The sequence below is a fragment of the Gossypium hirsutum genome, chromosome A02, assembly GCF_007990345.1.
Source record: "Gossypium hirsutum isolate 1008001.06 chromosome A02, Gossypium_hirsutum_v2.1, whole genome shotgun sequence".
In the NCBI taxonomy this organism is placed as follows: Eukaryota; Viridiplantae; Streptophyta; class Magnoliopsida; order Malvales; family Malvaceae; genus Gossypium; species Gossypium hirsutum.
This window is the reverse complement of record NC_053425.1, coordinates 48,980,361-49,052,449: the sequence shown is the minus strand read 5'-3', so window position 1 is coordinate 49,052,449 and position 72,089 is coordinate 48,980,361. Positions and strand designations below refer to the sequence as shown.

Here is a 72,089-nt window from a genome sequence, read left to right as displayed (position 1 = left end):
CTGCTGAGGAATTTCTGTTGTGGTAGAGGACCTCTCTAGTGTTCGGTTTTGACTGTGGCATTTTGCACTATTCCTCCTTTGAAGTCAATTGTATTAGAAAGTGAGAGTAGCATCCTCCGTTTTGTTGATTTCGAGTGCCGTTCGTGTTCATTTTGGTTCTTGACCTTATTTTCTTTTCAGCCTCTTGTTTTGTCGATTTTTTTTTCTTCTTTCTCTCAAAAACCTTGGTCGAACACCCTTCTTTCTTCTATCATTCGAATTGCTTTAGCCGAACTCCCTTTCTTTTTCATTCACTTGACTCTTTTGTTTTATCTGATCCCCACTCTTTTACCTCGTTGTTGCTTAGATCGATTGCTTCTTGATCTTATCCTCTCTTCATCTTAAGAGGGTAGCTGAATACCTATTTCTCTTCTCTCAATTCTGAACGGCTGATACTTGATCGATCTGGTGTGTAGGTGTGTGATTGTTTCTTCTATCTTTCTTTCATTTTTTTGTCGCACTAAAGGTTTCAACTAATATCTCCCTTTGCAGCTATTTTTTTTGTTAGGTACAAGGCCCCTATCTTTTGGGTACTTTCAGCTTTTGTGTGGTGTGAGCCGAATATACTTTCGTTCTAATCTAGATCCTATGTTTCAGTAAGCAATTGTTCTGCTAGTTCAACTATTTTCTTATGTGGTGGTTGATAAGGTTTTTACCGAATTGCAGGCAATCATTAAGGTCTAGGGATATGGGTTCTTGTAGTAAAGTGGTAGACAAACTTTAATTGAACGGTCTAGCAAGTGAAAGGTAATCTTTTGGTGATGGGAGTTTGATTAAGGCTTGTTCAACTTGATTGTTAGACATCTAGCCTTAGCTTTTGTGAAATAAGTTGGAGTGCTCGTGGTTTTTGTTGCATCCTTGTTTCACAAAAGCCGGAAAACTGGTACCATTGATGCCACACAGGCGTGCGCTCGCTCATATGGTCATCTAAATGCATAAGCCCGAGCAGGTGATTGTAGAGACCACCTTGAGCGATTCGTGGGCTTAGGTCGTTTTGGGCCACGTTGGGTCGAAATGGGCCCTATAGGCCCCACTGGCTCGTGGGCCCTACACGGGTAAACCACACAATGTGTAGAGTTTTGTGGACCAGGCTGTGTAAATCACACGACCAAGGCCATTATTTGGGCTTATTGGGTCACATGAGCGTGTGGGCCCATATGAGTCGTATTATGAGCTTGGGTCTAATTTCGCTGTTTAACTGTTAAGGTCGCACAGGTCGCCCTAGACGACTGTGGACCTACTGTTGGGTCGGTAAGTATATCTAAACCCTAATCTTAGAAATGACTATTATACCCCTATGAGGTAAATGACAGATATACCTCTATGTGATGTATGACTGTTTGAGCATGCCATTTTATTTGTATGTACATTTATATTATGTTGCATTGCATGGGGTGGGATATATAATATTGGAGAAAGTGTACTGAAAGGCTATAAGCCTATTACTGGCAGCTCTGCTGCAAACACTGTTAGTGTTGTAATCCGTACTATATTCTGGAGTGTAGGGATGGTGGGTCGATTTTATCCCCACATGGAGTGTAGGGCTGGATGGAGTGGAGTGTAGAGGATGGATGGGTAGGATCTCTGTATGTATTTTTGATACTGTACTAAATTGGGCTAAGGCCCACACTAATACTGCTACTGTAATGGGCTAAGGCCTACACTGATATTGCTACTGATATGGGCTTAGGCCCTGACTGTACGACACTGTATGTTTGACTGTTTGATAAATAGGGATTATACACTTAGTTTTCATAAACTCACATTTTCTGCTTACCTACGCAGGTAATCCTTAGGCGGGTCGGTGCTGCGAGGGACTCGGAGATGGCCACACCATCTTTTATGTTTTCGTTTTGATTTGTAGTAAAAGTAGTTTTATTTGGGTAAAATTTTATGTAATAAGGCCGCTTTAAGTACTATTTGGGGATTTATATAAATTGGTTTATAAACTGCTAGCAGCAAGACCTGGTTTTCAAAAGATAAATGATTTTCAACTACCACATTACGCAACTGGTTTTAAAACTTTCGCAAAGAATAATGTTTTAAAAAAAGTAAATAACAATTAGGTATGACACATGTTTTGCTAAACAAACCTGTAAATTAACAAGAAAAAATAAGATAGCTTTTTGTAAAGACCACAACAAGGTTGATTACAAGACGACTTTTTCCCAACGAAACTAAGTTTTTTTAAAAACACACTCCATTGAGACACCACAGGTTCGGCCATAATGTCCAGGCCGGGTTTGGGGTGTTACAACATTGTACTTGATTAAGACTCCATACCATGGAGAAACTAATTTTACCAACACCCACATATACAAATAAACAATATTTCCTAGATTGCATGCATGCATTGTCATACTAACTTATTCATACACCAAACTACCATCATCATTCAACCATCAATAACCATGAGCCATATCATAATGGCATTAGCATATACATGCATAAATGAATTGGTTTACAACCCAATATTCATTATGAGCCATATCACATGACCTTATACAAAATGAATCAAATATCATCATAAGCCAACATATTTGGCTAAATCAATATGACATATAACAAAAAGACCAAGCCCCTATACATGCCATACTTAAAATACTTAAATTCACTATACATAAAAAGATTAAGTTGATAGTGTGAATTGAGCTCTAGCGTTCTTCAATCCCCGAGCTAGCCTGGCAACACTATAAGGAGATGGAAAAGAAAGGGAGTAAGCATAAAGCTTATTAAGTTTGCATGTAAATATTAACAACATTAACCATCCATCATTATACACATAACTTAATATAATCTATCACAATGCCATCAAGTATCATAGATATATTTTAACTCATGTTATTTACATAGTGAACAATAAACTCATTATCATAATTCATTCATTCACTTCTTACCAAAGTTTTATCATTTCTTAATCTCAATAACCACGAGCTTGGCGTACATACCTGTACCCTTTCAACATGATCATACCTCGTTAGTTCTTTAACCAATCCTTAGACTAATACTATGGATACTCGAGATTTTCATACACACAATAAGATACCAATGCCATGTCCCAAACGTGGTCTTACATGGGATCTCACATCGATGCCATATATCAGATATGGTCTTATATGAAATCTCATTTCGATGACATGTCCCAGACATGGTTTTACATGAAATCTCATAACAATGTCATATCCCAAATATGGTCTTACATGATAATACATACAGATGCCGATGCCATATCCTAGATATGGTCTTATACGGGATCTCATCAACCCAAATGTCGAGATTTTTGTACCCTAAGTATTCCTAAGGTTCATCTGGTTTTCGTCACCTCAAATCCTTGTCGGACAACATCAATAATATTCACCAATACAAATATACAATTCAAGCAACCTAAAATGTTAAATACATAATAAAACGCTGTATCAATTACACACAAACTTACCTCAGTACAAAATATGGACAATTAATTCGATTTAGTCCAAGATCTTGTTCTTTCCCCGCTCTAGGCCCGGACTCCGTTTTTCTTGATCTATAATAGAAAATTTCACTTATTTAATTATCACATTATTCAGATTAGTCCATAAATCATGTTTTGGCAAAATTATAATTTTGCCCTTAAACTTTCACATATTTACATTTTTTTGCCCCTAAGTTCGTAAAATGAAATGTGTCCAATTTATTTGTTACCCAGGCCTAGCCGATTCATATTCCTCTTATAACAGCCCACATTTTTCATCAAATCACATTTTTAACACCTATTTTTACATGTTTTACAAACAAGTCCTTTTAGGTGTTTTCATGAAAAATCATTTAAAAAAAGATGTTCATCTAACACCAAACTTCCATATTCCTCCATTAATCATCAAAATACATGCATGAAACACATGAGTAAATTTTTGAACATAAACCCTAGTTCAAATAAAGGGTAGAAATGGCTAAATCATGCTTTAAGGATTTCAAAAATGCAAAGAGCATTAAAAACGAGGCTAGGATTGACTTACCTTCAAGCTTGAAAAGTTGAAGAAACCTTAGCTATGGTGACTCTTCAAATTCGACACAAGCATGGAAAAAAATGAATAGATTTTGGCTTTATTTTCCCTTTTAATTCATTTATTTACAAAATTACCAAAATGTCTTTATGACTTTTCTTTAAAATTTTACCCATGCATGCCCATTCATGCAAACACTTTATAAACCTCAAAATAATCATAAGATAATTATTTTCATTTCAAATTTGTGGTCTTGAAACTATTATTCTGAATAAACCCTAATTCGAGATGTTACAACTCTCCCTCTCTTAGGATTTTCATCCCCGAAAATCTTACTGGTAAAAAGATTTGGATACTGGCTTCTCATTGTTTCCTTGGGTTCTCGCGTGGCCTCTTTAACCCCATGTCATTGCCATAACACTTTTATAAGGGCAATACTTTTATTTCTTAATTGTTTGACCTCCCGAGCTAAAATTTTAACCGGTTCCTTACCATAAGTCATATCCGGTCGTATTTCCACCTTTGTTGGTGAAATCACATGCGAAGGGTCTGATCAATATCGGTGCAACATAGACACATGAAACACATCATGGATTCTTTCGAACTCAGGCGGTAAAGCCAACCGATATGCTACTGGCCTTATCTTTTTGGTAACCTTAGACGGTCCGATAAAGCGTGGCCTCAACTTGCCTTTCGGGCCAAATCTGAGAACTTTTTTACATAAAGATACTTTTAGAAATACCTTATCATCGACCTGAAACTCGATCTCTTTCCGTTTTAAATCTGCGTAGGATTTCTGTCTATTCGAAGCGGCTTTCAAGCAATTACATAGTACCTTTACTTTTTCTTCGGTTTCTTTGACTAAATCAACTCCGTGAATCTGATTCTCTCTGAGTTTGGTCCAATACAAAGGCGTTCAACACCTACGCCCATACAATGCCTCATAAGACACTATTTTCAAACTCGACTGAAAACTGTTGTTGTAGGAAAATTCTACCAACGGTAAATACCTTTCCTAACTACCTTGGAACTCAAGATCACAATACCGTAACATATCTTCAAAAATCTAAAGTACCTTTTCGGATTGACCGTCAGTTTGTAGATGGAAAGCAGTACTAAAATTTAGCTTTGTACCTAAAGCTTCTTGTAGCTTTTTCCAAAACTACAATGTGAATCTCGTATCCCTATCCGAAATTATTTACAAAGGTACTCCATAAAGTCTCACAATTTTAGAAACATACAACTCGGCTAGCTTATCAAGTGAGTAGTCGGTACACATTGAAATAAAGTGAGCTAATTTCGTTAATCGATCAATTACGATCGAAACAACATCTTTCTTTCTCGGTGATAATGGTAATCCTGTCACAAAATCTATAGCAATCCAGTCCCATTTCCACTCGGAAACCATCACAAGCTGAAGTAAACTTGAAGGTACTTAGTGCTCGGCTTTCACTTGCTGACAAATTAAGCATTTTGAATGAGATGTCTCTTTTCATACCCGGCCACCAATACAATCTCCTTAGGTCACTATACATCTTGGTACTACCCGGATGGATTGACATACAATTACTATGTGCCTCTTCATGTGCCTCATGAAGAATTTTCCCAATAAGCTCGTCATCTCTAGGTACACAGACCCTATTTTGGAACATCAAACAACCATCGAAACCAATCGAAAGTTTGATTTAACCTGACTCACATTAAACTCTCTTGGTTTTCAAATCGCTGTCACCTTTCTGAGCTGCACAATCTCTTGGAGAAACATCAGTCTAGCTCTCAACTTCGCTAACATCGAACACAATCAACTTAGTATTCATAGCTCTCAAAGCAAATAAGGATTTCCTACTCAATGCATCGGTGACCACGATCACCTTTCCCGAGTGATAGTCAATCACTAACTCATAATCTTTTATCAACTCTAATCACCTCGTGCTGTAAATCAAATCTGACTATGGTGAATACCTGACACTTTTCACCATACAAGTGGTGTCTCCAAATCTTTAACGCAAACACAATGGCAGCTAGCTCTAGATCATGTGCCGGATAATTCTTCTCGTGTGGTTTCAATTGCCTCGAAGCATAGGCTATCACTTTGCCTTCTTGCATAAGCACACAACCCAATCCATTTAAGGATGCATCACTATAAACCAAAAATTCTTTTCCCGGCTCGGGTTGCACTAATACTGGAGTCTCAGTCAGCAACGCTTTTAATTTCTCAAAACTCTATTGGCACTTTTCTGGCCATTCGAACTTGATATCCTTTTGCAACAATTTTGTCATCGAAGAGGCAATCATAGAAAATCTTCGGTAATAGCTGGCTAAGCCCAAAAAGCTTCTAACCTCGGATACGTTCCTAGGTAATTTCCAATCAACAATGGCCAAAATCTTACTCAGATCAACTCGGATCCCATCACCCGACACAATATGCCCCAAAAATTTAACTTCTCTAAGCCAAAACTTAGTTTTGCTAAACTTAGCATAATACTACTTATCTCTCAAAGTTTGCAAAATAGTCCTCACATGATCGGTATGTTCATATTCATCACGAGAATAAATCAGGATATTATCAATAAATACCACAACAAATTTATCCAAATAAGGTCAAAAAATTCGATTCATTAAATCCATGAAAACTGCAGGAGCATTCGTTAGACCAAAAGGCATTACCAAGAATTCATAGTGACCATACCTCATCCAAAATACAATTTTCGACACATTCGAGTCCTTAACTCTCAACTGATAATAACCTGACCTCAAATCTATCTTGAAAAATACTGTGGCTCCATTCAGTTGATCAAATAAATCATCTATCCTTGGTAAGGGGTACTTATTCTTTATAGTCACCTTGTTAAGTTGTCGGTAATCAATACATAACCTTATCGAACCATCTTTCCTTTTCACAATTAAAGTTGGTGTACCCCACAGGGAAAAACTAGGTCTCGCAGAACCTGTATCTATTAACTCTTGCAACTGAGTTTTTAACTCCTTCAATTCGGCCGGAGCCATTCCGTACGGAGCAATTGAAAGAGGTCCAGTACCACGAACTAACTCAATAACAAATTTAACTTCCCTGATTGGAGGCAATCCGGGCAATTCTTCCGGAAATACGTCAAGATACTCACATACCACCGATACTGACTCAATCTTTAACTCCGACTCTTTTGTATTCAACACAAAAGTGAGATAAGCTTTATAACCCTTCCTTACGCACTTCTGAGTGGTTATAGAAGAAATCACTACAAGCAAGCTATCTGACTCATTTGATTCAACTCAGAGAATATCACCATTTTCACATTTCAGTTTAATAAATTTTCTTCCACAATTTACTACTACATTATGAGCAGTTAACCAATCCATACCAAGAATTACGTCAAACTCATCAAACGGAAAAAGCATAAGGTTAGCTGGAAAATAGTGTCCTCTAATCATCAAGGGACATTCCTTGCATACATTGTCAACTAAAACATGCTTGCCTAACGGGTTTGACACTTTAATTATAAATTTCGCAGACTCAACAGGCATATTCATGCTAGAAACCAATTTCATGCACACATATGAATGAGTAGAACCAGGGTCAATCAAGGCAATACAATAGTATCATAAATAGAAAATGTACCCGTAATCACATTCGAGGATGAAGCCTCTTCGCGAGCGCGAATAGCATATGCATTTACAGGGGCTCTACCCTCGGGTCTCTCAGCAGAATCTTTAGGGGCACTCTTACTGCTTGCTCCATTACCCGGGTTTTTCTGCAGTCTACCTCGACTAGCAGTGTTACCCGATCATACACCTTATTCTTTCCCCAATCAAGGTTCGAACTTCGTTTTTCTTGATCTATAATAGAAAATTTAAATTATTTATGATTCACATTACTCAATTCAGTCCAAAAATCATACTATGGAAAAAAACCATTTTTACCCCTAAACTTTGACATATTTATAAATTAGTCCCTAAGCTTGTAAAATGAAATGTGTTCAATTTCTTAGTTACCCAAGCCTAGCCAAACCATAAACATGCTCATATCAGCTCACATTATTCACCAAATCAGATTTTTACTACCCATTTTATAACTTTTTACAAATAGGTCCTTTTTAGGTATTTTCATGAAAAATCACTTAGTAAAAGTTGTTTATCACACTTAAACACACAATATCTTCCATAAAACATCAAAATACATGCATGCCACACATGGATAAATTTTTAAACATTAACCCTACTTCAAAATAATGGTAGAAATAGGTAAATCGGGTTACGAGGACTTCAAAAATGTAAAGAACATTAAAAGCGGGGCTAGGATGTACTTACAATCAAGCTTGAAAGACGACAAAACCCTTGCTATGGAGAGCTTGAAAATTTCAGCCAATGTTGAAGAAGATGGACAAAATTTTGGCTTTATTTTCCCTTTTTATTCTTTTATTTACCAAATGACCAAAATGCCCTTTTTTTCCAAACTTTAAAATTTTATCTCACCATGTCCATTTTTGTCCACTAACTTAAAAATGGTCTAATTATAATATAAGGACCTCTAATTTAAAATCTCATAGCAATTGGACACCTTTAACATGTAGAGCTCAACTTTTATACTTTTTACGATCTAGTCCTTTTGACTAAATTGAGTGCCCAAACGTCAAAATTTTCAAACGAAATTTTCAAAAAATCATTTTGTGAAATTGTAAACCATAAAAATGAAATAAAAATAACTTTTTCCATGTCAGATTTGTGGTACCGAAACCAGTGTTTCGGCTAGCCCCAAAATTAGGTTGTTACAATTTTAGATGATTCAACGAGCAAGGAAAGGGATTGAAATGGAAAGTTTCCAAATGGTATTATACATATGTTCATGGAAAGGATGAATGATTCAAATGATGTATTTCATACGGAAATGACTTATCATGTGGTTAATCCAAATAAGTTATGTATAAATGCACTAACTTGTGTATTGATGATGATGTTTAGGCTTGTACCAAGCTTTTGGATTGGGTTACGTTATGTTTATACCTATTTTTATGTAATGAAATGGTAAGTTATGTTTCATTTTCTATGAACTTACTAAGCATTATGTGCTTACGTAGTTTTTTTCTTATGTTTTATAGATTATCAGAAGCTCGATGGGTTTGGAAGCTCATCAGAGATCTATCACATTATCCAGCATAAATATCGGTAGTTTTTGACTATTTTGGCCAAGGTTATAATGACATGTATAGGTGGACTTGTAAAGGTATTTAGTTGAATGTTTAATGGATGAATTGGTATGTATAACTTGTGCAAGTGATCTTGGTTGGTACCATTTGATACCTTATTGGATTGTGTCATTTTGGTTACTTGTGATGCATGAGTGGTATGGCTCAAATGGTATGTTTGTAGTCATGTGTTAATGGTCATCTTTGTGGCATGATTTAAAAGAAGTTAAAATGTGACCAAATATACATGTTTGTGTAAGTTTTGATGTTTGCATTTGAGGTGCATTGAATGACATATTGGTTAGTTGATTTTAGGACTTTTGAATTGGTCATTACATGTACATTTTGATAGGGTTTTGATGTTTTGATTATGTGAACATAAAGCCTAAAGGTTTATGCATGATGTGGTGTTGGAAACGACTTGTTTAGGGTAAATTTTAGGTCCACACAGCTTGAGACATGGGCGTGTGACTTAGTCGTGTGTGACACATGGCCTGGCGACACGGTCGTGTGTCCTCTGAAGATCTCTTTGCATGCAATTCAGTCAGTTACATAGCCTAACACATGGCTTGGCACACGGGCATGTAACACAGCCATGTGACCCTACTCAGAGAGTTACATGGGTGAAGACACGAGCCGGGACACAGTCAAATTTTTGTAACTTCTTCTTAGACTTTCCAAATGTTTCCAATTTAGTCATGAATCGTTTTAAAGGTAATTTTAGGGCTTTGAGGGCTCGATTTAGGGACGGTATGTATGTGAATGATTATTTTATAATGTGCTTTTAATATGTTTATGATAATGTATGAAATGTAAGTTTAAAAGTTTCCTTTGTTCGGTAATGCTTCGTAACCCTAATCCAGTGACAGATATGAGTTAAGTATGTTACAAAAAGCTTGGCACAATTTCAAAACATCCAAAGTTACCAAAATAACATACAAGCCTATACATGTCAAAACACATATCACACATACACACACACACACACACTTCATTTAGTTACTTCATTCTTAATTTATGCCATCTAGCCATACTTCTTCACAAGACACACATAAAAAACCAAATTCGTTTATCAACACAAACATGTACCAAGTAATTTTAAAACATACATATATGCAAGTAAGTTAAGCATAGGCTCAAAACATATCAAATTAACATACAACCCTATACATGCCATTTATAACTATTAGCCTAACTTATTCAAAAGCTACCAAAATAGTCAATGGGTAGTGTGATTGTGCTCTGACGAAGATTCCAACCGATCAAGCTTTCCGATGACCTACAGAAATAGAGAAATCAACTAGGTAAGTAACTAATGCTTAGTAAGTTCGTATAATAGAACTTAAACTTACCAAGTGTAATAATTCAACAGCTATAAATTATTCCATTTAGCCATAGTCCAAATTTCCTTTTCCTATACACAACACCTCACCAGATTAGTAGGTGAAACAATGCACATATAAATTTAACCAAATAAGGTATATAACCTCTCAAGCTTTTCTAATCATCAATTACTTTCATCATATACTATGTACTTTCATTTTCATTACCTTTCATACCTCAAATTTCATATATCATACATAATATAGCATAGTAAATCATGACAATTACCTAATAAGCATTTAGGTTTTATATATCATCTATTACACACATATATATATCCATTTCACATTCTACACATTTGAGCCCACATAGTTAGTAGATAATAAGTAAACATAATATATGTTAAGAAATAAATTTCATGCTTATTTCATCTGTCACATGATAAGTTCTCATCCTTTTCATTGCATATGTGCATATCCATCTTTCCATTTCTTAGGAACATTAGTACATTAAATTTTTATATGTCTTTCCATTAACCTTTACTTACCTGTTGAATCAAATGAAATAACATCGAATACTAGGAAAATACTCATATAACCATTTAATTCTCTAAACACACCACAACATCACGATTTAGCATATTTATAGACATATAATGTATATATAATCACACAAGGCATTAACATTCATTATCAAACTATACTAGTCAAACGTTCAACTTATTCATACTTACGATACATGCCTCACTTGAAATATGTTATCTGAATAGAAAATGATCGGAGGGTGCCTTGGTGTCTTTCAACCATGGTCTTATTTATTCTCATCTTGATGCCATAATATCTTTCAACCATGGTCTTATTCATTTCCCATTGTGTTGCCATAGTTTCTTTCAACTATGGTCTTATTTCTTTGATTTGTGATGCCATAACGTCTTTCAGCTATGGTCTTATTCGATAGAATCGTGATGCCATAACATCTTTTAGCTATGGTCTTACTCGATAGAATCGTGATGCCATAACTTCTTTTAGCTGTGGTCTTACTCGATAGAATCATGATGCCATAATGTCTTTCAGCTATGGTCTTACTCGTTTAGTTTATGGTGCCATAGTTTCTTTCAACTATGGTATTATTTATTTCTGGTATAGTGCCATAATATCTTTCAACTGTGGTCTTAATCATTTCCTTGAAGCCAACGAACTCGTTTCATAAATAAACAATTAGATATTAAACAACCAAAACAATAACTAATTGATTTAATCAAGTTACGAACTTACCTGGACTGAATTGTAATAGTTGCAGAAGTTTAGGAATTATTCCGCAATTTTCCCTTTTTCACGTAAGTCAATAGGATCTTGACTAAAATGTAAAGTTTTCCCTTTATTAGCTTATATTCATATGCTAATTAATTATGCATTTTATACCCTTTTATTTTTTGAAAGTACATAATTGCCCTTAACTTTTATAGCTTTTACTTAGTCCTTAACCCGAAAATCATCAAATTAACCATTTTATCAAGTTCAAAATTTACAGACGAATAATCTAGGCCCTTAAATAGTCCCAATTATACCTCCAATTCACCATCAAACCTTGAAATTTTGACATTTTGACAATTTAATCCTTAAATAAAAAACTAATAAAAATTACTTCACATAATAACCAAATACCACAATCAAAGCTTTAAACACATAATTATCATAAAAAACAACCAAGATTAGTCAATGACAACTTCTAAAATTTTTAACAGATTCAAAAACGAAGGTACAAATTACCTGGACCTAGTTGTAACGATTTCAAAAACATAAAATTCATTAAAAATAGGACTCAAAACTTACCCATGCAAGGCTTAAACCAGCTGAATGTTTAAGCTTCTCTCCTATGGTGTTTTTGTCCAACCATGGCAACAAATGGAGAGGAAGATGCTATCTTTTTCTAATTATTTTGTTTTAATTTTATGTTAATTTTATATACATGCCACAACTTTAAGAACCAAAATGAATATATATAAAAAATAAATTATATAAAAATACGATGATTACCTATTTTTATTTTTATTTTTAATTATACTTGTAGAATTAAAATTAAAGCAAGTAATGAAAATGTTCAATTACAACATCAACCCTAGAGAGAATTGGAGCACATAATTTTTAAAAAGATTAATATTGTTAATTCCGTTTTCCTTCCCCCTATAAAAAGAGAAGCCTCATTTTTCGCTGCTTTCATGCTAAAGAACAAGAAGACGAAGCAGAGACCTTGCTACAAGGAGGCACTTCATCACTTTAACGTTCTTTAATCTGCTTCTTCTTTAAGTTTTTTACGCAAAACCCATATACAATATTCACCTTTCTTCTTCCTTTTTGCATTCCATTTCTATTTCTCTACTGTTTATTTCGAAGGAAAAGAAAAGGTAGGTACTTGAGTTAAAGAAAGATAGTGAGAGATGGGCAATTGCTTCCCATCATTATTCCATGCTCGACCAAGAAGACCTATCCAGTTCAATGCTGCAGCTTTAGGTAATGTTTTAATGGGGGTCTTTTCCTTTCATGCAGTCGTCTCTTTCTTTCTTGAAAGCTTTCATTTAAGTACTTCAGATAATGTTTTAGTGGTTTCTTTTCATTTCATGCAGTCGTTTCCTTTTTTTTTTCTTGCTTTCTTGAACGGTTTCCGTTTACTTTAGATAATGTTTTAATGGGGTCTTCTTATTTCATGCAATTTCTTTCTTTTTTAAGAATCATGGATGGCTACCTTTATCCTTTATATCTTTCAGGTTCCTTGTGTATGCTTTAAATTAATGGCTTTATCTAATAATTGTTACCGATTTATATTCAATTCATTAATGGCATTCTTTTTGGTTTTTATACAGGGTTTGTTGTTTTCTCTTTGTGGATTTCTTGATTTTAGGTTGACATAGAGTCTTTAACCTAAACCCTCTACCCTTAAATTGTGTATTTGTTAATCACTTCAAGTGGTCTTAAAAACAAGTACACAGGTACTAATGCTATCATTGGTTTGTTACTGTTTTAAAATGTGAGCAAAGATATATGCTTGCACTGGTAAATTGCCACTTGGAAGGTAGTAATCGATGGTGGCATGTTATAGTATAGAAATATGGAATTGTTTCCCTTCTTTGATTGTAAATCCTTGAATGAATTCAATTATGATAATCTAGCAATGTATTTAGTTCATGTAGAAAGGTCCTTTTTTATGGTTAGAATTGTATGGTTGCATACATCACTGGGCTGTTTTTTTCAGTATTTAGTTCATATATGCATCATTGTCAACTACTTTTAGAGTTTAGCATAAGATTGTTATGTAGATGAACTGATATTGATAAGATTACTAAAATTTATAATTTATGTTCTTTGCTCAAGTTTCCCACCACTAATTCATAATTATTTACATCTTATGTGCTTGAAACTATCTTTCTTGGGCTGCTCCTATGCTAATCTGTTTTTTTTTATTGAAAATGATATTTGAAGGTAAGCAATTAAATAACCTTTTTTTTTTTTGGTTACTTTTGGACTATCACACAATGTACCATTCATCCAGCATTGTTCTAGCTCATTGCAGGGAACCTTTTTTTTTTTTTTTTCTCTTTCAGTTTCAGGACTTCCAAACCTTCGCCCGAATGAAACAACAACTGGAAGTGGTTGTATATTGTCACCCCCTCTTCTGAAATCATTCACATATTCTGAGCTAGAACAGGCTACCATGAACTTTAGTTCCCAGAATCTCATAGGGGAAGGTGGGTTCGGTTATGTTTACATGGGGTTCTTTGATGAGCAGACTCTTAGTGCTGCAAGCCCTGAAAGTGGAATGGCTGTTGCTGTGAAGAAGCTTAGTCCCACTGGCACTCAGGGTCACGAGCAGTGGCTGGTTGGTTTCTTCATTCTATCATGTTCACTTTCTTTGAAAAATGTTCCTGGCTCATGTATCGATTGTGTTGACTGTAGACTGAACTTGGTAACCTTGGGCGACTTCGTCATCGGAACCTGGTCAAGCTTTTTGGATATTGCTCGGAAGGGGAGGATAGGCTTTTGGTCTATGAATATCTATCTAAAGGCAGCTTGCAGGATCTTCTTTTCAAAGGTGAATTAGTACCTTTTTCAACGTATTCTTTATTGCTTATGATTGCTTTTCGTATTATGCCGATAGATGTGTGTTCGTTCATTAATTTTGATGCTGTCTTAATTTCAGATTGTTCTCCACCATTGTCATGGGAAACAAGGGTTGGAATTGCCATAGATACTGCTAGAGTCCTTTCTTTCTTACATGAACTAGGGCTTATATTACGAGATATAAAGTCAGCGAATATCCTACTAGATTCGGTATGTTGCCTAAAAACCAAGTTGCAGTATGCTGTAGTGCTGAATCGAAGTTATATTCTATAAATGATACTAATTAAAACCCATCTTATATCATTGTTGCAGGATTTCAATGCAAAACTTTCGGATTTGGGCTACGCAATAGAAGGCCCTACTGGTGATCAATCTTATGTTTTAACTCGAGTCTTTGGTACTGAAGGATATACTGACCCTCAATATCTTGCTACAGGTTACTATGGTTGCCCTCTTATGCAATCTTTGTTTACCATAGTCTTTGGTAAAGCTCATGGCCATCTTATTGTACGAATGAGCTCTTCCAATGTTGTGCAGGTATGCTAAATACAAAGTGTGATGTCTATAGCTTCGGGGTCGTGTTACTTGAACTGCTTTCCGGACGCCAGGCTGTTTGTGAAACAGCAGCTGGTATAATGGAATTTCTAGTGGATCGGGCTAAACCTTATTTAGGCGATAAACGCCTGTTATCCCGAATCATGGATACCAAGTTAAATGGAACCTACTCCAAGAGAGAAGCTTATGGTGTTGCAGTCATTGCATTGCAGTGTGTAAGTGAAGACAAGGTCCGGCCCTCAATGGCTGAGGTTTTATCAGCACTCAGACGTCTTCGTCTTCTCTCGGGTTCGCATGCATCCCCAAGTGGTGTTCCTTCGTCCTCCGTTGGGTTCAAAGTCGACAGGCCTTGGCTTCCCTCACCTTCACTAGACAGCGTTTCATCTCAAAGATCAATTTTCCCTCTTTGCTTGTCTGGCTTTTCGTCCCCAAGACATGTTCCTTCATCCCCAAGCGATGGTCCTCCGTTCTCCCTTTCGTCCCAAAGCGATGGACCTCCCCTTAGCTTAAGAGAGTTACGTAGGCAACTCTTCCCTCGCCAAGAAAGAGGTTCATCTGAAAGACCAATTTTCCCAGCCTTGGCTTCCACTTTATCCCCAAGCGATCTTCCTTTGTCCTTCCTTGGGTCCCAAAGCAATGCATCCGGGCCCGTCTCTCCCTCAAGTGATGTACCTCAAGTGAAGAGTTCCAAATACAATAACAAGTACCCTTTGAAGGGGGCTTTATGGAATTCATATTAGTTTAATGCAAGGTGCCAAAAACAAAAGAAGTGGGGTAAATTTGGTTAGGTAGAGGATTATTTGGATTTTGTATACAACATAATACCATTTGCAGAAGCTTTTATGCAACAAATTTCATGAATGGTTTCGTATAAGAAAATGGAAATCTTCAGTTGCTTGATATGTGGATAAGGAAGGTTTGATATTTTACATACTGAATCAATTAAGTCAAAATCATATTCCATTTATTTGGTGGTTTTTGTTACTAATTCTGCTGAAAGTTGGATGATTTAGAGAAGTCCCACATATTCAATTTAAATCAAATGAGGCATTCTTAGAATAATTTTTCAAAGAAATATAATGATTTAGGCTTTCAAAATTAATATTTGATTGGCATTTCTTTTTGATATACGGATACTTCACCCTTAAAATTTTGATTTTTTTTTAAAAAAATATTTTAATATACTTTTATATCAACCTTGACTTTACTTGTAGAGTTTAAAAACTCTACTCACAACACATGAAATATTTTACATTTTCTAAAACCTAAGTCTCATTTGGTTTTATATTTTCGAACATAATTATGAGAGTACAATTATTCAAATATATGGAAAAATATAATTATTTTATTTTCAAGAATTTAGTCCATTTACGTTTTAGATTTCAAAATTCAAGTCCAATTGTTAACACCATTAAATTTTTTTCGTTAAATTTGTTGGTGACATTTTGAAATAAAAAAAAAACTCACTTGGTAGCCATGTAACTAAAAAGTAACGTTGTAATGTACTACATGCTTCTTTTTGCTATAACTCCTTAGGACAAAATGTAAATAATCATTGAGTTTCATTGTATCTGCTAAGGATCGACTTGATTAAACAACAAACAAGTAAAAAAAATAGTAGAAGAAATTGAGAAATTGAACACACAAATTTAACGTGGAAAAACCTCTCCAAAGAGGATAAAAAATCACGGGCAAAGATAAATTTTACTATAATGGCAAAAGAATGAATAGTACAAAGATTGAGATAAAAACTAAACCTCGAAACCCGAAAAACAAGAAAAACCCTCAAAATGTAAACACAAAATTCTCCAAAAGTGTTATAAGTTCTAATCTCTAATGGAATTAACTAAGTCAAATCTGTGCTTAGAAACTGGAAGACTTCTAGCCTTTGACTTGCACACTACCAAATCAAAATTAACCTGGATATGATTTTTATGAACACAGTGTTCTAACTTTTCAGAACCTATATTCAAAACTTCAACGAAACGATTATGCATTTTTCCTTTCTATGACCAAGTTGCCTCTGCTCCAAACGAGTTGACTTCTGCTCCGTAACGGACGAGAGACGTCCGATTTCACCGGTCACTGTAGAACCTTCCAGAATATAAAGACTGCCAGTTCTTTTACCTTTTAACAAAACAAGAGCCCCATGAGACACCTTAATGTCGCTCGACTCGATGTTGATTCTACAACCTTTCAAGTCTAAAATTGTGACGGCCCTAATTTGACCCTAGTCGGGAAGTGGTTTCAGGACCACAAAATCGAGTCACGAAAATAATTAAATGTTATATTCTATGTTCATTATATGTGAAAGTGCATGTGTGAAAGTATTGTATCTTAATTTTGTCATTTGAATGTGGAATTAGCTAAAAAAGGACTTGTTTGAAAAACTTTGAAAATGTGATAGGTGAATGTTCAAGTGATTAATTTTGTAAATTACTAAAGTGGAGGATTTGCATGTCTATTTTACCACTTTATTTAAGTGTACGGTAGTGGGTTGGTTTAATGCATCATGTGCATAATAATAATAATAAATTATAAACTTAAATTGTGGTATAAAATAATATATGTTATTTTATAACATAAAATGTGGTGATAGAAACAAAGTGGAGCTTTATTTTTTTTCTATCACTTAGCCGAACTAAAGAAAATAAAAAGAAGAAGTGAAGCTCTTGCATATTCGGTCATTTGGGGGAGATAAATTCAAGGTAAGTTCATGGTAGTTTGGTTGAAAATTCATGTTTTTGAGTTCCTCTCTTGGTTCTACTTTAAACCCATGAATTAATTTGTTAAATGCTGGTTAATTGTGCATTCGGTCATGATAAGAAATTGCAAAAATTTTGTATTTGATGATAGAAATTGATGAATGAAAGTTTGATGGACTATAATGTTAAAATCCATATGATTGTAAGTTTATAAGTTTAAATTTTGAAATTTGAACTATGTGTGGCTCAATTGCTTGGAATGGGCATTCGGCTATAGTATGAAATGCAAAGAAATTTTGATGTTGGATGTTTTAAATGATTTAGATAGTTATAAATTAAGTTTGAAGCTTGGTAAAATTGAATAATTGTGGTTTAATTATTTAATGGCAATTGGCTATTATGGTGAAATGCAAAGTTAATATTTAGTTCTAGTATTTATATGTGTGTTAGCCGAATTTGAACTTTAATAATGATTTGAGCAAATTTTGAGTATTAAAATGTTAGATCGATTGAAATTGAATCATGAATGTGAAATGAGAAGCATAGGTGAAGATGTCGTATGTGTATATGTGTATTCGGTCTTGGTGAAAGGTTATATGAATTATGTGAAATACCATTTAGATATGAATGACAAAAGTAACTGTGGTTATGAAATGGTACAATGGCTGAATTCAGTTGAATTAAAGTTGACACTGAAGTATTTAAATGCCTATGTCATATATGTGAGTAAGGGTAAAACCATCGTAAATTATCGATAAGGGTGGGCTATGTGTGGAACCATCTTATAATTGCTAATTTGAACAATTGTGTGCGAATCATTGAGCATGATGTATTGTATTGAGATTATGCTTAAGTGAAATTATAGATATGTGATGAAATTGATTGGTGATATACATGTTTAAATAATATGAATGCAAAGAGTTGTGAAAGAGTAAATTTATAGTAAATCTGCTTGGGACAGCAGCAGTAATATGATTTTGGGAAAATCACCATAAATTGTGGGAGTTGAGTTAGAAGCTGAATAAATTATGTAATTAAATCTTAATGAGTCTAGTTTCAAATGAAATCAACGAGAACATATTTTGAATTCTGTACAATGAGAAATTTGATTCGTAGTGAAGAGTGGTCAGATTAGTCAAACAGTGAAACAGGGGAAACTTTAAGAAAAATCTGGTATTGATTGGCCAAACCAAAAATTTTTAAAATTTTATGGATAGGATATATATGAGTCTATTTTCAGGAAAAATTAACGGCAATTGATTTGGAGTTTCGTAGCTCCATTTATAAATAATTTAGTGACTGTTGCTCAGGAAGACAACTTGTAGTGAATTTGTGATTATGTGGTAAAAATTGATAAAAATTGTTAATGAGTTGCTTATTGTTTTCTTATAAACTTACTATGATCTATATGTGTGAAATTCGAATATATATATATTATATTTTTGAAGTAATGCTTGAATAGTCAAACAATGACTAGTTTAAAATTGTTGAATTTAAGCTCAAGAGCATAGAAGAGCAAATTCGGATAAGGGGAAAGCTAAAGTAGTTGAATAGCCGACCTGTAGTTGTTCGGAAATACTCAAGGTAAGTTTTAAGTATTTAAACATAAGTTATTTTTTGAATGAATCATGATATGTCACGAGAATTTATCCATACCTTTAGCATATATACATATATATACATGTATAAAGCCGAATGGTATGCATGAAAGTGAAATAAGGAAATTTGTTATGATCATATTGCCCTAAGTTATATTCATGAGATGGAAGATATGTAATGGTAAATTAAGAAGCGATAGTGTGATAGTTATTAAGTGGTTATACGTGAATGAAGTCTAAGTGGACTAATGTGATTAACTTGTGTGAAATGCATAAATACAAGAAGTGTATATGTTATGATTTTGTGAAATTTATATTCGAGTTATTATTCGGGCCTATGGCTCAGCAAGCTTTTAGCTGGTGAAATTGTTTCGGGCCATGAGCCTAGTAGGCATAATGTCGGTGAATGAGTTTCGGACTTAATGTCTAGCAGGCCTTGTGCCGGTGATAAATTCAGGTTTATACCTAGCAGGCTTCGTGCCGATAATAAGTTCAGGTTTATACCTAGCAGGCTAATTGCCGGTGAAATAATAAAAGTCTATGAATATGAGATTTATGCTATACGGCATCTAGATTCGTTCGATAGATTAAATTGTCCATGTACGTATAAATTGTTTATGCATATGAGGATAATGTGAATTAAATTATGAAGTGAAACGAGAAGTATATGAAATGTGGTTGTGTATATTTATATTCGGCCATTTTGAATTTAGTACATGAAAGTATATTTTATATATATGATTATGATCATTGAAATTATATGTGAATGCAGTGATCTGAATTAATTTTATAAAGTCGAATCAAAGAATTACTTTGAGTCATTTAGATGGTGTGATTATGTAATTCGAACTTTGAAGAAATGATAAGTCAATGAAATGGATTTAATGTGGCTATGTATATTCGGCTAATTAGTGTTGCATTTCGAATATGTTATATGAGAATAATGTGCATAAATAAGTTTTGTTGTTTAAAATACTTCAGACTTACTAAGCTTAATTGCTTACTGTGAATGTTTTATGTTTGTCCTATTTTATAGATCTTGTTTGAAAGCTACGAGCTCGGGGATTTCAAGTCCAAAGTCATCCACACTATCGTCACTGTTTTGGTACTTTTTGATAGTTTATATTTTGAAAGATGGCATGTATAGGCTTAGCTCTCTTTTGAAACAAGTTATATTTTGAAATTGTAAATATTCTAGCCATGCGAAAATGGCTTGCTTAATTCCTAAACATGAGTATATGGTTCAATGGACTTATGTGTCGATTATTTTGAAATTTATTAGTTATTTTAATTTGGTTAAAATTTGTTCATGGTTGAAAGATCAAAGAAACTATATTTTATGCATGATTGATTATGAATGGTTAGTCTGATCTGTCTTCTGATAGGTAATACCTTGTGAATCTATTCCGGCGACGGATGGGGGTCATAGGGTGTTACAAAAATACTCAAGGAGATGAGATTCTTTCGTAAATCAGGTACATACCTGACATCTGAGAGTGTCCTAATCATCCCATCGTACATCCTAATTTTAACAGTACCAATACCAATTACCTTACTAGATGAATCGTTTCCTATGCGCACAACTCCACATTCAACCGAACTATATGTGGAAAACCATTCTCTATTGGGACACATGTGGAAAAAGAACATTCCGAATCTAGGATCCACTTGGACGTAAGCTCAGAGATTTCACTCGTTGACGCTAATAAGAAATTAGCACCAACTACATCTTCCTCGTTACTCTCAGCAACACTTTTATTTCATGGTTTATAATAATCTGCTTTGACGTGACCTAACTTCTTACAATAGTGACACCTTTTGTCTCACTTCTTTGATGCTACCAAAACAGAAGTTTGCCTATCTGCCTTACTATCCAAACCAAACTCATTGTCAAGTTTGTCTTTACTCAACAAATGACCCTTCATATCCTCAAACGAGAGCTTATCTCTGATATAAATCAGGTCTCCTTTAAAGACTTGTATGAAGGGGGTAAAGAACATAATAATAACATAGCCTAATCTTTATTGTCAATTTGAACCTCAACGTTATTTAAATCATTTAAAAGGGTAATGATTTGACTTATGTGATCTCTAAGAAGCTCACCTTTGTTCATGCGAAACGTAAATAGACGTTGTTTCAACATTAAATGGTTAGCTAGAGACTCAGTCGCATAAAGAGTTTCTAACCTTTTCAATAAGGCGGATGAGGTATTCTCCATCAATACCTCTTGCAATACCCTATTCGTGAGGCACAACTAGATTGCAAATAAAGCCTTTTAATTAAGCTTTTCCCATTCTAACTTATTTATATTCTCGAGTTTAATGACATTTTTTTAGGCCGATCTGAATTAAAATTGCCATCATCCAAACTTGCCACAGATTGAAATTTGTGACACCATTGAACTTCTCAATGTCAAACCTTGTTGTTGTCATATCTGAACTGGCTGATCTATGAAAATTGAACTAGTTTTGATACCATTTGTTAGGGATTGACCCGATTAACGAAGGAACAAGTAAAAAAAAATAGTGGAAGAAATTGAGAAATTGAACACACAAATTTAACTGGAAAAACATCTCCAAAGAGAATAAAAAATCACGGACAAAGATAATTTTACTATAATGACAAAAGAACAAAAAGTATAAAGATGAAGATAAAAACTAAATCCCGAAACTCGAAAAATAAAGAACCCTCAAAACATAAATACAAAATTCTCCAAAAATGTTATGAGTTCTAATTTCTAATAAGTGTATTTTCTAAGGTTATAAAAGAGTCTATTTATAGGCTAAATTCATAGGTCAAATAATAATAAAATAATCTATACTAATCAAAATTTAATTAAAATAAATAAACAGAGTTTAACAGGAATATTATTTTTTAAATTTGACTGAAATAAGAGTTATACTCAACAATATCATCGATATTTTATTGTATCAACATGCAAAATAGAAACGAATAAAAATTTAAAAGAAAAGCAAACCATTTTACAAACTTTGGAACCTCGTTTAATTTCTCCTAATATTTAAGCAGTTGCACTCAGCCTAAAGGAAGCTTTCTTGACGTTGATGTAGCATCAATTTCTCCGATGTGTAAACGAAGCTTTAAAAGTTGTGATTGCTAGGGTCGTAAAGGCACAACATTCGCTGTGGTGGACAACCAATTTCAGGTTTGGTACTAAATGAGCATGAAATCTCAGAAAATATGTGTTTCCGGCCACTATTAAGTTGTTATGATATGTATAAAACTTATGTTTGGACTTTATTACAGTGTTAAAATAATTTTATAAAATAAAAAAGATAAATCTTAAAATTATACATTTAGTTCGATTAATATATAATGTTTTATGTGTTAGTGTCTTTTAATAAAATAAAATTTTAAAGAGGATGTTAAATATGAATGAAATATTTAAAAATTGATATTATAATTTTCAATTTTTTCTAATTTTTTTCTATTATTTTTTTTAACTTTAATTGTTGGTTTAGTTTTTCGATTTCATTTTTTCTCCTATGATTTTTTTATCAATTAAAAAAAATTAATTATTGATTAACATTTTCAAATTTCATTTTTTTAATGTTTTTTCCCACATGGCTTCAAACATGTTTTTTCTTCTTGAAAGTTTTAATATTTTTTAAATTATTTAATTAAAGTTAAAGAAGACATCGTACATGAATATGCATACATTAATATTTCTATGTAATAAAAATTTGATGATATGATACAATTTTATTAGTGCTTGAAAATTATATATTTTAAGATGATGTTAATATAAGTTATTTTCGTAAAGTAAATAATCAAAGATGTTACAATCATTGTCCAACTACGTAAAACAAAATGCATTTTCCCTTCATAATGTCATTGGTGGATGACAAAGTTAGGGGCTGACAAGTCCTGATCCATCTTAAAATAATTTTTTTTTATTTAAATATTTTATAATTTATATAATTTTAAATTAATATTAATAAAATTACAATTTGACATTCAAAAAATAATAAAAATTGATTTACTCATTTTAAAAATTATAAAAATATAAACTATTAAAATGATAAAATTATGTTTTTACTATCATAAAGATATAAAATTTAATTCTCACATTTAATTTTTTGTTTTCAAAATTTCTTTTTGACTTCACCCTTGAAAATAATTATTTGATATATAGCCATAAATTCTTTAAATTTTTTAATATAATGGATAGAGAAAATAGCACCGAACAAACTTTGTTCTCTATTTATCAATCCTACTTAACTTAGATTTTAAATTTCTTCGAAACTTAATAAAGTTATAGGACACCAATTTTATTTCCTTTTAAAAAGGAAAACACTGGATTTGTAACAGTGGTTTTTGATCCCAGGAATATATCCTTCCAACTAGAAAAATTATGATTATGCACGTCAACCTAGGGTTCATCTATGCTTTGAAAAATGTATAGTCAAAACTAAGATACAATTCCAGCATTGATTCGTCTCCAACGAAAAGCATTGACCACTGACATACAAGGAGATATAACATAAGGAATACATGAAATATATATATATCCTAATCATATATATATATATTAGTATTTTTTATGTTTATCTTACTATTTATATTTAAAGTTTATGACTGCATTTCTCAACCATATCATCTCTGAAATTTAAATTTATATTCTCTTCTTAAAACACTATATCTAACACTTATCGATAAAATATAGTAACATAACGGAATATGGGAGATAATGGACGACTGACTAAATTCTAAGGCTAAATTAGCTAAATATATTAAAAAAATATTAATCGGCAAAATAGTGATTTTTTTTTAAAAATTTAAGGAAATAGATCGGTTTTATAGAGTGTGTGTGTGAAAGCGCGTCCAGTTGGATGAGTTTTTCTGCTAATATATCAAGAAAAACATGCCCAATTAGATGTGTTTTCCGATAATTACAAAGAAAGCGCGTCCAATTGGGTGTGTTTTTTTTTAACATGTCAACAAAAAAACTTATTTAGCTGGACACACTTTCACTAACTTTTTCTTTATTTAAAAATAACATATTTCCTTAAATTAAAAAAAATACCTATTTAACCAATTAACTTTTTTTTATCAACATATTTAATTAATTTAACCAAATTCTAGTTCAATGTCTAATTAATTTTACCAAGTTGTACACAATCTTGACAGCCTACACAAGGTAAAATATTCCCTAATGGAGAAAGTAAGAGCTCTTTTTTAATCTCAATAGTAAGCTTCTTGTTTGAAATACCCTACCCTCATCTCCGAACACGGACGGTGTTTGACACTTATATTCAACATGTTCAAATATTCTAAATATATGGATATACCTTATTATGATATTCTAGGTAGATGGATGTAAACTATCAGAGAAAATTGTGCATTCGGATAAATTCTTTTCCGATTGAAAAATTTAAAAATTCAGCTTTCAAAATTTACACTTTCCATCTATATATATATAGCTAAAGTTTTTTTATATATCCTTTTTGAATTTTTTTTAGATTTTTTAAAATTTTATACATTTTTAATATAATTATTTTAAAATTTAGTTTAAAATTGATAACAGGTAAACCTTAAGGGTTTTACTTATTATTATTATTATTATTATATACAATAGATGAAAATTATTGATTTTTGTTATTAATTATTTTTAATTTTTCACTTTTAAAATTGAAAGGATTAAATTACTATGATTTGTTTTATGAGAATGACACATTTACTTAATATGGAAATTGAGAGATTGGAAAGAGATGTTTTAACTAAAGGAAATATATTTTACAGGAGTTAAAAAATGGGTATTGAAATATGCATTTGCAATGGAATTATTTTAGATTCTAATTCTCTATCCATGCAACATTATTGAGGTTTAAGCATCTCTATCCTCAATTATAAGCTCCATTTACTCTTCTATTATTGCAGCATAATTCTTTTTTTTTTTCCCTTTAAAACCAGCTTCCATACACATCCACCTCCAAGCTCAATTCTTGTAGTAATTCATAATTTTCCGGGAAAATCTAATCAGAAAATTCAACTAAAAAACTAGCTCAACAATACCAAGAACTTGAAGCAGAGTTACATTACTTGATTGGAGAATGAATGGGAAGAGGGGTAGTGTGGAAATCAACATTCAACAGCTTCTAAAGCTAAAAGTCCACAAGAAAGCAAGGGGTTTTCCTGCAAATCATGGATATTCAATTTATGGGAATTTTGCAAAGAAGATAGTAACAGAGTAACATTTTCATTCAAAGTTGGACTTGCTGTTCTACTGGTTTCTTTGTTGATACTAGTACAAGGACCTTATGAAATTTTTGGCACCGATATCATTTGGTCCATCCTCACTGTTGCCATGATGTTTGAATACACTGTTGGTATGTATGTATGTATGTATGTATCACATTCATAATGTGAAATGTCTAGCACCTGTTTTGAAATTTGCCAAGGTTCAACTTTTAATAGAGGATTCAACCGAGCACTTGGAAGCTTGCTTGCAGGATTATTAGCTATTGGAGTTGCTCAGTTAGCTCTACTTACCGGCCGACTTGTGGAGCCTATAATAGTTGGAATTAGCATCTTCTTCATTGGTAGTATATCTTCGATTTCATCATCCACAGAGAAGAAATGTATATATGCTAATGTCAAACAATTATGTGCAGGGGCTATTACATCATTCATGAAACTCTGGCCATCATTTGTTCCTTACGAATACTGTTTCGAGGTCGTACTTTACACCTATTGATTGATAATTGTCTCTGGATACAGAATGGGGAACCCGATTAGAACTGCCATGGATAGGCTCTACTCCATTGCCATCGGAGGCTTCATGGCAGTCTTCGTGAACGTGCTTGTTTTTCCTATATGGTCCGGGGAGCAATTACTCAAAGAGCTTGTCGACAACTTTAACTTGCTGGCTGCCTATCTTTAAGGTAAATAAATCTCTTTAATGGAAGTTTTTAAGCACGATGTTAATCCGATCCGATGATAAATAACTCAATTATAATGGAAATTCAGAATGTGTGAAGAGATATTTAGAAGATGAGGGATTAGATCATCAAGAATTCACCAAGGCAATGTTGTTGGATGAGTTCCCTGATGAACCTGCCTACCGAAAATGCCAAGCCATCAGCCTCGTTGAATTCATCGGCCAAATTCAAGTCCTTGGTAAATTTTCTTTTTGTGCATTTGCATGTTTCCTAATCACCATTTGAGTGATTGAAACAATCTTCAAGTTCCAAAATTTCATCAGGCTAATGCAGCAAAATGGGAGCCACCACATGGTCCAACACTTCTTTTATCCATGGTCAGAGTATGTTAAAGTTGGAGCAGTTCTGAGATACTGTGCTTATGAGGTTATGGCACTCCATGGTGTTCTTCACTCCGAGATTCAGGTATTCGATCTCGGCATTCATGGGAAGCTAGTTTTCGAAGTCGGGTTCAAGTTTCTTTTAACTATGTGTATTGCAGTACCATTACAAAGGAAAGCAGCCTAGGAATAATGCCTTATGCCTAAGATTATGCAACTAAAACACTTACATCGAGGGTCCAGATTTGTTGTAATAAAGGAACACTAAAAAGTTGAAAAGGACAAGGAATCCAAATTGTTTAGGAATTATGTGCTATGCATTTGTTCTGGTACCACAATTATGGGCATACAAAATAGATTCCTATGACCTGGTTGAAAAGGATTTGTGATATATAAACATTAGTAAATGAAAATTACTGTTGTATTAAGCTCCTCTTCCATGGTTTTTCAGGCACCTTACAACCTGCGAATCATGTTCCGGTAGGAGATCTTAGATGCAGCAAACCAGGCCGCAGAGCTAGTGAGGAGCTTGGGGAAAGACATTTGCAACATGAAACAAAGCCTCAAAGTCTCCTTCTTAAAGAGGGTTCACAGCTCAACTGAGCGACTCCAACGTGCCATTGACAAGCACTCGTAGCTCCTCCCATTGTGACCCTCCTCTGCCACCCATAACTCATACAAGCCACTTCAGAAGCCGTCACATGCTGTGTCATTGACCCCAGGTAACCTCCAGGACCCATTGGATGATCTCGACAGCGCAAGCATTGAAAAGAGCTTGAATCAATTAACGAAATTGAAATTGTACCACGAGATGATGGGGAAACAATCGCGAAGATTGCATTCGTGGCCATCTAGAGAAGTAGATGCATGTGGTTTTAGCACAGACATTGTGCTGCCTCGGATGAGAGCACTCGAGAGCACTGCTGCATTATCACTTATCACCTTTACTTCATTACCCATTGAATTTGTAGTTAGGGTCGACAACTTGGTGGAAGCAGATGATGAACTTTCAAAGATAGCAAAGTTCAAAGCATGAAGGTCTATAGTATATAACTTGATATTGTAACAAAAGTTAAAGAGATGATGAAACCAAAATAACACTCCAATGAAAGCCTTATTAAAATCATGATGTTTGACAAACAGACAGACCATACAGGCACTACCTGTATTCACAACAACCTGCTGGACATATCTAAATATTTACAATAAATAACAAAGACCTGATTAATTGCTAACTATATCCCCTTCCTACATTTTCCACCATATTTGTCATATCACCATCTAGACCAATGAATGACCACGACTTTCTAACACTTAGGGACTAACGCAAAGGACACAAACAAGAAAGAAAAGGAGGCCAACTTCCAACACCACTTTGACAATTGTTGTTAACTTGTAGTTACATCCACTTTTGGGGTGCCATATGAGATTTATTTGGCTCTGATGGATTACCAGCCAAAACCTCGCAGTTGCCTGAACCAAGACCAGAACCACCAGCAAGCATTGCCATCAAACTCCCACCATGCACCCTACCTTCAGGAACAAATGGAGAGAAGCCTCCTTCCACGGAAGAGTTGCAGGGTTTTGGAACTCTATGTTGATTCAAACCCGAACAAGTTGTTTCTGTGCCACTTCCCATGATGTCAACATTCATATCCTCGGGGGTAACAATCTCTTTCATCTTCTCAGACTTGCTAAGTTTAGGGTCATGGACAATAGGCCCAATTGTATCACCACCATGAACCCTCTTATCCTGAACCAGGCCACTGTGGAGTGCACAGAGACCCGTTTTGCCCCTTGAGAAAGAGTTACAGGGACCAGAATGTTGGTTGCCATATTCTGACCCAGGATGGCCCCAGGAGCATCTCTTCCCTCCACCATGTGCCTTGCAGAAATCTGTGCTACCTTGTGCACTTTTGCCACACCCTTCAACCTTGCACCTTTTGCCCCCACCATGGCGAACACAATAATCAGTGCGTCCCCTAGCACTCTTTGTGCATTGAGGCACAGCGCACCTCTTACCTCCTCCATGTGCTACACAAAAGTTGGTTCCCCCATGCACACTCTTAGTACAAACCCCACCACCTTCGAATGCACATCTTTTTCCCCCTCCATGACCCTTACAGAAAGGGGTACTCCCTTCAGCACCCTTGGTACACCCTAGAAATGTGCATCGCTTTCCACCACCATGCGCCTTGCAGAACATTGTGCTCCCTTGTGCCCCTTTTGTGCATCCTATAAATTGGCATCTACGGCCACCTCCATGTGAAATGCAGAGTCCTGAGAGGCCTTCAGCACTCCTCGTGCAATTTTCTTTTTGACATCTCTTCCCACCACCATGACGTATACATAGTCCAGATTTACCTCTGGCAGCTTGAGTGCAACCCTCATGATTACATCTCCGACCACCACCATGGGCAATACAGAAATCAGTCCGACCTTCTGCACTCTTAGTGCAACCAAGAAATTCACATCGCCGACCGCCACCATGGGCCTTGCAGTACACAGTCCGGCCCTCTGCCCCCTTATGGCAGCCAGGTTTCTGACACCTCCTGCCACCACCATGAGATATGCAACGACCAGAAGCACCTCTGGCTCCCTTTCCACATCCTTCAACCTGACATACCTTTGAACTAGAGCAGCGTTGCTGTGGCTGTTGTTGCCGTGTTATCCCAGAAGTGCAGGTGAGTGAGCTTTTTGTTGGGGTGATCATACTTGAAGAAAGGTCTGGAACAATGGAAGAAAGATCAATGTTTCTTGGAACCTCCTTGAAAAGGACGCTAGTTGCTTTTGTTGGTACACTCTGCAATCGTGGCAAGCCAATCTCAGATTTCAAGCAACATGAGGTAGATCCTTCATCAGAATTTGGGGGGCCATCAACAGCTATGAGCATCTCCATACCCGACTGATTAGGAGAAGAGCTGAGATGGACACCGGTGATTTCAGATTCAGAAGGCCCAGTGGAGAGACTTAACTCCAGGTCAACTTTCGGCTGCAATTCCTGGCCATTGAGATTTGAACTAGCAGATTTCTTGGGGTTGATTACCTTTTCATTCCCAAGATGGAGGGTAAAGTCCAATTCGATATCCATTGAGGACTCTGCATCTGCTTCTTTTGCTGAAGATGTGGTGGTGCAAGCTGTTGTTGAACTCCCCTTGCTGTCTGAGGAACTTGTGGAGACACCTAGCCCAAGAGACAACAATGACCCAACTTGCTCACCGATAGAGCCATCCATCAAATTCCACTTCCTCTTGATTCCTTTTGCAGTGGACCTGCAAGGGATTGAAGAACCAGGGGAATCAAGACGAAGATCAGTATCTGTGCTGTATGCAGCCCCATTTCCTCCAACTTGTATTGAACTACCCAAAATCTTGAAGGCATTGGCAGAATAATTAGCAGCAAAACCCAAGTGTGAGAACCTGGTGTCCATCTAGCAAATAGAAAAAACCAAATAACTATATGCAGACCAAATCCCAATTGCAATATGCAATCAACCTGACTTCCGGGTGAAGACAATTAGCCACAAAACTAAGGTTAGAAGTCGTTCAGTGAGCAAACCCCACCCCCACTAACAAATCCTGAAGTGTCGCAACGATCCATTAGCTTAAAAGTGTTTTAACCCTTTAGCCAATCAGTTGAAGCAGAAAAAGGTGAACCCGTGCGACCTGACAAGTTTAGAACAGCATCATGGTGCTCCACCATCCTGTTACTGAAAAGAAATAAGAAAGTTGAGGCTTGATAAATAAACTGCAACTAGACTTAAGATAAGCAAAGACTAAAACTTTGGAAAAACAAAATTAGCTTCTAATCAAGCTAACTTCAGCCCATTTATAAAAGGGGTTAGACCTCTAATGTCTAAAACATACTGTTAGTATTTAATAAAGTGAATAAATATGCTAACCAGGATGGAAATATAATCTTATTACTCCAGGAACAAAGTGAGAACAAACTTCATCAGCCAGCCAAAGCAAACAGTAGTCCTGTCAGAGGTAGGATCAACCCAAAGCATCAGGAGGGGAGCTAAACACAAGTTAGTTTGTGCAGGAAGGTGATAGATTTTCATTGAAATAATATATTTAAATGCAGGAGAACTGAAGAACAAATTTAAAGCTGGCTATAGACATGAATTGTTCTTCTTTTTAGGACATTTCAAGGAATGCAAAATATTAAAAAAACAATTAGATCCTTTCTTTTTTCTCTCCTTTATAAGCAGCCAAATACAGCATCAATAATGGGGGTTAGAAGCCAAGCTAATGAATCAAACATAACATTGAAATCATATAACATAACAGTAGTAAAAGTTTCATTATTGACATGGTAAGAAGGCCCCACATGATGAAAGATGATCACTGTCTTTAATACCATATTTGATCTACTTAAACTCCTTCAAGCTAAGTAGTTTTTCAATACCAACTCAACATGAAAAATATATTTATTTATATAATTTAGCAAAAAAAATTAAAAATGGACTTAAATTATGAAAAGATAACTACATGAGTTCCAATATTTATCCACAAATCCTACAAAAAGTATATATCAGTAACAAATCATAACTGAAGCAATCACTAAAAAAAAAAAAAAGAATATCAAGAACAACAATTTGAGTCAAGATCTATGAAACAGTTGAGGCTAGATTCCTGGTGATAAAATTAATCACCAAAAAGAAATGTTTTCATCTTAAGAGAAAAAAGAAGTAAGTCATTTTTATCGCAAATAATTTAAAACTAAACGGATTTCCCTGAGAAAAGTATATGAAAGGAATGATAATTAATAATAACACCGATTTCTTCCTCGATGATTCCCAATTTTTTTTCAAAAAATTAAACTAAACGTATTGGATTCAGCTCAATTGAGGTTTTCTAAGAATTCACGTCTCTTGGATCAAAACATAAAATAAAAAAGGAACTAACTTTTTCTAACTGAATTTTCATTACGGGTTTGAGTTTCTTGGCAACCAAACAGACCCAGATACTAACATGCATATGTGTGTATGTGTGTGTGGGTGTATAAGTCAGGAAAGGAAGACTCAGCTAGTCTGCAACTGGACGGGATTTTAAGAATATTAAGCATTTGTAAAGGGGAAAAAAAAAGGAGTTGTTGAAAGGAATAACAAGTTTCTTTTTTTTAAGAAAAAAAAAAGAGAGGAAAGAATTACCTTGAAATTGGATTGAAGGATTTGATCAGAGAAAAGGGCGTGTACGAATGGGGGGGATTTCTAGGGCTTTGGCGCGCGGCAACAGAGAGAGAGATGGAAATGAACGGCGAAAATACCAAGCGAGTGACACACAAGAGTGGCTAAAAAGGACGTGAAATGGTAGAATTTCATATGTTGTTGGCACGTGTCATGTATAGCTTCACGTGCTACTTTTAGGGTTTTAAAATGTTCAGATATTAATCTATATTTTATATTCTACTCACCTCTAAGGCAGTCCACAATATGTTTCGGTGTTTTAAAATTTTTTCATGTGAATAAATGAGGGTAGGTATTTGTAATTTTTAAAAATATTTAATTTGTTTTTAATATTTTTGAGTTATGATTTAATTATTTTTATTAATGTATTATTATTTTTATTGAGTATTGATACACAGTTCAATTAGTTATGGATTAGACGTGCTAAGAACAAAGTAGCACTGTAGGTAATTATAGTAATCCAGAAATACTGATAGTAGAACTCCCTTGTAGGAAATAAGAAAATAAAGAATGTTTCCCTTCCTTAGAAGAACCAATTTTTCTGTAAGTTTTGCTTCCAATAGATTTTAATAATTTGACCAAACCTCAAATAACACTGTTAATGAACAAGAAAAACATTATGAAAATGTTCCTCAAATATTTGATAATTGGACTCTCCCAAGAGTTCCAACAAACCAAGTTTATAAGAAAACAACTTCTAAAAATTTAAATATTTTTTATAGTTACGTTATAAAAATAAAAGAAAGGAGTTTACCTATTAAAAATAATATGAAACAATCAAATTATTAGATGCAATCATCATTAATAAACTCAAAGAACAAAAATATAAATATGTCTATTTTGGATTAGTCCAAGTTGGTGTCAAACCTCTTAATGTTGAAGCCACCAAAAATACCTCAATTTTAATTGTCTTTAAGAGACCAAAGACACATTATGTTTAATGACTCATTATTAGGAACTATAGAAATAAGCCTATGTATTGGCCCAATACATTTTAATTGTTACTCAAATTTTATGGTTTCTTTAACTGATAAAAATATTTTACAATCTTTGACCATTCAAATTCATACTCATAATTACAAAATGCTTCCTAGATTGAAGTACTAGCTTTGACCAATACATTTTAATGCTATGTATTCTATAGTCAATATCAAGGCTTTACTTCAAAGCTCAAAAGGAGAAACCCTTTCAATAGAAACATATACCTCTATATCTCATACCACAATCTCATTAACAATACAATGGCATGAAATCAACCTTCCTGATAGGTGGAAACTTAAAGGTGCTACTGACCCTGTGGCATCAACTCCAATTAGAAACACTTCACTAAGTGAAATTTCCTAACACCAAGATGACACAGTTGAATTGATGTTCAACAGGCCACAGAGAATGCCTCCAAGTCATTCCTTTGAAATAGGAAGTACTAGCACAGCTTTTAAGAGGTTAAATTTAGAAGAAGAATCAAATCCAAAAACACAAATGGCAGATTTTAGGATAGCTAGAGCCTCTGTCTCTTCTATCCCAACAACATTTAGAACCAATTTACAAGGAATAGATAATTCCTCAAATATAGCTCAACCTATTTATGCCAGACAGGAAGAAAGTCCCCAAAATTCACTTAATATGTCACCAACATACTCATCAATGACTAATAATGCAAGACAAGGAGAAAATTTAGAAATATTTGTTCAATAAGGAATGGTGTAGAAAATACTTCTATTCCAATAAAAATAAACAAAAAAGAGACGATTACTTTAAAAATTATAATGATAAAAAAGAAAGCATTCTTCGGGAATATTATGAATTCATGAATATCCATAAAATTCATAGAAAATTCTTTGAATGGTTTGAAGAATATTATTCAAAATCTATTAATACAATAAAACATAATACTCTATGATAGACCAATAAAGGAGAAGTTGAATCCCAACATCCTCATTTAATGGAGGTTCAATATCTTCATAAAAATACTGGAATAAAAGTAAATCCTTTAAGAATGAAAGCCTCTATGCAGGAGAACAAATGTAATAGCCCGATTTAGACCCTATTCAGAATGGTGGTTTCAGGACCACGAATCCAAGTCAGAAAAATATTTTAAAATTTATTTTTTATGTTTATTATGTGTGAATTTATATGTGTGAAATTTTCGTGATTTAATTTTATCGTTTGAGTATCCGATTAAATAAAAAAGGGCTTAATCGTGTAAAAGGAAAACTTCATAGTTTAAAGTGTAAGGGCCTGAATTGTTGTTGTCTTTTTAAATGGAGGCATTTAAGTTGCAATTAGACCATAATAATAGGTGTTGGACGGTTGTAGACAACCATTATAAAGAATTCATATTATATAATAAAGGTTAAATATGTAATTAAATAATATGTTAATATATGTTATAATAAAACATTAAAAAATTAAAAGCCATAGTTCATATTCTTATTTTCATGACCGAAAAACATAAAGAAAGAAAAGAAAAGAAAGCTTAGGTATTCGGCATTATTGAATCTTGATTCAAGGTGTGTTCTAGCTCTGTTTTTGATAATTTTTACGTTTTTGAGATCGTTGCAGTATAATGTACAAAGCCCATGCTTGAATTTTTTATTTTGACGAATATTTTGAGTTATGCCATTGATGAATATTTGAGCTATGTGATGTCAGTTGATGAAATATGAAAGATATGTTTTGGATTGATATGTTTTGTATTGGAATTTTTGATAATTTTGAGTAATTAGGACTAAATTACAAAAATAATAAATTGAAGGACTAAAATGTAAAATAAATGAAATGTATGGACTTGAATGAAAACTAGGAACATTCGACCTAAGCATGGTGTAGTCAAATTTTGCATGTTTTGTGTTTTATGCGATTTGGACTATATTGTAAAAAGTGTAAAATATCAGGGGTAAAATGGTAATTTTCCTATTTATGTGTTTTTGGACTAAATTGAGTGAAAATATGTTTGAATGAGTTTAATTTGAATATGTTTAGATCAAGAACCAAAGAAATCGAATTTGGATCGGGGAAAAACTAAAGTTGTCGATTAGCCGTCCTGTTTCGATTTTCATTTTCTGAGGTAAGTTTATAAGCAAATAGATATTATTTATTTGATTAAATATGAGTTATATATGCTGAAATGTATAATATAAAAATATGTATATGATAGCTGAATTGAATATGCTTAATAGCTAAGTGTACGAGTTTGATTCAATCGAGTTACGATGTCCGAAAGCCCCGTATGAACCTTAGGAATAGCTAGGATACATATGCCTTGACATAGGATCCAATATGTGTTTTCGTGTAAGACCAAATCTGGGACGTTGACATCGATGCATGTGGTTACGTGTAAGACCATGTCTGGAACATCGGCATCGTATTTGATTCATGTAAGACCCAATCTGGGACAGTGGCATCAATATGAGATAACATGTAAGACCATGTATTTGATTCTGAATGGTTCAACGGGCAACGATAGGTTGTGATTGAATGTGTAAAATGAGTAAGGGTGCTCAGGCATATAATAACCTATTCCTTATTTGAAATAAGGTAAGTTGTTTATTTGATTTGTGATGCAAATAAGGTATGTTTATTTGTGAAATGTATATTCGGCCAAAGGTTTGTATAGTGATATTATAATGGTGACTTATATGGAAACCTATATAAATGATTACATTCGATCTTATAAATATATGTATATGAATTTATGTAAGTTAGATTATACAATTGTACCATGGTTTGAAATTTAATGATACTTGAATAATAGATACATGTACATTTGGTTAAGGTAAAAATTGTTTATGGAAGTATATGTTATATATGAATTTTTGGAGCTCGAAAATAAATGCAATACGATAGTATAAACTAGTTTGATTAAAATGAGTTGATATTGAGTTATTTATTTGCTTATGACTTACTAAGCTTTAATAGCTTACTGTGTGTTATGTTTGTTTCTGTTTTATAGATTTTGAAGTTTAGTTACGAGCTCGGGGATCATCAGCAAAGTCCATCACACTATCGACCATTGTTGGTATTTGATAAGTTTACATTTGAACTTATGGCATGTATAAGCTAGGTTGTTTTTGGTCAAGTTTGAAGTATGTATATATTAAGCCATGCGAAAATGGCTAATATGTTATGTGAGTATATGAAACTTTAGTTAAGATTATATTTGTTAATTGCTTTGGAAACGGTTGATGATTTTGGATGAAATTGTGGTTGATTTGGCTATGGTTATGCATAGATGAAATATACATGTGAACTTGATTGTTAGGTTCGGTTAAGGTATTACATGTGATTTAGCATCAATGGATATTTGATTATGTCCAAACTTAGTAAGATATTATTTTGATATATTTGTTACATGGTATATAAGTTTTGTGTTTGGGTAAATATATTTGTATTTGGTTAGGTGATAAATTATAAGTGATGGATATTAACTAATCATGATTCGACATTTGTATATGTATATGTATATAATGTATTGGTATGATATTTATATATATATATATATGATAAGGTATATTTATAATGTAATTGATTTAAGGTGTAAATTATGATTGGTATATATGTATATTAATTCATTTCCATAGTGGGATATATGCATATGAAGTGATAGGCTAAAATGAAGAAAATGTAACCTTGAGCATAGCATGAATAATAAGCATGTTTATATTCGGTTAATGCTTTGGAATAAATGACCAAATGAATAGTGAATTTTGTATTGGTGTAACAAAAAAAGTAATATGAACTTTAAATGATGCTCGGTTTGGTCAAAATGATGTGATCATGTCTAATTGGTTTTGTGAGTTCTGTTTATGTATGATTTTTACTTAGTATGCGATTGAAGTGTAATATGGTTTGAATACTTTGTGCATTAAATAAGTTGCATTAAAGTAATATTCGGCTATATGGTTTGACTTAAAGTTGATTATGAGTTTAGACAATCATTAATGTAATAGCCTGTTTGATTTGTAATATGCACAAATGATTCGTCATGTTAATTAGATATATTGGCATATATTCAATATTTGTGTTTGAATGCCTTAATGTTTATACATGGAATTTGTCATATAGATATCTATGTTATGATTTTGATTAATCAAATGCTATGAGAGAGATGTAAATATATTTTGTATAATTGAGTTGTAATCTCTTAAGCATGAATAACAATGATTGATAATTCTTTTAGCTGTGTATGGTTCAGTTATGCCTTATAACCCTAATTCGGTGACAGATACGGGTTAGGGGTGTTACAACAAATCTCATAAAAAAACATTAAAATGATAGTAGAACAAAACAACTGTACAAATATTAGTCTTCATACAATAGGAAAGCAATTAGATTATATTGAGAATTTGGTAGAAAGTCAACCGATTAAGAAAGAACCAATAAAAGATGCAACAGAAAAAAGTTCTAAAGAACCAATATTTACACCTTATGAAATTTTAAAACTTTTCCAAAATCCCAAAATGATTTCTTAACATAAATCCAAAATAGACTTGATGCTTTGGAAAGTTACAAGTTTGAATTAGTTGCACCCAATACCCTAATGCAAGCACAATAGTCAGTAAATACATTACACCGACCTTCCCCATCTGACTAGTCAAATGAACAAAAAATTAACAAAATAGCTTGGAAAGAACCAAAAAGATTATGTTATCTAAAAATCACTGCACCTAATCTTATTATAGAAGAAAATCTCATTTTCCAAAATAAATACAATGCTAATACAATTTATGAATAGAATATGGATGAAATTTCTGAATGCAATATTCTCAGATTACTATAACAAATGACAATGGTTTCAAATGTTTATAAAACGCAAAACCAAAATGGATTAATTGATCATGCTATAGCTAATCTTTTAGATGTTGGATTTACTAGTCAATCAAAAGGATGGTGGGGCTATGCACTCACAAAGACCCAAGAAGAAGAAATCTTGAAAACAATAAAAAAAGATGATCAATGAAGAATTATTTTGGATGAATAAGGAAGAGAAATCCAAGACGCAATAGCAACTTTGATTTTCTTAATTCTAAACATTTTATAGGAGATCCTTCTCATCTTAAAGATAGAAATTCAGAATTATTATCAAATTTAAAATGCAAAAAGTTAACTGATTTTAAATGGTATAAAAATGTCTTTATCACTAAAGTCATGCAAAGATCTGATAGCCAACAACCATTTTGGAAAGAAAAGTTTCTAGCAGGACTTCCTACTTTATTAGGAGAAAAATTTAGAAATCAAATAAGAGAAAATTATAGAGGTATTACTCCATATGAAAACCTTACACATGGTGAACTAATTAGTTTCACCCAAAACTTAAAAGAGAATATATTTTGAAATTAAAATCCTCATCAAAAGATAAACCAAAAAAAGAAAAAAGAAATTATCTTTAGTCAATCACAAATGTACAATATACAAGATATAATATTTAATAAATATGAAAAAAAATAAAACCCAAACAAATTACAAATGTAACAGCCCATTTTTGAGTCAAATCAGAATAGTGGTTTTCGGACCACAAAATTGAAGTTAAAATATTTATTTTATTATTTTATTAAAGTTTACAGCATGATAGAATTATTGTGTGAAAGTTTCATAAAGAAATTTTACAGTTTGAGTGCTTAATTTGATAAAAGGACTAAATCGTGTAAAATGCAAAACTTGTGTTCTATTAGCTAAAGGTGTCTAATAGCTATAGAACCCTAAAATGGATGTCCTTATGTGGTTAATAGTCCATTAATGAGTTAGTGGGATGTGTTGGCTTGGCAATTTGGTAATTTTTAAATGTTTTGAAGGTTAATTAAGTAATTAGGTTATAAATGTTAAAAATAAATAAAACAAATATATCATCATCTTCAACTATCATCTTCCATTGATTTTCATAAGGAGAGAAGCCATTTTTATACTTGATATTCGGCCCAGCTTCCATTGCTCATATTGGTATGATTTTTGTCTAGTTTTTAACGATTTCTATGTTTTTGATATCGTTGTAGCTCAATCTAGCTAGCCTGTACCTTTAATTTTGAAACTGTTAAAGATTTTGAGAGTTGCCATTTTTGAATATATGTGTTTTTTGATGTTTAGTGTTGAAATATGAAAGCTTGATGATAGATTTTTATGTTTTGTAAAGTGATTTTTGATGAAAATGCATAATAGGGATTAAATTGTGAAATGTGCAAATTGTGTGGTTGAAATGTGAAATGAATGAAATTTTTCGGCTGTTGGGGACCTATAAATAATTCGGCCAAGCTTGGGTTTATTGAAATTATGTGAATTTTGTGTTTTGTGAAATAAGGACTAAATTGTTAAAAGCGTGAAAGTTTAGGGGCTAATGTGAAAATAGGCCTAAATGTATGTTTTGGACTAAATTGAATGAATGGTTGATTAAATAAGTTAATTTTGAATTCATATAGATCAAGAAAGAAAGAATTCGGATTTAGATCGGGGGAAAAGTAAGGTTATCAAGTAGTCGATCCGATCCGTCAATTCCGAATACGAGGTAAGTTTGTATGTATTAAGCATTGTAATAATTATGCTTTTAGTGCTTTAATATTGCATAAATTGTATATACGGGACTATAGTTATGTTCGATGACAAATCGACTACTGGTGGCACTTAGTGTGCGAATGACATAGCTTCGACTATATATGGCACTTAGTGTGCGATTTGAGATAGCTTCGGCTATGCACAGTACTTAGTGTGCGAGATATTGAGTATTCATTTGCATTCCATGTATGTTTGAACTTGTTATAGATTGGTACAGGTATGTACATGTATATTATGAGCTTAAAATCTAAGAAGATACAAAGTTTGTATATAAGCTTATGAATAAACAGGTGAAAGGTTTGTTAGTAATCATAACGTACATGATAATATGTTTAGATTGATGAATGTTGTATTTGTGATTAGTTAAGTTTATATTATATGAGCTTACTAAGCTTATTAGCTTACTTTGTGTATTTTTCCTGTGTTTTCTAGTGATATCAAGGCTAGCTCAGATTCGGGAGTCATCGGGAACATCATCGCCTATCAACCATCTAAGTTGGTACTTTTGAATTATACATTTTTAGTATATGGCATATATAGGCTAGATGTGGTATTTTGGTTGTGATTATAGCCATGAGATTTGGCTTGTAAATGATGTTAATATTGATGTGTATGTGGCTATTAGAAATGGCTTGTAAATGTATATGTTTTGGTTTGTATAAATATAGCCATGAGTGATAGCTTATTTTGGTTTGTTTTGGCATGATTGTAACCAAGACATTATGGAAGTTAAAATGGTTATGTGAATAATGATAAATGAAGCATATTGTTTGATATTGTTTTGGCATGTATTTGGCTAAGTAAATGGTAATGATTTGGGAATTGGAATAGATGAAATTATAATGGTATGAATTGTGCATTTGGTTGATGATTTTGGCTGCCTAATTGTATAATGAAATGGTACCATTTTGTCTTGTGTAGGTACTTTGAAGTTGAGGTGGCAAATTGGCCTTGCGAATGACCTATTTCTGTCCATACGGGCAGTGAAACTAGCGTGTTTCTCAGCCGTGTGTGTCACACGTTCATGTTACACGGTCGTGTTTCCCCTAGTGTTGAAATTGAATTGAAGTCAGTATGCTCCACACGGTCTTACACATGGGCGTGTGACTGGCCGTGTGGTACAAGTTAGTATACACCCTAATTGGCACACGACCTAGCACACGGACGTGTGACTCGGCCATGTTGTATAAGTCAGTATACCCTACAGGTTTGGCATGGCCTAGCACACGAGTGTGTGGTTGGCCTTGTGACCCAAGTTAGTATGTATGCCCTATTTCTACACGGCCAGAGATATGGGTGTGTCTAGAGCCGTGTGAGGCACACGTCCTATTCACACAAGCGTCTAACCCCTGTATGGTTGAAATTTTTCTAAGTTTCTATAATTTTCATATGTTATCAGTTTAGTCCCGAACCACTTCTAAAGCATGTTTAAGGCCTCGTAGACCCTTATAAGGGACAATGTGATTGTGTTGAATGATTTATGAGAATGAATGCTTTATGTTTGATAAATGTATGCTATATGTTGTGAATTGATCGGTAATACCTCGTAACCTTACTCCGATGACAGATACGGGTTAGAGGTATTATATTTTATTGGTATCAGAGCTACAGTTTAGTCGATTTTAGAACTAACATAGCGTGTGTGATAGTCTAGCTATACATGCCATATATACTCTGCAATAGTGTGATGATTCCTGACAACTTAAATTGTGTTTTCGTATAGTAATGGATCCCAATCAAGCTATAGCTGATGAGGTTGAGAGTAATATGTTTGCTCTCGCTCAAGAGACAACTCCATCTGATTGTAGACCCCGTAACGGGGAGCCAGAGAGGAGAGGCTAAAAAAGCCTTCTTCAAAATGATGAACGAATGGTTCACTCAATATATTCAAACAAACCCGGTTTCTAAACAACCTCCACCCCCTCCTAATCCCCAACTGATTCCAGTAGCTCCTCAAGGAGTTGAGCTTTTAGGATTGAATAAGCCTCATGTTGACAAAATCCGTAAATATGGGGCTGAAGAGTTTAGAGCTAATGTTGATGATGATCCTGAGAGAGTAGAGTTTTGGCTTGAAAATACAATTTGAGTGTTTGATGAACTTTTGTGCATGCCAGTTGAATGTTTAAAGTGTGTTGTTTCACTGTTTAGAGACACAACATATCAATGGTGGAATACCTTGGTGTCTGTAGTACCAAGAGAGTGAGTGACTTGGGAATTCTTTCAGATAGAGTTTTGAAAGAAATATATTAGTCAGCGGTTCCTTGATCAAAAGCATAAAGAGTTTCTAGAGTTGAAACAGGGCCGAATGACCATGATAGAGTATGAAAGAGGATTTTTACGGTTGAGCAAGTATGCTCGGGAATATATTTCCACTGAAGAAATCATGTGAAAGCAATTTGTAGATGGGTTGAATGAAGACATTAAACTTCTCGTTGGAATTTTAGAACTGAAGAAATTTGTTTTTTAGTAGACAAAACTTGCAAAGCCAAGGAACTTAGCAAAGAAAAAAGAAAGGCTGATTCAGAGGCTAAAGATTCGAGGAAGATATCGATGAGTAAACCTTATCATTCCTTATCGAAGAAACCCATAGATTATTTTAATCGTAGATCACTTCAATGAGATATTCCAATAGAGATCGCGAAAAGCAATAAACTAGTCCTAAAGCTCAAGCTACATCGGTATCAAGTGTTGGCAACGTGAAAGATGTTAAACCCGAATGTCAACAGTGTGGAAGAAGGAATTTTGGAGATTGTTGGATGAAAAATAAAAATAGAGCTTGTTACAGTTGTGGTTCGTTAGATCATTTTATCCGAGACTGTCCTGAGTTAAATGAAAAAGATAAATCTCAACATGCAAGATTGAGTAATACGACAGCGAGAGAGAGACCACCAAGAAATATGAGAAATGTATCCAGTGGTAGAGGTGTGATGAGAGATTCTGTTGTGAGATCTGAGGCACGAACACCTACCCGAGCTTATGCTATTCGTGCATGCGAGGAGGCATCATTGCCAGATGTTATTACTTGTAATTTTTCTCTTTTTGATATTGATATAGTTGCGTTGATAAATCTTGGATCAACCCATTCATATATCTGTATGAATTTAGTATTTAAAAAGAGTTTACATGTCGAGTCTACAGAGTTTGAAATTAAAGTATTGGAACCCCTCAGGTAAGTCTATTTTGGTCGATAAAATTTGTAAGAATTGTCCTTCGATGACTCGGTGTTAATGTTTTTTGGCCGACTTGATAATTCTACCATTCAATGAGTTTGTCGTGATTCTGGTGGCTGACTATGCATAATGCAGTTGTGAATTGTAGACGAAAGATTATCGAACTGAAATGTCAGAATAATGAGACTATTAGAATTGAATCTGATTATCTGAATAGTTTGCCAGTTGTGATCTCGTCTATGTTAGCTCAGAGATTTGTGAGAAAGGGGTGTGAAGCTTATCTTGCTTATGTACTTGATACGAAGTGACAGAAACAAAAATTGAATTGCTACCAGTTGTGTGTGAGTATCCAGATGTATTTCCCGAAGAGTTACCGGGTTTACCACCTATTAGAGAAGTTGAGTTTGGTATTGAATTAGTACCGGGAACAACGCCGATATTGATAACTCCGTACAGAATGGCTCCAATAGAATTAAAAGTGTTGAAAGCTCAATTGCAAGAATTGGAAAATAGAGGTTTTGTACGACCGAGTTATTCACCCTGGGATGCACCGGTATTGTTTGTAAAGAAGAAAGACGGCATGATAAGAATGTGTATTGATTATAGACAGCTGAATAAAGTGACTATAAAGAATAAATACCCTTTGCCATGAATAGATGATTTGTTTAATCAGTTAAAAGGGGCAACAATGTTTTCTAAAATTGATTTGAGATCGGGTTATTACCATTTGCGAGTTAAAGACTCAGATGTGCGAAAGACTGCATTTAGAACAAGGTACGGACACTACAAATTTCTTGTCATGCCTTTCGGACTAACAAATGCACCTGCTGTTTTTATGGACTTGATGAACTGGATTTTCAGGTCGTACTTAGACTGATTCGTAGCTGTGTTTATTGATGATATTTTGATTTACTCTCATGATGAATCTGAGCATGCCGAGCATTTGATAATTGTGTTACAAAGTTTGAGAGATAAATAGTTGTTTGCAATGTTTAGCTGATGTGAGTTTTGGCTAAGAGAGGTTGGATTTCTGGGACATATAGTTTCAGCCGCAGGTATCCGAGTTGACCTGAGTAAAATTTTTGCGATTATAGATTGGAAGCCTCCGAGAAATGTATCTAAAGTCCGTAGTTTTCTGGGACTAGCTGGCTATTATAGACGATTTGTGAAAGGCTTCTCGATGATTGCGACTCCGATGACACGATTGCTTCAAAAAGATGTTAAATTTGAGTGGTCAGAAAAGTGTCAGCAGAGCTTCGAATAGTTGAAAGCATTATTGACAGAGGCACCAGTGTTAGTTCAACCTGAGTCGGGTAAAGAATTCATAGTTTTTAATGATGCATTGTTAAATGGCTTGGGTTGTGTTTTGATGCAGGAAGGCAAAGTTGTAGCTTATGCCTCAAGATAGTTGAAGCCGTACGAAAAGAATTATCCGATGTACGATCTAGAGTTAGCCATGATAGTGTTCGTTTTGAAAATTTGGCGTCATTACTTGTTTAGTGAAAAATGCCATATTTATACTGACCACAAAAGCTTGAAATATCTGATGACTTAGAAAGATTTGAATTTACGACAGCGATATGGTTAGAATTGCTAAAAGACTATCAATTAATGATTGACTATCATCCGGGGAAAGCAAACGTAATTTTTGATGCTTTGAGTTGAAAGTCCTTATTTGCTTTGCGTGCTTTGAACACACAAATAACTTTGCTTGATGATGGTTCTATAGTAGCCGAGTCGAAAGCTAGACCATTATTTCTATAGCAGATTTGTGAGGCTCAAAAATTTGATAATGAATTGCAAGCAAAACGAGCTCAGTGTGAGTTGACTACTGATTCAGAGTTTCGAATAGGGCTGATGACTGGTTGATGTCTCGTGATAGAATATGTGTACCAAAAAATTCTGAGCTCATTCGGAAGGTTCTAAATGAAGTACACAGTAGTTGTTTATCAGTACATCCGGGAAGCACGAAAATGTATGACGATTTGAAACAACTTTATTAGTGGCACGGCATAAACTAGATATCTCAGAATTTGTTTTGAAATGTTTGATTTGTCAACAAGTCAAAGCTTAGCATTAAGTGTTGTCAGGTTTATTACAGCCTATTATGATTCCTGAGTGGAAGTGTGATAGAGTAACAATGGATTTCGTATCAGGTTTGCCCTTATCTCCGAAAAAGAAAGATGCAATCTGGGTTGTTGTTGATAGATTGATGAAGTCAGCTCATTTTATTCTAGTACGTACAGATTTATCGCTTGATAAATTAGCCGAGTTGTATATTTCCAAAATTGTGAGATTACATGGTTTCCCCTGTCTATTGTTTTGGATAGAGATCTAAGATTTACTTAGTGATTTTGGAAGAAATTGCAAGAAACTTTGGGTTTAAAGTTGCATTTTAGCACTGCGTTTCACCCGCAAACAGATGGTCAATCCGAGCGAGTTATTCAGATACTTGAGGATATGTTGCGTTGTTGCATTCTTGAGTTTGAAGGTAGCTAGGAGAAATATCTACTGCTGATTGAATTTGCTTACAATAATAGTTTTCAATTGAGTATAAAGATGGCATCGTACGAAGCTCTATACGGTCGTAAATGTCAAACACCATTGTATTGGAGTGAGCTCAATGAAAATAAGATTCACAGGGTTGATTTGATCAAAGAGACTGAAGAAAAAGTGAAAGTAATTGGCGATAGTTTGAAAGTAGTTTCGGATCGAAAAAAATCTTACGCAGACTTGAAACAAAAAGATATTGAGTTCCAGATCAGGGATAAAGTGTTTTTAAAAGTGTCGCCATGGAAAAAGACATTATGGTTTGGCCGGAAAGGGAAATTGAGTCCGTGATTCATCAGACCGTATGAGATTACTGAGCGAGTTGGGCCAGTGGCATATCGACTCTCTTTACTGTCTAAATTAGAAAAGATACATAATGTGTTTCACGTATCGATGGTATGAAGATATAGGTCAGGCCCTTCGCACGCTATTTCTATAACTGAAGTTGAGATACAATCATATTTATCATATAGTGAAGAACTGATTCGAATTTTAGCTTGTGAGATCAAAGAGCTGAGAAATAAGAGAATCGCATTAGTGAAAGTATTATGGCATCGAAAAAGGGTAGAAGAAGCTACGTAGGAATCCGAGGAAGCTATGAGAAAATAGTACCCTAACCTATTCACTGGTAAGATTTTCAGGGACGAAAATCCCTAAGGGGGAGAGTTGTAACAGCCCGTTTTTGAGTCAAATCAGAACAGTAGTTTATGACCATAAATATGAAGTTAAAATATTTATTTCATTATTTTATTAAATTTTACAGCATGGTAGAATTACTATGTGAAAGTTTCGTAAAGAAATTTTACAGTTTGAGTGCTTAATTTGATAAAAAGGACTAAATCGTGTAAAGTGTAAAACTTATGTTCTATTAGCTAAAGGTGTCTAACAGCTATAGAACCCTACAATGGAGGTCCTTATGTGGTTAATAGTCCATTAATGAGTTAGTGGGATGAGTTGGCTTGGCAATTTGGTAATTTTTAAATGTTTTGAAGGTTAATTAAGTAATTAGGTTATTAATGATAAAAATAAATAAAACAGATATATCATCATCTTCAACTATCATCTTCCATCAATTTTCATAAGGAGAGAAGCCATTTTTATACTTGATATTCAGGCAAGCTTCCATTGCTCATATTGGTATGATTTTTGTCCCATTTTTAATGATTTCTATGTTTTTGAGATCGTTGCAGCTCAATCTAGCTAGCCCTTACCTTTAATTTTGAAATTGTTAAAAATTTTGAGAGTTTCCATTGTTGAATCTATGTGTTCTTTAATGTTTAATGTTGAAATATGAAAGCTTGATGATAGATTTTCATATTTTGTAAAGTGATTTTTGATGAAAATGCATAATGGGGATTAAATTGTGAAATGTGCAAATTGTGTGGTTGAAATGTGAAATAAATGAAAGTTTTGGGCTGCTAGGGACCTAGAAATAATTCGATCAAGCTTGGGTTTATTTAAATTATATGAATTTGTGTTTTGTAAAATAAGGACTAAATTGTTAAAAGCGTGAAAGTTTAGGGGCTAATGTGCAAATAGGCCTAAATGTATGTTTTGGACTAAATTGAATGAATGGTTGATTAAATAAGTTAATTTTAAATTCATATAGATCAAGAAAGAAAGAATTCAGATTTAGATTGGGGGAAAAGAAAGGTTATTGAGTAGTCGACCCGATCCGTCAATTCCGAATACGAGGTAAGTTCATATGTATTAAGCACTGTTATAATTATGCTTTTAGTGCTTTAATATTGCATAAATTGTATATACGAGACTACAGTTATGTTTGACGACAAATCGACTATTGGTAGCACTAAGTGTGCGAATCGACATAGCTTCGGCTATATATGGCACTTAGTGTGCGATTTGAGATAGCTTCGACTATGTACGGCATTTAGTGTGTGAGATATCGAGTATGACACTTAGTGTATGAGATAGTGAAAATGGCACTTAGTGTGAGAGATATCGAGTATGGCACTTAGTGTGCGAGATATTGAGTATTCAACTGCATTCTGTGTATGTATGAACTTGTTATGGATTGGTACAGGTATGTATATGTATATTATGAGCTTAAAATCTAAGAAGATACAAAGTTTGTATATAAGCTTATGAATAAGTAGGTGAAAGGTTTGTTAGTAATCATAAAGTACATGATAATATGTTTAGATTGATGAATGTTGTATTTGTGATTAGTTAAGTTTATATTATATGAGCTTACTAAGCTTATTGACTTACTTTGTGTATTTTTCCCATGTTTTATAGTGATATCAAGGCAAGCTCAGATTCGGGACTCGTCGGGAACATCATTGCATTATCAAATCTAAGTTGGTACTTTTGAATTATACATTTTTAGTATATGGCATGTATAGGCTAGATGTGGTATTTTGGTTGTGATTATAGCCATGAGTTTTGGCTTGTAAATGATTTTAATATTGATGTGTGTTTGGCTATTAGAAATGGCTTGTAAATGTATATGTTTTAGTTTGTATAAATATAGCCATGAGTGATAGCTTATTTTGGTTTGTTTTGGCACGATTGTAACCAGGACATTATGGAAGTTAAAATGGTTATGTGAATTATGATAAATGAAGCATATTGTTTGATATTGTTTTGGCATGTATTTGGCTAAGTAAATGGTAGTGATTTGAGAATTGGAATAGATGAAATTATAATGGTATGAATTGTGCATTTGGTTGATGATTTTGGCTGCCTAATTGTAGAATGAAATGATACCATTTTGCCTTGTGTAGGTACTTTGAAGTTGGGGTGGCAATTTGGCATTGTGAATGGCCTATTTTTGTCCATATGGGCTGAGACACAGGCGTGTGTCTCAACCGTGTGTGACACACGGTCATGTTACACGTCCATGTGTCCCCTGGTGTTGAAATTGAATTAAAGCCAGTATGCTACACACAGTCTCACACACGGGCATTTGACTGGTTGTGTGGTAAAAGTCAGTATACACCCTAATTGGCACACGGCCTAGCACATGGGCGTGTGAATTGGCCGTGTTGCATAAGTCAGTATACCCCACACGTTTGGCATGGCCTAGCACATGGGCGTATGGTTGGCCGTGTGTCCCAAGTCAGTATGTATGCCCTGTTTCCACGCGGCCAAAGACACGGGTGTGTCTGGAGTCGTGTGAGGCACACGGCCTGTTCACACGGGCGTCTAACCTCTGTATGGTTGAAATTTTTCTAAGTTTCCAAAATTTTCATATGTTATCGGTTTAGTCCCAAACCACTTCTAAAGCATGTTTAAGGCCTCGTAAACCTTTATAAGAGACAATGTGATTATGTTGAATGATTTATGAGAATGAATGTTTTATGTTTGATAAATGTATGCTATATGTTGTGAATTGATCAGTAATACCTCGTAACCCTACTCCGGCGACGGATATAGGTTAGGGGTGTTACAACAAATTTTGAATTACAATTAGAAATATAACAAATAAAATTGGAACTTTCTCAGCTTTAAATGGAACAATAAGAAATGAAAAAACAAATGCAAACTTTAAAACATGAAATCCTAGAAAATAGTTCGTCAAAAACTAAACCCGAGCCTTAAGAAAATACACAAGAATATATGATGGTTCTCACTGAAGTATCTATCCAAAGATATTTAACAAAAATAAATATTATTATAAATAATGAATTTCAATTAGAAACACTAGCCATTTTTGACACAGGAGTAGCTCAAAACTGCATTAGAGAAGGGATAATTCCAACAAAATATTATGACAAAGCATCAGAATCTTTTAAAGATGCAAACGGAAAAAAAAGGTAAAAAAATACTTATAAAATTCCCAATGCAGAAATCTATAACAAAGGTATAAAATATCAAACATATTTTTTAATGGTAAAAGATATTACCCAAGATGTCATATTAGAAACCCTATTTATATCCTTACTCAAACCATATAAAGTACCAAACAATTCAATCTCTACCAAAGTTTTAAACACTAAAGTAGAGTTTCCTTTTGTAGAAAAACCCAAAATAAGAAATTTCAGCTTATTAAAATCTTTATCTATCCATAATGGGAAAATCAATAATTTAATTAATCATAAACAAAAACAAATCTCTTTTTTGAAAGAAGAAATATGCTTTAAAAAATTGTCTGAACAATTAGAAAAATGAGAAGTCCAAAAAAAGGATAAATCAAATCAAATAAGAAATAGAATAAATAATTTGTTCTGACATTCCTAATGCTTTTGAAATAGGAAAAAAAATGAAGTAACATTACCATATGAAAATAATTTTGATGAAAGAGAAATACCAACAAAAGTAAGACTAATACAAATGAACAAAAAAATGGAAGAATTTTGTAAAAAAGAAATACAATATCTTCTTAATAAAAAATTAATTAGGAAAAATATTTCTCCTTGGAGTTGTTCAACATTTTATGTAATGAAAAATGTAGAACTCAAAAGAGGAACGCCAAGATTAGGAATTAATTACAAACCTGTCAATCAAGCCTTAAAATGGATTAGGTACCCAATACCAAATAAAAAAGATTTATTACAAAAACTTTGAATGAAAATATTTTCTCAAAACTTGACAAGAAATCCAAATTTTGGCAGATCTAAATAAAAGAAGAAGAAAGATATAAAATGTCATTTACTGTACCATTTGGACAATATGAATGAAATGTCATGCCTTTTGGATTAAAAAAAATGCTCCATCCAAAATTTAAAGAATAATGAAAGATTTTTTTTTTACCAATATTCTCAATTTACAATAGTATATATTGATGATGTATTAGTGTTTTCCTAAAATTTAGAAAAACACTTCAAGCATTTATCCATCTTTGTAAAAGTCATAAAAAGTGATGGTTTAGTAGTTTCTAAATCCAACATAAGTTTGTTCCAAACCAAAGTAAGGTTTATAGGTCATTACATTATACAAGGAACCATTACCCCAATAGAAAGGTCCATGGAAATCGCCAACAAATTCCCAAATCAAATCCTTGATAAAATCCAATTGCAAAGATTCTTAGGAAGCCTCAACTATGTCATAGACTTTTATCCATGTATTCGCAAATTATGTAAGCCCTTATATGATAGGCTCAAAAAGAATCCTCAACCTTAGACAAATGACCACACCAATATTATCACCCAGATTAAAAAACAAATTACTAAACTTCCTTATTTATATTTAGCTTACGAATGCCCTCAAGATTGTAGAAACAAATGCTTCTGAAATAAGGTACGGTGGGATCCTAAAACAAGTTAAGGGAGGAAAAGAGAAAATAGTCCAATTTACCTCCAAACATTGGAGTCCAACTCAGTAAAATTATAGTACTATTAAAAAAGAAAATTTATCAATTGTTTTTATGCATTACGAAATTCCAAAGTGATTTATTAAATCAAAAATTTCTTTACGAATTGATTACAAATCATAGAAAGAAGTTTTATAAAAAGATGTTCAAAATATTGCCTCAAAACAAATTTTCACAAGATGGTAGGCAATTTTGAGCATATTTGATTTTGATATTGAATACATTAAAGGAGAAACTAATTCTTTGCCCAATTTTCTCACTAGAGAGTTTCTTCAAAAATGCCACCCAAACTCCGAGACAAAGGAAAAGGAAAAATAAGAGAACCATCCAAAACCCAAATTTCCTTAAAACCAATTAAATCTTGGTACAAAATTTTCCTTGAAGAAGAAAATGAGAGATCGTCATTTCAACTTAATTTGAATATTTTTAACTTAATTTAAAAGAAATAGTTTGAAAACTTAAATTCAGAAAGCTAAAATTTGGAGAAACAAATTTTTGATATTTGTATTGGGTATTTGAAGTCGTATCTTTTATTCTCAAACTAAGAGTATTTTATAGAGGGCTCTTTCCTATTTACAATCTCTTTCTTTTAGGGATCTTATCCCTTACATCATGTCCTAAAATTACATAAATAGCTACTTTTCAGATAACATTACATAATTGCTATTTTTCATAGAACATTACATAATAGTTACTTATCAGAGAATATATTCTCTGATTACAAAATAAAAACTACAAACTTTTTTTTAGAGAATATTCACTGTTCATGGCAGAGAATATTTAATGTTCATGCTAGAGAATATTTACTATTCACATCAAAGAATATTTACTATTCATTGATTTTTTCTTGCAGGGAATTTTCCCTGTTCATCTTCATTCATCTTTTATCTTTTGGAATGATGGAATTGTGTAAGTATACACAATCGCAACAAGTAATAAAGTGACAAGTAAATGTTGAGTTATCGTATCCATAGGGACTGTATAAGAAAATATTTATGAAATGCAATTAAAAACACTTTGGTGAAAGGAAAAATATTTTGTTTTGAAAAATGGTTTAATAAAACTAGATTTTAACTAAGTAAATTAACTAAGAAAATTAAAAGATAAAAAATTCCAATGCACGATTTCTGAAAAACAAGTTTAATCAATATTACATAATTGTGTTAGATCAATTACATTTCTTAACTTAATATTATTAAAAAAATGCTCATGTTGTTACGAATAAATTTACGACAACTTGGAAATTTGTTAACTTAGAGAACATACAAACTGTAACACCCTAAACCCGACCTGGACGTTATGACTGAATCTGGCGATGTCACATTGAAGTGTTTTTTGTAAAGCATGATATCGTTTGCAAAGCCCAATCTTTAATAAGCCTCATTGTGTGATCTAAAAGATGGTTTTAAAACTTGTGTCACTATCAACAGTATTTACTTTAAAATGTTATTAATTTCCAAAATATCATTTTATAGCGGAAGCTTTTTAAAATAGTTGCGTACTAGCGTTTACTTGTAAAATGTTGTTTTCTTGCGGAAGCTCTTAAAACATGTTGTGTAAATGTGGGGTTTTGAAAACATTTATCTTTATGAAAACCCGTGTCCTACCGCTAGAAGATATAATTAAAATAAATAAAACCCCAAATTAAAGATTTAAAAATTTAAAGAGGTCTTATTACATAAAAATTGTAACAGCGCGATTTAGGGCCTAGTCGGAATAGTGGTCTTGGGACCATAAATCCGGAGTTGAATAAATTATTTTATTATTATTTTGGAGTCATTGCACGTTTATATAAGAGTATGAAAATTTTGGTGAGTTAATTTTGACGTTTGCGAGTCCAATTGCGAGAAATGACTAAATCGCATAAAGTCCAAAGGTCCTAATTTGATAACTAAAAGTGTCAAATAACTAGAGGATAAATTTTGGGGGTCTTTAAAGGGCAATTAGACCCCTTTAAAAGAGCTTGGTCGGCCATGAGAAAAGGAAGGGTGAATGGTCAAAATGTTAGGTAAGTGATGTCATGTTATGTGATAAAATAATACCTAAGCCTAACTACCATATTTTTCTTTCAGTCTCTTTTCATTCCCATCGATTTTTTAGCCATTTTTAAGGGTTTGAGAGCTTAAAAATTTCAGCAAACTTTAAGCCTTCACAAGTAAGTGATTTTCCAACCCTTTATTGAATATTTTTGTACTTTTGAAACCCTTGAAGCATGAGCTTTCAAATGAGGGTACTATTTTGAAAAATGATTAAGAGTGTAGGGTTTTTAAATGAAAGGTTTTGTAATGTTTTCTGAGTTTTTATGGAAGAAAATAAGTCTTGGGTGTGTTATGAACAACTTATGTGAAAGGTGTTAACATGAAAACACCTAAAAGGACCATTTTGCACAAGTTGTAAAATAGATGTTAAATATGTGAAATAGTGAGAATTTGGAGTTTCTATATGAGTAAAAAGGGTTCAAATAGGCTTAAGATGAGAAGAAATTCGATAAAAATTGATTTTCAGGCCTAGGGGTAAAATGGTCATTTTGTCAAAATCTAGGGGCGAAATGGTCATTTTACCAAAGATATGAATTTTCGATTGTTTAATTTTATTTAATGACTAAATAAGTGCATTTTTCTATTATAGATCAAGAAATACTGAATCCAAACCTAGATCGGGGGAAAGCCAAGCAAATCGACTAAATCGGCTAGTCGCCAGATTTTGTAATCTAATGTAAGTTGTATGTAAATAGTACAACTACAATATTAATGTATGTGTTGAATTGTACTTGAAATTAATATAGCATGAGTTGCTTAATTGTTGAATTGAGAAAGCAAGATGATAATAGAGACATTGGAATTCCCGTTTGAACATAGGGAATAAATCAGATATTCATGCCATAGCATATAGGCTATTGTGAGCTAGTGTAAGACATGTCTAGGACATGCATCAGCCACATTATGAGAGCCAGTGTAAGACCATGTCTGGCACATGGAATCAGTATGGAGACGAGTGCTACTGTAAGACATTCTGGGACATGCATCGGCCTGGAGACGTAAGTCAGTGTAAGACATGTTTGGGACATGCATTGGCTACTAGATGTTTCAGTGTAAGACCATGTCTAAGACATGGCATCGCACATATATGCTAGATCCTGTGTAAGACCATGTCTGGGACATGGCATCGTCATCTTACCCTATGTTTGAGGCTTAATGAATATCTGATAGTGTTCCAAATGGTTCAACGGTAAAAGTTACGATTTCAAGTTAACGAAGAAAGTATAACTGTGTTGTGAGTGGTATAGGTATCCCATTTGGTATATATATAGAATATGAGCCCAATTTTATGATATACGATGTGTATTGAATATTGATGAGTAAGTTTTGCTTATACCCAATTGTATGTTATGAGCCTGTTGATAAATGGTGAAGTTATGTTGTATAATTATTTATGTGCAACTTACTAAGCTTTATGCTACTCCCTTTCATTTTCCATTTTTTATAGTGCCGCCTATCTAGCTCAAGGATCATTGGAAGTCAACATATCGATCACACTATCAATCGAAGCTTTCAGTATAGTTTGATTTATATTTTTGAATATGGCATGTATAGGCTTAGACTTTGCTATTTTTGTGTCATTGAAAATTAGCCAAATGTGTTGGCTTGGGTTGGGAACCCTTTAATTTGTATTAAGCCTTGAATGATGGTTAATATTCATTTTGAATTATATGCAAAGATGTTATTTTTCATACATGAGTAAAATGCACAAATGGAATGTTGTTTATTATGGCTGATTTGGTTGTATGGGATAGTCTTATCTTGATTGTGGTTGCTATTATGCAGGTTGTGTAAGTAAGGGTGGTAAATAGGCTTGGTAAATAGCCTTATATTGTCCACACGGGTAGACACACGGGCATGTGTCTAGACCGTGTGTGACGCACGGTATGCCCCATGGGCGTGTAGTTTGGCCGTGTGTCCCCTGCACGTAAACATTTCAAGTCAGTATGCATGATAGTAAACACACGGGTAGAGACACGGCCGTGTCTCTCAGCCGTGTGATGGATACGGCCTAGCACACGGGCATGTGCATCGACTGTGTGATATTTTGGGGATGCTGATGTCAGAAACAGAATGCCCATGTTTTTTGCACACGAGCTAGGACACGGGCGTGTCCCTATATTACCTAGGCCGTGTGAGCCACATTGGCCATCAACATGACCATGTTGAAATGGCCACACGGGCGTGTTGCCCCTGTACACTGGTGTGTGCCATATTTCAAAGTTAAATTTTCATTAGAGGGTTTTAAGACCCGGGTTGATTCTAAATAGTTCTCAATGGTCGATTTGGGGCTCGTAGGCCCATAATAAGAAGTTTTATGTAGAAATTGAAAAAGTTCTAATTTGGATTAAGTCTCGGTGACTTGGGGAACGTTTATATACATGAGACCGAGTTAAGTAATGCCTTGTATTCCTCTCCGGTGTGGGTTACGGGTATGGGGTGTTACAAAAATACCCAAATAAAATTACTTAAAAAAAGGAAAGCATGAGCGATTGTGTGGCCACCTTCGAGTCCCTCGCAGCACCGATCCACCTAAGGGTTACTTGCATAGATAAGCAGAAGGGTGAGTTTATGAAAACTTAGTGTGTAATCCCTTACTAACAGATAGTTAGACATACATTATGCAAATACAGTCTGGGCCTAAGTTTTTTTTATTGACAGTGGCAATATCAGTTTGGGCTTTAGCCCATCTCAATACAGAAGCAGTCATATATTCAGGCCTTGGCCCAATTCAGTAACAATAAATAGTGTAGAACAGTAAATAGTGCAGTACCAGTATACAGTGCAATATCAGTAAACAGTATGCAAGTCCTACCCATCCAGCCTCTACACACCATCTCCGTCCAACCTTACACTCCATGTGGGGATATAATCAACCCATCCATCCCTACACTCCAGAATTAGTACCGGTTGCGGCACTAAACAGTATTTGCAGCAGAGCTACCAGTATAATAGGCTTAGAGCCATCAGTGATTTGCAGCAGAGCTACCAGTACAGTACACTTCCTCTAATCATATAAAAACCCACCCCCATGCAATGCATCATGCCACATGTAATGTCATAGCATAATATTAAACATGTACCCAACACAGTTACAATAGCATTCTAAAATATAAACATATATCACATAGGGACAAAATAGTCATTTTACCTTATAATGCAAAAACAATCATTTTACCTCAGAAAGGCAAAACTGTCATTTTATCTCATAAGGGCAAAATACTCATTTTATCAATTTGAGGGTCTAGGTATACTTACCAACCCAGCAGTAGGCTCATAGTCGTCTCGGGTGACCCGTGCAACCTTAACAGTCATACAGTGAAAAATGGGCCCAAAGCCCAAAACACGACCCATGTGGGCCCACACGCCTGTGTGGCCCACAAAGGCAAAAAATGGCATTGGCCGTGTAAAGTACACAACCTAGCCCAATAGTCTCGACACGTCCGTGTGATTTACCACTCGGCCCATTTCGGCCCATGTGGCCCAAAATGACCCAAGCCCATGAATTCGTTCATGGTGGCCTCTACGATCAAATGCCTACGTCTATGCGTTCGGATTACCACACAAGCGAGCGCGCACTCGTGTAGCATCAATAGTCTTTTGGCTTTTGCTGATCTATGTTTACAGTAGTGTGGTTACACACCTTGTTGCGAAAACGTGCGAATCAGCCCACGAGCACTCCAACCTATTTCAAACAGAAGCTTCGGTTAATAGGCTAACAATCGAGTCGAAGCAAACCTTAATCAGAAACACTTATTCTTAAGATTACCTATCAATTGTCCAGATCAATCACACACTAAAACCGTTGCAAGAGATCGCCTGGAATCCTTAAATACCACTTGCATCCTAATCGCCATCAGTTAACTAAGACCATACACGCAAATAATCGAACCACATGAATAGCAACTTACCGAGAGTGTAGACTAAGAATAGAAGATAGTAGAATTCAGCCTACCCCCAGAAGAACCCACTCGAACCGAGGCTCAAGATGCAACAATCGCATCTCTATTCGAGACAAATGAAGAATTCTACCAAGAGAGAATTGATTGAGGGAGACTAAATATTCGGCCAAGGTGCAAGATGAAAAGGGGACAAAATTGAGAGAGAGATGAAGGGGTATTCGGTCACAATAGCACAATGAAAAGAAAGGAAATCTGTTAACACCAGAAATAATCAAAGGAGAGAAAGAAGGTGCATTCGGCTAATCCTTGAGTGAGGGAGTGAGGTGTAGAGAATCGGCCAAGGCAAACACTTATTGAGAAGGGAAGAAGAGGGAAGCAATCGGCCAATGTAATTAAGAACAAAAGCTCGAAAGAAATAGAAAGAGAGGGAGAGGAGATAGTCGATCAGTAAGGGCACTGTTGTGGAGAGCAAAATCAAAATAGACTTCAAATGACAAATACCCGAGCTAACAACAACAATATTTAGCCTCAATCAAAAATGAAAAGAATCAAACTTCGACATCAAACGAAGGAATAAGAGCAAAAACGTTCAAGTCAGAACCGATAATGAGAAGAGAAAAATCCTACTACTCCCTAGCCAAAATCTGAGTGGTCAAAGTCCCCATTTGGACACAACTCCTCCATATTTCAAATCGCACTTTTTCCTCCCCTAATCTCTCCTAAAATCCCTCAACTGATCACGCTCCTCCTTCAACTACTCAGTTCGAATTTCACTCAAACACCTTAGTGTTCTAGTCAAACCACAACTCCTCCCCAACATTTTTAGCAAAATAAAAGACTCCATTATGTCAAGCAAGACTTGAACCTCAAACCTTTTGGAACTCTCCACACGCCCCTATCCCCTAGATCAGTAGGCCTTTTTATGACATGCTTCACCCAATTTTATTTAAAAGCCTACTGTCTAGAGACAGTGCTTAATCTTTTAAAAAACAAAACTTTTTGCACTTGCTCAGGCTTGAACCCAAGACTTCTCAGACACTTCCCAAAGCACATAACCACTGAAACAGATACACAGTTGTGTCACTTTCTTGCATAATTAAACATTTATGTGCAGCCTCCTAGTTGTTCCCATGCTCAAGACCTAATACTTCTAGGCCCAAAATTCGGGGCGTTACACAAACATACCAAACTAACTAATCTCTTGAACATATTACTACGCCAATTCAAACAATTAATCAATTTAATAAGCAAGTAAAAGATTAAGTGAAGTAACAATATATACCTAAATTGAAATAGTTTAATCACAACAATCTTACAAGTTATGCAAGGCTAATGTACCGTTTAATACTGTCACTAATTTAACCCTTAGCTACCTTAGAAGATTAAACATGCATTGATTAAGTATTGTGTCAATTAATTACAATTTCAATACAATTAATAATTAATGACCCCTGAAGCGATCTTTTTCTATTTGCGGGACGAAATCTGGCAACCAATTACTGGCTCTGAATAACCAGCCCTGCAATAAGTTCAATTCTTCCATAACATAACAGGGCAGGGTTGCGTGCGAGCCGAGTGACGTAGGTGCGCAAGAGTACTTCACGCCACAACTATCTCTTTTTTATAGGTAATACGGACCGATGACTGCTGCTTCATCTGGGAAAAAAGAATCATAAATATGCCGGTCATTAGAAGGAATAACCGCCATAAAAAGATTCCTCATGTATCATCTGTAGCAAAACTATGAATGGGAGCTAGCAATGCCGGTCATTAGTTACCTTACAATCGTAATGCAAGAATAACATAATCATGGTTTTACTTAATCAAACAATTTACCAAGACCTATAACAACACAAACATGATTTTAATAACTTAAGTAGGCGAAATGCAATCAACTTAACATGAATTAAATTTAAGCCATGTTAATTAAATTTAGTATAAAAACATAACAAATATTCATAGACATGTTCATAACAACAACAATAAAAGTTAAAGGATAGAAAACTAGAATAAAATCCTTTGTTTCTCCGAAACTTGACTAGTTTGCTCCGTTCCGCTCCTCATTCTTTGCTTTTTCTTGTTGAATTGAGGCTTCTACATGCACTTGAATGCTACTCCCAACATGGTTAAAGGGCTCTTTTCCAAGAGGGAAATCAACAAAAGGAATGGAAGGGAAAAATGGGAAACAAAGAAAGGTTTGGAAGAGAGAAAGTGAGTGAAAGGGAGAGAGATGTGTGGAATGAAATATGTGTTGAAATGAATAGGTAAAGGGAGTATTTATAGGTAGGATTGACTACTAAAAATAGAAAAAAAATCTGCAGCCATGTACCACCCTTGGCCGGCCACACACTTGGTAAGTTTGAATGTTTCAAACTTGCTAAATTTAGCTTGGGGTGAATCTTTAAAAGCATAGAAAGTGGAGGGGTTTGAATGCAATTTTAAGGAGACTTCAAGGGCTGATTTTCAAGTTAACAAATCAGCTATTTTGAGCTGATTGGGTCAGCATGTTGGACAGTTGTGGGTAGCTTGATTGCTCGGTTGGATCAGTCTCTCGTATTAGCACAATAGGGCCTCCTTTCATAATATAATTAATAATAATTATTTAACCTAAAATAAATTGGATAAAAATTAAAATTAATTATATTATGTATTAATATTCATAATTTGGACTGTCTTAGGTTGAGAAATTAATTCGCCTTGATGCTTCAAAAATTGCTTTACAGTTTTGTGCTTCTATCAGTCTGCCGAGTCAATTTTCACCCATTGTGCAAATCTGTCAAAAATAAATCAAATTTATGAAAGTTTATTATAAAATTTAATATGTTAATAATTTAAGTGCAATTTAATTATTTTATAATTATAATATATTTTTTGGCAATAATTACTGCGAAACTGCATGAATTTGAGTTAAAAAGGGTATGAAAAAGTCTATATATTTTCGTGTTTCACACCCCCAAACTTAATTCATTGCTTGTCTCGAGTAATGCACAAATTGAACAAGGATTTCTTGGAAACACCTTTGAAAAATTCCTTCAGAAAACATTCTTCCAAAAATTATGAAATTAGTATACTTATGCTCAAGAACAAAAATTTTGAGATTTATGCTACATAAGTATACATATTGTTCAATTTAATCTCAATTATTATTATGATAGCAAAAATGGACTAAATGCTTTATCAATAAAGACATGTTAAATCCCTATCAATTTGATTTTATTCCCTTATTTAAGATTAAGTTGCAATCATTAAGTTTAATTTATGCCTTCATATGTTAAACATAGCAATTTCTCTTACTAATATAGGTAGCATAAAAACTTGAATTAATAGGTCTTTTAAATAGGTTGTAAGGTGGCTAGGCTAAGGGTAGGTAAAAGATAGGTAAATTTAGGGTAAATACCTTAGACACAACTTGTATCAGACCTTAGAAATAAATACCTTCAATACACCAACTCATTTTGCTTTTACATGCTCTTTTGTACATCTATTTCTTTCAAGTACATATGCTCTTTTTTTTACGAGCATTTTGCTGTATATACCACAATGTTTTTGAGCATTTGATACTTCCTTTTAACTCCCCTAAACTTATTTTCAAAGAAATTTTTGAATAGTACCGAGGCTAGTGTTTGGGACAATTCAAAGATAATTAAAAGAAAAGTGATGGCTAAAAATTACAAAGGTTCAAATAAAATTAGGCCATATAGTCTCAAAGTTGGGTTTCAAGGGATAAAATTTCATCAAGCTCACTTGAAAGGCTCAAACAGTCTAAAAAAGAGTTTGCCTAAATCATTTTCAGCATTCCATGTTTCCTAGGATTTTGCCTCAAGAAATTACTAAGTCAGTTCTAGAGACTTAAACTTTCAGGCATGCCTAACTTTCCTAAGGAACTAAAAATTTTATGGTATGATTTACATACTTTATTAAGAGTACATTTATGTCATAATTCAGCTAACATAACAATTATTGAAATAATAGAGCTTTATTCATATTGAAGTTTCGCATACTTAACAAAATTTCAAATTTTTGAACAAAATATAACCTAATCATAATTAAAAGGAAATTTTATTCTGAGAGGAAATAATTTCAATTTTTCGGTCCCTCTACTTAAAATGAATAATGTCCTCATTGTTGGAAGTGAATAGATACTATACACCAGGTAGGATTCTAGAAAAGAAGATGTGAGTCAATTTGACTGCTTAAGTACCAAGCTCTCTCTAGATCCAATCCTAAACATGTACATATCTATTGTCACACTTCTTATTTTAAAACTTGTTCTTTTTTATTTATGATTTCCACCTCTTTTTTTATTATGTAAAAAATAAAAATCCTAACAGAACCTAATCCTAACATAACCTAGGAAAGAAAATAACATAAAGTAAAGATCCCCCTTTTTATTTATTTGCAGATCCCTCAGAATCTGACTCATCTTTTGCTCCATCATATTTATTTTTGCATGAATCGCTTTGTTCCCTCTTCGATATTGACTCCATGGTTCAAATATAAAATCTGGAAACTCAGACAAAAAATAAATGGATAATTGAATATTTTTGTAAGAGCGCTTCTTATTGAGTCATCCCGTATTTTTGAATATCTCCAGTAAGCTCGTTGCTGCCACTGCATACGTTGCATTATGTCTTTCAACTTTGTCAGCTCATCTAGAAGATCAAGGTGAGGCGGTTGAGTTTTGAATGTTGAGGTTGCCATGTTAGGTTCAGTTATTGGTTCAATTGGTTCTACCTTATTAGAGATTTCAACTGATTGCATTGGTTCGATCTCTATGGGATCTTCTTCTTCTTCTTTGGGATCCTTGCTCTTTTCAACTCGTTGCTGCAGAACAGAATCTCTGGCTATTCGGTAGAGGTCCTAATCTGTGATTGTGCCATGGCTATAACTTTTCTTCTTTACGTTTACAAGAATTTTAGCTTTCAAGCACAAAATTGTTATCGTAAAGGGGAAGTAAGCTGGGCCAGAACGTTTAGCGGTACAATTTCGCATATCTCTCAGAATGATTTTTTCCACATCAATGGTCTTTACGGATAAAATGGATTATAACAAAACCATTTACTCTAATGAAATTGTGGTTCCATGTGAAATAAGCATAAGGCTGAATCGAATGAAATAGAACCATACCTTTGCTAGTGGTGTCAAATATTCTCTACCACAAGTGTGAGTTCCATGCTTTGACACAGTCCACTTAGAACCTAGAACTGTAAGTTCCTCGAGAATTTCTTGTAGAGTTTTAGTCTAAATATTTCTCATCAAGGATGAATATTCATTGTCTTCAAAATCAGGTAATTCAAAGAATTCATTAATAACATTTGAGCTTATTGGTACATTGATTCCTCGGATTGAAACTTCTGTTAATTCGCTTGAGGTCAAATTCACATAAAATTCACAAACTAGTTCTTCATCTGCACTAGGTCTTTTCTCACAAAACAACTTCCACTTGAGAGCTTCAACAATTTGTCAAATGCGCGCCATGAAATCAATATAGTTGTTGTCTTTCAGTGTGAAGCCTTTTTCAGGGAGCATTTACTGATTTTTGAATATACTATCGCATCTCGCCTTAGCTTCTTCATAGTGGAATTTGTTTTGTGATTCTTTAACTTGGACAGAGGCACGAGTTCTTTTGCGAGGCATGATTAACTTGACCATAAGATAGGAATAAATTTTCTCAAAAATTCAATTTACATAAAATATTAATAATTCAATAAATTGAAAATTTAAATAATAAAATAAAATTGAAATTTAGGAGAAAAATTTTCTTACCACCTTTGTATAAAAAGTAAGTACTCAATAAATAAAATTAGAAGTAAAAAAAATTATTTGAGGGTTGGTTGAGGGTGATCGGTTGGTGGCTAAATGAGATGGAAGTGTGATGCAAAGGTAACAAGGGTGTGCGGGTTGTGCAAAGGTGCACAGGGCTTGAAGCAAAGAATCACGGCAACGTGCGAGGTTGGTGCACAAGCAAGGTGCGAGCAGGGATGGTGCGCGAGCTGGTATGGTGCGTGCAGGGGCAGCAGGGCTAGTGGGTGAGCATGTGCATCGAGCTAGGCCTGGCGTGAGTGGAAGTAGTAGTGTGCGGGAGCTGGTGCGAGAGTTGCTGGGTAGATGCGCCAAGTGTGTGTACAGCTGTTGGCCGAATGGGAGCTGCTGGGCGGTGCTGCTACTGGTGGCTAGAAGCTACGATACTTGGTAGGTTTTCGATGCTAGGGTCAACGGTGGAACAGGTGAATGGAGGTTGGTTTGATGGATGGTGAATGATGGAGAAGGTTGGAAATTTTATAGTGAATGGAGGAATGAATTCAATTAGAATTCTTAGAACAATTTAATAGTAAAATATTCTAAGTCCTAATTCTACATAAAGTTAATAACAATTAATAATTAATATGATGTATATTAAAATATTGTTTGCTATTACTTTATTTTTAAGATAAATTTTACTAAAAGTTTAAACTAATCCTAATTCTATATAAAGTTAATAATAATAAATATACATTATAATAAATATAATTATATATTAATTATTATCACCTTATTTATTAAAGATTAAATTAAAAACCTTTATTTTAGCTGCCTTTAAAAATATTTACAAAAAGAGATGCAAATTTTTAATATTTACAAAAAAGACCACCAAAAATTTCAAATAATTTATTAAGTACCCAAACTTAAAGAAAATTCAAAAATTGAGTTGCAATTAAAATTTGGATCAAAATTGACCTTTTTATTTGAAAAACTAAAAATTTATTTTGTCATTTAGGGAATAATTTCTTGAAAGATTATGTTAAAATCAATTCCTAGGAAAAATTAAAGGGGTCACAAGCAGTCCCTCTTAAGTTTCAATCTCTTAGACAGAATTTATTTTAACATACTAATCCCAAAAATATACCTTAAATCATTTATTTAAAAGAAAACGAGATAAATTAAGTATCTAATAAAATGAACGAGACTTATCCCGTTCAATTTTATTCCCCTAGTAATGTTTTAAGCGTTGAGCATTAAGTCAAAAATTGTCTCCCTTACCTTGAAGTTCGATGACTCCATATGGGAAAAATTAGTGAATAGTAAATGGAACGAACCAACGTGATTTTAACTTACCTAGAAAGAACCTTAATCTGGAATTGAATAACAAGACTTGCTGACATGCATCAAATTCTCAAACTCGAATGTGCTTGCCATACCATCTTTTAAGTGTTTCCTTGAATAGTTTGACATTCTCATATGAGAACATTCAAAACTCTTCTAACTCGTTGAGTTGAAGCATCCATTTCTTTTTAGCAAGCATGAGATCCAAGTTGAGTTGTTGGAGAGCCCAGTAAGCTTTATGTTCTAACTCCAAGGGCAAATGACATGCTTTTCTGAAAACCAACCTATAGGGTGACATTCCCAAAGGTGTATTGTATGCTGTCCTGTAGGCCCATAAAGCATCGTCCAATCTTTTGGACCAATCTCGCCAGTTTAGACAAACTACCTTCTCCAGTATGCCTTCTATCTCTTTATTTACCAGTTCAGCTTGCCCATTTGTCTGAAGATGGTAAGCTGTGGCAACTTTGAACTTTACTCCATGTTTATCGAGTAACCATTTCAACCATTGTTCACAAAATGGAACCCCTAATCACTAATGATAGCCTTAGGGGTTTCAAACCTTGTGAACACATTTTTTTTTGCCAAAACTTCATCATAAATTTGGCATCGTTCATCTGATATGCCTTGACCTCAAGCTACTTAGACATGTAGTCTACTACTGCCAATATGTACTTGTGACCAAAAGACAGAAGGAAAGGATGAAGGAAGTCAATACCCTAAACATCGAATGATTCTACCTCAATGATGTTTGTTCGAGGCATCTCATTTCTGTTGGTGATGTTTTCAACCTTTTGGCATCAATCACAACTCTTTACGTAAGCATACGAGTCTTCGAATAAAGTTGGCCAAAAGAATCCAGCTTGCGATACTTTGGCCACAGTATGTGTACCTTCGAAGTGTCCCCCACTCGGAGATGTATGGCAAGGATATAAAATCTCATGTACTTTATCTTCTACCACGCATTTCCTGATCATTTGATCTACACACTTTCTGAACAACTATGGTTCTTCCCAAAAATTGCACTGCATATTGTGAAGAAACTTTTTCTTTTGTTGATATGACTTATCTAGAGACATCAAACCACAAGCTAGATAGTTAGCAAAATCAGCGAACCAAGGGGTATTATGGATATGATTTACCTTAAGTATGTGTTCATTTAGGAATGTCTCCTTAATGGGTATAAGTGAAGAAGTCCCTTCTTGCTACTTCAATATGGACAAGTGGTCTGCTACTTGATTTTCTACTCCCATTCGATCTTGAATTTCTCGATCGAACTCTTGGAGTAAAAGTACCCATCGGATCAATCTCAGCTTAGCGTCTTTCTTGGAAAATAAATACTTAATTGCCAAATGATCTATATAGACCACCACTTTGGTACCTACAAGATAAGATCGAAACTTGTCAAAAGCAAACACAATAGCAAGTAACTCTTTCTCTATTACCATATAATTTAATTGAGCTTCCGTTAGAGTCTGACTTGCATAGTTATGGGATGAAAAACTTTGTTCCTTCACTGGCCTGTTGCAACCTCTATCATAAAGTCACTTGTATCACACATCAGCTCAAACGGCAAAGCCCAATCCGGTGTGGTGATGATTGGTGCCAAAGCTAACTAAATTTTCATATCATTGAAAGCTCTTAAACACTCCCATCAAATTTGAACATTGTGTCCTTCTCCAATAATTTGCTTAAAGGTTTAGCAATTTTGGAGAAGTCCTTAATAAATCTTCGATAGAAATCGACGTGGTTGAAAAATTTCCTAAATTCTTTTACAAATGTTGGAGGTGGGAGTTTTCCAATAACATCTACCTTTGCTTTATCTACCTCAATCCCATGTCTCATTATTTGATGTTCTAGAATAATACCTTCTTGTACTATTAAATGACACTTTTTCAAGTTGAATACGAGGTTTGTTTCTTCGCATCGCCTTAGTACCTTGGTTAGATTGGCTAGGAAATCATCATATGTATCTCTGAATATTGAAAAATCATCCATAAATGCTTCCAAATACTTTTCAATCATGTTAGTAAAAATAGACATCATACATCTTTGAAATGTAACACGTGCATTACATAAACCAAATGGCATGCGTCTAAATGCAAATGTACCGTACAGGCATGTGAATGTTGTTTTGTGTTGATCCTTTGAAGCTACTGTAATCTGATTATAGCCTGAGTATGCATCGAGGAAATAGTAATAATCTCACCCCACGAGTTTATCCAACATCTGGTCCAAGAACGACAAAGGAAAATGATCTTTCCTAATCTCCTTGTTTAACTTACGGTAATCTATGCAAATTCTCCATCTCGTAATCGTTCTGGTTGGTATTTACTCGTTATTCTCATTCTCAACAACCGTAATACCTCCTTTATTTGGTAGGCATTGGACCAGACTTATGCACGAAATGTCTGAGATGGGCTAAATTATACCTACATGTCACATTTTTATGATCTCCTTTTTTACCATGTCATTTATAATGGGGTGCAGTCTTCGTTGTCCATCAATTGTCCCTTTCTCACCATCTTCCAGAATGATCTTGTGCATGTATACAGATGGACTAATGCCATGAATATCAGCTATAGTCCATCCGATATCTTTTTTGAATTGTTTTAATATTAGGATGATTTACTCTTCTTGCTTTTCACTCCACTCCGCTAAAACAATCAGAAGTAAAGTAGAAACGTTACCTAAATAAACAATATTTTAAATGTGAGGGAAGTACCCTCAGTTCTAGTTTAGGTGGCTCCTCAATTGACACGTTTGGTTAGACATAATTTCTACTTTCTAACTCCAAAGATTCAAAGCTGGATTGTGGATTAAATCCCATTTGATTAGCTTCTAGAAAAGCTAAGTATTCCTTTCCCTCTTCATCACTTGGAGGTTCTGACATCAAAACTTGTCCTAATGAGTCCTAAATAGAGTTGAGTTCCCATTCTATAGCTAAATTCTCTAACACTGATACTACAGAACAATCATCAACTACGTTAGGAAATCACATAGACTTAAAAACATTAAATGTTACCTGATTGTCCTGAACACGCATAATAAGGTCGTCGTTCTACACATAAATAAGGGTCCTTCCAGTCGCTAGGAAAGACCTTCCTAGGATGATAAACACTTCTTTATCTACTTTAAAGTCTAGAATAACAAAGTCAGTAGGAAAAATAAATTTGTCTGCACGTACCAATACATCATCGATTTTTCCTTCTGGATGTGCTAACGATCGATATACTAATTGAAGTGTAACCATAGTAGGTCTAACTTCACCTATCCCCAACTTCCTAAATATGGAAATGGGCATCAAGTTAATGCTTGCACCTAAATCACATAGTGTCTTACCACAATACATTGCTCCAATGTTGCAAGGTATGGTAAAACATCCAGGATCCTTCAACTTTGGGGGTAGTTTGTTTTGAAGATATGCACTGTATTCCTTCATCAGGGCTACCTTCTCAAATTCTCCTAGTCTTCGTTTCTTAGACAAGATATCCTTTATAAATTTGATGTAATTTGACATTTTTTCAAGTGCTTCTACCAACAGAATGTTGATATGATGTTGCTTGAGTACGTCTAGAAACTTCTTGAACTGGACTTCCTACTTCTGCTTCTAAAGTCTTTGAGGGTAGGGTGGTGCAAGATTCTTTATTTGAACTGGTTAATTAATCTTCTGTGACAATTCTGCATCTAACTAAGTTATTATTTTATCAGAATTGACTGGTTCAGAAGTTACCTTATCGGGTTTTGCAATTCTGGTTCTGGTGAAGCTAGAATTTCAACACTTGGTTGAACTTTCACTAAAGCTTGAAAATTAGCTAGCTCCTCTTCAATTTCAACAGTGTTTGGCTCTAATGTCTTTCCTCTCCTTAATATCAATGCTTTACAATGCTCTTTCCCTGGATTTCTTAGGTTTTCCGTATCACTAGACAAAGCACCTTGTGGTCGGTTCCTAAGTTTAGTTGCAAGCTGGGCCATTTGGTTTTTCCAGTTTTTTTAATGTGGCTACTTGGCTTTGGATTAAGGCATCATTTTTTGCTATGTATGCCTTCAACAGGTTTTCTAAGTCATTGGAAGTTTCAGCTTAGGGTTGTTTCTAAACTTGTTGGGTAAATACATGTGACTAGGTCTGTCTAAATTAGGCATAAGTGTTACTGGGTCTAGCCCATTGGTTACTTCAAGAGAAATTATGGTAGTTTCGCCAAGATGGGTTATAAAAATTGGATTACAGTCCTTGCCTTCCTTGATTTTGGTTCTGGTTACCTATATAATACACAGATTCTGGGATTGACGGGCATTCTTCAAACAAGTGTTCTTTCGCACAATAAGCACAGGCTACATTTTTTAATTAATTCGGTAGATGAGCTGCAAAATTATTAAACCAATTAGTAGTAAAGTTTTTAAGCATTGAGGATATCGAGGATACTTGATATGCAAGTGAAGTGAGAGCGTCCACTTCATGTATTCCAACGACTTATCTTCCAGATGCTACTCGATTGGTTGGCCATTGATAATTGTTACTGGCAATCCTCTCAATGATTTCATAAGCCTCGTGATAAGACTTAGAAAGGAGAGAACTGTTAGTAGAAGCATCTACTACTATTCTCGAGTGAGCCTTGGAACCATTATAGAATGTCTCAAGTTGGATGCAATACGGGATTCCATGATGAGGGTACTTCCATAATAATTTTTTGTACCTTTCTAATGCAATACAAGGACTCGTCAACCATTTGTTGGAAAGTAGTGATTTCATTCCTCAACTTAGCATTTTTGCTTGGCGGGAAATACTTCATGAGGAATCCTTGTGCTAACACTTGTCATGTGGTAATGGAATGTGGTGACAATGAGTTCAACTAGGCTCAAGCTCTATCCCTCAGGGAATATGGGAACAACTTTAATCGTAGTGTATCTTTGGGTACTACGGCTAGCTTGAAAGAATTGCTCACCTCCATAAATAGTCTTAAGTGAAGGTGAGGATCTTCGGTAGACATTCCTTTAAATTGGCCCACTTTTTGAAGCATCTGGAACATAACCGGCTTCAACTTGAATTATTGTGCCTCAATTTTAGGTCTCTTAATACCCAGATTAAGCTCATGAAATACTGGCACGACATACTATCTTAGAGCTTTATCCCGATCATCAAGAATATGGATAGGATTTTGAGCAGGGTTTGTTCCATCTCCTTGATTCTGGTTTTTGAAGTTCATCTCTTTGATCTTTCTTTGAGTTGCTTGTCTTCTTTGCTGTCGAAAAGTTCTTTCAATCTTAGGGTCTACGGAAAGTAAATTGTAATTCAATCAAAACTCATAAACACCTGAAACAAACATAGAAAAATTAACTAAGTTAAAATTGAACAGAAAAAATAAACCAAAATGAAAAAATAACAAATTAAAAAAATGACTTTTAAAACAGTCCCTGGCAACGGCGCTAAAAACTTGGAATGATGGAATTGTACAAGTGTACAAAATCGCAACAAGTAATAACGTTACAAGTAAATGTCGAGTTATTGTACCCACAAGGATTGTCTAAGAAAATATTTATGAAATGCAATTAAAAACACTTTGGTGAAGGAAGAAAAAGGGTTTAATAAAACTAGATTTTAAATAAGTAAATTAACGAAGAAAATTAAAAGGTAAAAAATCCAATGTACGATTTCTAAAAACCAAGTTTAATCAATATGGCATAATTATGTTAGATCAATTACATTTCTTAACTTAATATTATTAAAACAATGTTCATGTTGTTACGAATAAATTCACGGCAACTTGACAATTTGTTAACCTAAAGCACATACAGACTTACCAAATTAACTAATTCTTGAACATATTACTATACCAATTTAAACAATTAATCAATTTAATAAGCAAGTAAAAGATTAAGTGAAGTAACAATATATACCTACATTGAAAAAATTTAATCACAATAATCTTGCAAGTTATGCAAGGCTAATGTACCTTTTAATGCTATCGCTAATTTAACCGTCAGCTACCTTAGAAGATTAAACATGCATTGATTAAGTATTGTGTCAATTAATTACAATTTCAATACGGTTAATAATTAATTCATTAGTTACCTTACAATCATAATGCAAGAATAACATAATCATGGCTTTACATAATCAAACAATTTACCAAGACCTATAACAACACAAACATGATTTTAATAACTTAAGTAGACAAATGTAATCAACTTAACATGGATTAAATTTAAGTCATGTTAATTAAATTTAGAATAAAAAAATAACAAATATTCATAGACATGTTCATAGCAACAACAATAAAAGTTAAAGGATAGGAAACTAGAATCAAATTCAGTGTTTCTCCGAAGCTTGACTAGTTTGCTCTGCTCCTTCTTCGCTTGTTCTTGCTGAATCGAGGCTTCTACAAGCACTTGGATGCTGCTACTCAAGGTTATTTAAGGGCTCTTCTCCAAGAGGAAAATTGGCAAAGGGAATGGAAGGGAAAAATGGGAAACAAAGAGAGGATTGGAAGAGAGAAAGCGAGTGAAAGGGAGAGAGATGTGTGAACTGAAAGGTGTGTTGAAATGAATAGGTGAAGGGGGCATTTATAAGTGGGATTGGCTGCTAAAAATAGAAAAAAATCAGCAGTCATATACCCCATTGGCTGGCCACACATGTGGCAAGTTTGAATGTTTCAAACTTGCTAAATTTAACTTGGGGTGAATCTTTAAAAACACAGAAAGTGGAGGGGTTTGAATGCAATTTCAAGGAGACTTCAAGGGCTGATTTTCAAGTCAATAAATCAGCTATTTTGAGCTGATTGGGCCAGCATGTTAGACGGTTTTGGGTAGACCGATTGCTCGGTTGGATCAGTCTCTCGTATTAGCACAACTGGGCCTCCTTTCATAATATAATTAGTAATAATTATTTAACCCAAAATAAATTGGATAAAAATTAAAATTAATTATATTATGTATTAAGATTCATAATTTGGACCGTCTTAGGCTAAAAAATTAATTCACCTGAATGCTTCAAAAATCGCTTCATGATTTTGTGCTTCTAGTAGTGTTTGCCGAGTCAATTTTCATGCTTTGTGCAAATCTGTCGAAAATAAATTAAAATTTATGAAAAATTATTATAAAATTAAATATTTTAATAATTTAAGTACAATTAATTATTTTATAATTATAATATATTTTTTGACAAGAAGTACTACGAAACTGCATGAATTTGAGTTAAAAAAGGCATGAAAAAATCTATGTATTTTCGTGTTTCCATCATTGCATCATATTTCTTGGTTCTAATAATAGTTACTAAGGTGGTATCATTTGTGAGATCCAGTGTTATGATTGAATACGTTGAAGATTTCTTATCTTCTGATCCAAAATCCATCGAGCTGAGCATTTTAGCCATGAGTTTTTGTATTCCTTCTTGGTCTTGGCTTCAGCTAACATTGCACTAGCTGTCGATTTTACTTGAAGGAATTTTATTGTGGTTTGATCTGGGCATGTGGACTTACATAACATTGGATTCTTGTTGAAAAAATTATCCAAATATTTTGAATCATATTTTTCATTAGTAACTTTGTCTCACCATTTAGTTTTGAAGCTTTGAACTAATAACGGAATTCCAACACATAGATCCTGTTCATAAAAGTAATTCTACGAGACAATCTAAGAAATTCAAAATTTTGAGAAAAAAATGGATTGTTCTATATATGTGTTTTTTGTCTGGTTCAGGCAGAAATTTCTCAAAGAATTTAGGCCATAAGTTTTGAATATTTTCAGGTAAGATATTAAAAGATGATGATCCGTACCAATTCCACCATTCTTGGAACCAATTTGGAAATTTGAATTGGGTACCATACTTAAAATATATGAGCTAAGAATGTCTCATATGTTGATTGTTCATTAGGAAGACATTATACTAGGCCATTTGGTAATCCCAATATGTGAAATATGGGTGGTGGTCTATTTTGGTGGTAATTTGCTGGAAATTTATTTGGAGAGTTTGGGTTTTCAACCCAATATCTTGGTTGAAGAATTTTTTGTATTTGGGATATTGAATGGGTGATAAAATTTGGGTCTTTTGGGTCTGTGTAGTGTTTGGATAATACTGGTCCAGTTTGAACTAGTATATTTTCATAATACTGCTGAAGTTTTTGAGAATCTAATGCCTTAAAATGCCATCCATTCAAAAGTTCTTTTACAAGTATATATGGAGGTTTTTCTAAAAATTCTTCCTCCATAATAATGTTTTTTTTCAAAACACTTATTTAGAAAATATTGTGAGGATTTTTGTGTAGTAGCCTGTGAAGACACTACTACTTCTTTTGGAAAACCATCCTGGAAAGATGTTTCTTTTAAAACATTTTTCAGAGATTTTGGTTTGTGTAAAACAAGCTCTCTATTTTTTGAAATCTTCACTGCTTCACCAACAATTTTTTTGAGAGGAGTTTCATGTTTGATTTGAGAAAAGGCTAATGCCACTTCTGGAGATTGAGAAAGGGACTCAATCCGTTTTTTGATTTGTGAATCAATTTCATTTGGATCCTGTGCATCCTAAAGGGAAGCATTTTTGGAGGATTTTAATGAGGATGATGATCTC

At 34.0% G+C, this 72,089-nt stretch overlaps 2 protein-coding genes and 1 pseudogene across 12 annotated transcripts; 2 read left to right on the top strand and 1 right to left on the bottom strand.

Moving 5' to 3' along the window:
• Positions 1–12,723: 12,723 nt before the first annotated feature.
• Positions 12,724–16,162, top strand: LOC107951966 (probable serine/threonine-protein kinase PBL18). 4 transcript variants are annotated; one of them, XM_041084769.1, is made up of 7 exons: positions 12,724–13,035; positions 14,124–14,398; positions 14,476–14,611; positions 14,720–14,850; positions 14,953–15,004; positions 15,077–15,177; positions 15,408–16,162. In XM_041084769.1, exons 1-7 carry the CDS (start codon positions 12,963–12,965, stop codon positions 15,933–15,935), a joined length of 1,296 nt encoding a protein of 431 aa, XP_040940703.1. In that variant the 5' UTR covers positions 12,724–12,962; the 3' UTR covers positions 15,936–16,162. The 4 variants fall into 4 exon arrangements, with proteins under 4 accessions (XP_040940703.1, XP_040940700.1, XP_040940706.1 ...); XM_041084766.1 differs by having other exon boundaries at positions 14,953–15,177; XM_041084772.1 differs by lacking the exon at positions 15,077–15,177 and having other exon boundaries at positions 12,728–13,035; positions 14,309–14,398; positions 14,953–15,076; positions 15,178–16,162.
• Positions 16,163–25,387: 9,225 nt separating this feature from the next.
• LOC107951969 (aluminum-activated malate transporter 9-like) lies at positions 25,388–27,813 on the top strand (annotated as a pseudogene).
• A 59-nt stretch (positions 27,814–27,872) lies between these two features.
• Positions 27,873–32,087, bottom strand: LOC107951968 (uncharacterized). Of its 8 annotated transcripts, none has more exons than XM_041084758.1 (4): positions 31,933–32,087; positions 30,679–30,757; positions 30,273–30,486; positions 27,873–30,049 (listed from the first exon to the last, which is right to left on the bottom strand). In XM_041084758.1, exon 4 carries the CDS (start codon positions 30,010–30,012, stop codon positions 28,177–28,179), a length of 1,836 nt encoding a protein of 611 aa, XP_040940692.1. In that variant the 5' UTR covers positions 30,013–30,049; positions 30,273–30,486; positions 30,679–30,757; positions 31,933–32,087; the 3' UTR covers positions 27,873–28,176. The 8 variants fall into 8 exon arrangements, with proteins under 8 accessions (XP_040940692.1, XP_040940683.1, XP_040940689.1 ...); XM_041084749.1 differs by having other exon boundaries at positions 27,873–30,207; positions 30,341–30,486; XM_041084755.1 differs by having other exon boundaries at positions 30,341–30,486.
• Between the last annotated feature and the right edge of the window lie 40,002 nt (positions 32,088–72,089).

Excerpts from the sequence above, each read along its gene's own strand:
- LOC107951966 (XM_016887164.2), top strand. The coding sequence starts at position 12,963 with ATGGGCAATTGCTTCCCATCATTATTCCATGCTCGACCAAGAAGACCT. Across the intron at positions 13,036-14,123 it reads GTTCAATGCTGCAGCTTTAG|TTTCAGGACTTCCAAACCTT; the intron begins GTAATGTTTTAA and ends TTTCTCTTTCAG. Across the intron at positions 14,399-14,475 it reads AGGGTCACGAGCAGTGGCTG|ACTGAACTTGGTAACCTTGG; the intron begins GTTGGTTTCTTC and ends TGTTGACTGTAG.
- LOC107951968 (XM_016887165.2), bottom strand. The coding sequence starts at position 30,207 with ATGGACACCAGGTTCTCACACTTGGGTTTTGCTGCTAATTATTCTGCC.